The 72,089-nt window shown below is 42.8% G+C and overlaps 1 protein-coding gene across 4 annotated transcripts; it reads left to right on the forward strand.

Moving 5' to 3' along the window:
- Positions 1–5,034: 5,034 nt before the first annotated feature.
- On the forward strand, positions 5,035–41,679 carry Tnfsf13b (TNF superfamily member 13b). Of its 4 annotated transcripts, none has more exons than XM_052162565.1 (7): positions 5,035–5,693; positions 5,782–5,866; positions 11,993–12,085; positions 21,428–21,484; positions 34,718–34,794; positions 34,910–35,060; positions 38,773–41,679. In XM_052162565.1, exons 1-7 carry the CDS (start codon positions 5,379–5,381, stop codon positions 38,883–38,885), a joined length of 891 nt encoding a protein of 296 aa, XP_052018525.1. In that variant the 5' UTR covers positions 5,035–5,378; the 3' UTR covers positions 38,886–41,679. The 4 variants fall into 4 exon arrangements, with proteins under 4 accessions (XP_052018525.1, XP_052018526.1, XP_052018527.1 ...); XM_052162564.1 differs by having other exon boundaries at positions 5,038–5,693; positions 34,718–34,830; XM_052162566.1 differs by lacking the exon at positions 11,993–12,085 and having other exon boundaries at positions 34,718–34,830.
- The last annotated feature ends 30,410 nt before the right edge of the window (positions 41,680–72,089 follow it).

A 72,089-nucleotide genomic window follows, 5' to 3' on the forward strand; every position in this document is an offset into this window, starting at 1 on the left:
TCCTGTGTGGTGATTGCAGTGATGAAGAACTAGCCAGCATGTGTGTTTAATTCTTTTGAACATATTTTTCACTATAATTTTGTTTTCCATGCAATATTTTTCTGTTCAAGGTGTCTTAGAAACTCACTTCAGATTCAGGGACTCACATGATCTAAAGGTTCATACATTCCAAAGGACGTGCCACCAAAATTTTACAAATTATCCCTCAGAAACCCAGTAAGCCAGTCAGCTCTTTGAATCAACTCTTTAAAGTTGTTATCACCATTTACATTTTTATATTTACACATTTGGGAAATAATCATTGTTCTCATAGACATAAGTTATGATAGCCTTAATTTTTAAAAGCTTTGCATTCGGTATATATAATATATTGAATATTAAATGTAGTCCTGTTTAACCAATAATAATATAACATGACATAAAATACCCTCGGTAACCACAAGGAAAACCATGACAGCTATATAGCTATGCAGAAAATAATTACTTACAGGAAACTTTCTCTACTGGTTAGTCTGACTGATCATATAAACCAAAATTATTTAATTATTTTTTGTTTGTTTTTTGGATTTTTTTTTTTCGAGACAGGGTTTCTCTGTATAGCCCTGGCTTTCCTGGAACTTACTCTGTAGACCAGGCTGGCCTCGAACTCAGAAATCCACCTGCCTCTGCCTCCCAGAGTGCTGGGATTTCAGGTGTGTGCCACCACCACCCGGCTTTAATTAATTAAGTAAATGAGACATTTTAGATTAGAATAAGAAAATTATCAAGGATATGTCTTGTCTTCAAATGTCTAAAGTCTAAACCTCACAAGGGAAGTAGTGTGAGGCTTTACCTTAATGAAATACAGGGAACTATAAATTAATGAGACAGGTCATAAACATTCCTAAAAATTTTAAAACAAGTCCTTCCACCAAGTATCCTTGAAATAACATCTTAGTCAAAATGAATATCCAAAACTAAATTTTCATATCTTTATATAAAACATCAATAATAAGAATGCTATTGGACAGAACTGAATTTTACCAAGCAGTTCATGTCAATTAAGTAGCCCATGTGTTACTGTCAACAAATAAGAGAAAGGGTGGGGAGGCAGAGGCAGGAGGATTTCTGAGTTCAAGGCCAGCCTGATCTACAGGGTGAGTTCCAGGACAGCCAGGACCACACAGAGAAACCCTGTCTCGAAAAACCAGAGAGAGAAAGAGAGAGAGAGCAAGAGAGAGAGAGAGAGAGAGAGAGAGAGAGAGAGAGAGAGAGAGAGAGAGAGAGAGAAAGGGTGACCCAGAAACACTGCTGAAGATTCATAATAAAGGACAAAATAAATAAGAGACTTAGAATGTAACAGAGCATAAAGACAGGTGCATAGCCAAAGAGACAGACTGGATGGGTGTCAGAGCATTCTCGGGAAGGAGGAGCTGAGGCTGGAAGGACCTGCTCCAGAGTGGGAGTGAAGCACAGATGAATGGCTCCTGGTTTGGGGACGGGGAGATGGAGAAGGCATTGCTTGCCTCCCTTTGCTTGTTGCTGGAGTGCATCTCCTCCTGTTGCTGCTCTTGCTGCCTTTTACTTCTCAGCGTCTTCTTCACCTGTTCACCATGGACTTCACACAGTGGAATCTTCCAGAGTTTCAGATTGGGACTTGCGAGGTATCCGGTTTCTTGGGCTAAGCAGGTACCTGGTTCTCAGCCTGTCCAGCACACAGATAGTCAGAATGGGACCACACAACCATGTGTATAGTCTAATCTAATAAGATTGCATTTATGATATGTATTTACAATGTATTCATCTAGAAAAAAAAGCTATCTGATACAGTGAGCAAATGGATAAAATAGCTGAAATCATGGATATCGAGACTGAAAAAAAAAAGCAGGTAGCAATGCTAAAAGTAAAGAGGAAATCAAATCAGAATATAGTGGGAAGAATTATGAACAGATACAACCGAGAAAAAGAACACATTGCAGACTAGCAGCCAAAGCTGAGACAATAATACTTCCAAATGGGAGTGAGCACAGCCAACATTCCAAGAAGCCAAGGAATGCCAGTCAACAAATTAGAGCACACATTTTCTCAAACCAAAGCAAAATAGACTCCTTAAGAGGAATTCAGAGTCCCTAAATATAAGCCATTAGAGAAGAACATCTCCATCTCCTGTTTCAGTCAAGTTATCAAAAAAATGTCTCAAAGAAACAATATTAAAAGCCGAAAGAGAAAAATGCCAGTTCTCTCTGAAGGCAGAAACATCAGAATAACAGCCAGGAAAGTATGGAATATTATAGTTCAAGACCTTAAAGTTAGTGATTGCCAGTCAGGATCGATAGAAATAGGAACATTCTATGACAGCGTGCAATCCATGACAGTGGAGTCAACCCTGCAGAAATCATCTCTCTTGAGTACTGTGCAGAGGGGGAGGAAGAGTCCCATTCAGTGTTGCACAGGAAAGAGTAAATGCATAAGAGCAGAAAGGGGGGAGGAAGAGTCCCATCAGTGTTGCACAGGAAAGAGTAAATGCATAAGAGCAGAAAGGGGGGAGGAAGAGTTCCATTCAGTGTTGCACAGGAAAGAGTAAATGCATAAGAGCAGAAAGGGGGGAGGAAGAGTCCCATTCAGTGTTGCACAGGAAAGAGTAAATGCATAAGAGCAGAAAGGGGGGAGGAAGAGTCCCATTCAGTGTTGCACAGGAAAGAGTAAATGCATAAGAGCAGAAAGGGGGGAGGAAGAGTCCCATTCAGTGTTGCACAGGAAAGAGTAAATGCATAAGAGCAGAAACAAAGAGCCAGGATCCATCATGGCCAGCACAGCAAATCAGAAAAAAACCAATACTAACAGGAGAGAGAGACAGAATCAGCAACACTCCAGCACCCTGAGCAACCAGCAGTCCCACCAGAAACAGCAATTCCTTCTCAAGAAACCTAATGCAAATGTCCTCAGCGCCAAGATGCCGATGAAATTATTGCATTCAAACAAGATCTAACTATCTAATATTCCAAGAGATGTGCCTTACATGGTGGACTTTCTGAGTTCGAGGCCAACCTGGTCTACAGAGTAAATTCCAGAACTGCCAGGGCTGTATAGAGAAACTCTGTTCTGGGGGGCGGGGGGAGAAAAGAAAAAGAAAAGAAATCTAAGAGCCATAAATATAAAGGAGCTGTTTTTGTGTGAACTCTGTGGACATTGTACAAACCGTGGTGCCTGTAAGCCAGAGGGCCAGAGGGAGGCGTCTCCCTGGCAACCTGTTTTTGGAAGAAGCATTGTAGCCATTGATGTACCGTGACAACTACTGCCTGAACCAACACTGGACACTTATTCCAAAATGACCTGAACTCAAAATTGTCTGGGCTTTAACTTGAGGATCTTGGCCATGATGTTCTTTGCCTAATTAGAGTAGAGAAGGCAAAAGGGCATCCTTTAGCCTTGCTAGATAATTCCCCCTGGATGATTATACAGAGGAACAGGAGGAAGCTGCCATCTCTCTTGGTCTTTCACTCCTTCAAGTCATTTATTTCTGTATGTAGTTTGGTAATAATACAAAACTGAGATATGTGCTTGATTTTAAAGAAGGGTTTTACTATGAAGCCCCCGTTAACCTTGAACCCACAATCTTCCTATCTCAGCCTATCATGTGGTAGAATTCTAGTTCTACCATTAAGTCTCATGAGTGAGTCTTAGTGTCTTAGACTCTCTGGGTGTGGAGGTGTCTAGGGAATCCCCCATTTATACCAGGGGTCATTATCTGTGAGGCTCAACTGGAACATGGCCTCGCACGTATTGCTTGAGGACGGACCTAAAGAAAAGTGACACACATCCTTCATATCCTACGTTCACGTGGCAGATTAGAGAACAGCTCATTTGGGGGGTAAAGATTGCAGCAACTGGTGTACAGAGTTCTTTAGAACTCACAGAACTGAATGGAGGAAGAGCCAATGTGGCAGTCCCAGTGAAGAAGAGTCAGAGCATCCCTTGGGGATGAGATGGGAAATGACAATCCAACCGAAGTTTTTGACACTTTGTATCTTGGTGGGGACCCCCTGCAGATGTTACTGGGACACCCATACAACAATACCAATTTCAGCACTGACTACAAGAGCAAGAATTCCCCTCTGTGCTGTGGTGTGGTGTGTACCCCGAATCCCAGCACTCAGGAGGCAGAGGCAGGTGGTTTGTATCTCTTGAGTTCGAGGCCAGCCTGGTCTACAGAGAGAGTTCCAGGACAGCCAGGATATGCAGAGAAACCCTGAAGAACCGGATCCACACGGAGGTTCTGTAATTGGGGTAGGGAGGGCCAGGGGAGGAAGCAGGACGGGTGACTGGGAAGCCTCAGTCTGGACTTCGAGAGGGAGGGCAGCATGAGGCTAAAAGATAGGAGCCTGCGGTTTAGACAGATGGCCTCTAGACTAAGTGCTCAATGGCCTATACTGAAAGATAAAAGGATGTTGAGGTACCTGGCCCCCAGCCAGCCTTCCAGACCAGGGAAGACTGAAATGGAGTAGTACCTGCATGTCAATACCTGTGACAGGAATGCCATCAGTGTGGAGGCTGTGCATCAGCTCCCAGCGCAGATGGGGGCGGGAGGGTGGGGAAGGGAGGAGGGCGGAGCGAGTCAGGGAGGGGAGCGCGGGGTTGGGGGCGTGTGGAGTGGAGACTGAGTCTCTGACACTGAGTCTCAAAGGCAAAGAGGAAGCCATGCTTCCCAGCAATCCACCCCACATTTAAAGAGCCCCCAGTGTGGACTTAAATAGATCTCTAGCATGTTCTCTTTGTAGCCCTGTCAAGATGAGAGCCGAGAGAAGTTTGGGTGGAGTTCACTCATTCCGCCTTCTGTCGCTCCATTTCATCTTCCACTGGGGAGCTCTTAGCTTCCTTGTCCTGCAGCCAAATGCAGTTCAGGCTCAAGCAGTGAGCTTATCTGACTTGCACATTAATTATCCTTTATTACACCCCACTAGGCCTTCAGCGTCCCCTTTCCCCTTCCTTAGGATCCATGTGGCTCCATAGACAGTTCTGAAGAGCATGCTGAAGGGAAAGCACCTTGGACAAATTTGTCTGGAGTGAGTCAATCTGAACTCCGAGAGGCCCCCAGCCGCCGTGTCAGGGCCTCACATCTCCCACAAACAGGACCGTATTGAGATAGAATGACAGAATCTTACAAAAACTGAAACTGAAATGCGGAAGGCGGATTGAGCAATCCATGGAAGGCCAGAGCCAGAGAGCCTACTTCAGGGCTGCAAAGGATGCAGAAGAGAGAAAGTCAGGAGAGTGCTCCTGGGGGAGCCCAGCCCTGCTGTGCTCTGAGGGAAGCCTCCTGAGACACGGATGACAGGAAATGACCCGCTCCTGTGCTCACTCACTCCAAAGGCCTAGACCTTCAACGTGCTTCTCCTGGAATGGATGAGTCTGCAAAGACCCTGCCACCACCGCGCCTCTGTTTTTGCCCTGAGAAAGGAGAAGATATGAAAGAAGGATATGTTCCCTTCACTCCGCAGAAGGAGGGTGCCTGGGTTGGGATCTGCAGGGATGGAAGGCTGCTGGCTGCTACCCTCCTGCTGGCCCTGTTGTCCAGCAGTTTCACAGCGATGTCCTTGTACCAGTTAGCTGCCCTGCAAGCGGACCTGATGAGCCTGCGCATGGAGCTGCAGAGTTACCGAGGTTCAGCAACACCTGCCGCCGCGGGGACTCCAGGGTTGACCCCAGGAGTCAAAGTGAGTTCGCCCCTCCTCTGCCTGTGCAGGAGCCTCAGGTATGCCACTCCACTGCTGTCCAGTAACGACTGATTGCCTCTATTCCTAGCTCCTAACACCGGCAGCTCCTCGACCCCACAACTCCAGCAGACGCCACAGGAACAGACGCGCTTTCCAGGGATCGGAGGAAACAGGTACGTCTGGGGCGCAGCAGTTAGGAGCTGGGGCTGTGCTGCGCGCACCTGCAGCCGCCCAGCCTGGCCGCAGTGCGCGAAGCGCTTTGTATGGCTTAGTAGCAAATGCAATAAACTGCGTGGCGTGCATTGTCCTACACTGAGCAGGGTATGTGGACAGGTGGATGTCTGTGGTGACAAGAGAACTAGGGTGCACATATCCCTCACACTGAGGGTGTGTGAAAGGATCAAGCAGCAGAGCGCTTCCTGTCACCGCAGTCACGTGACCACCTGCCTCCCAGTCAAGAAGCCACTCCCTGGCGTTTACAGATTTCCCATTTCCCATGTTCCAGCCAAGTTCAGATGCAGACAGATCCTGCATTATGGAGGTTTACTAATATTTTTTAACACACGAACACACGCACACACGGTGAGGCAGGTGCAGAACACACAGAAATGGCAAAGACTGTAATGCACCCTTTTCATATGCAACTAATTTCCGTCTAATAATTCCGTTGTGGCTTCAGTGATTGTTGTCCATTCCCTAGCCGTTTGCAGAGTTAGGAGTTACTGAAATGAACTTTCTTTTCTTCCTTCTTCATGAGGAAAAAAGCAGCAATACCTGTTCGATAACAATACAATTTAACACACTCCTGCTGTTGTCTGCTTCTCTGATAGCCTCAGTTAAAACAAAAAAGCTATATAAACAACAAAAATTCTTGAATTGCTAAGTTACATGCCCAAAGAGTATGGAAATATTACATGCACTGCAGTACCAAAAATCTTGTACAAACCTGAAATATACTATATGTAGTGTGAGTTACCTTCTACCTTTTATGCTGAAATAATTACAGCATATATAGTACAATGTACACAATAAGAGCACATATGCCATAATGCATATGTAATAACAGTACATATGCTACAATGGATGGAATGATTATGTAGCATGTAATAACATCTATATATCATGGTATATGTAATAATAGCACACAATCACAATGCACAGAATGGTACAAGCAGTATACCCTGCTATATTTTGTTTCTTCTCTTACAAAGAGAAGGGGGCTTATGGGACTTTCGGGGAGTGGGGGGCTAGAAAAGGGGAAATCATTTGAAATGTAAATACAAAATATATCGAATAAAAAAAGGGGGGATTAAAAAACATAGAAGAAAGAAAAGCACAAAAAAAAAACCCAATAAGTACCTCACTGATTTCTTAGCAATTCTGTTAGTCTAATTTACTACTTGTCTTTTAAATAATAATTTTATTATTACTGTGACTGATACAGGATGCACAATTGCTTTTGTGTATCTCTTATTTCTGAGGAATTTTGCATTTGATAGAATCATGGTTTATAATTCAGGTTTCTGTATGCTCATTAGTATTTTCATTCTTGTACCTTCATTTTGGTACTTATATAGCTTCAGATAGCTTCTCAAGTTTGAGTGTGAACCCCATTCACTAATTAGAAATATGTTCACGTGTTTTTATTTTAGTTTCAATTTTATATTTTACAATTTGACATTGATGTAAATACTTGCACTGCATCTTGTATTTTCTTCAAACTTATATAGAGCCATTGTATGTTTATTGAGGAGATTTTTGTTTCCTCTGGTTTATCAAGTTAAAGCACATTTGCCCTGGCTCCCTAACTAGCAAGCTACAGTTCTCTTTCCTTGTCTCTTGTTCTGACTAAGTGTTCCTTTGCCCCTAACCCATTAACCCCATGTCTTTTGTTGTGGTAACACTTGTATACCTCTCACACTTGGATGACTTCCTTCCTTCTCCATCCCCCTTCAGGCTGTTGTCTCAAACGAAACTATGCAACTGTTCTCCATAACTCCTGTGCTAGTGACCTTGCGGCTTCGAATTCTTTATACACCTGATTTATGTGAGATAGTTTAGCACCGGCTTTATTCCTCTACCCATCTGCTTTGGGCAGACTGAGTAGTGGACATCAATACATAGTCAGTCAGGATGCCACAGAGGTCTTAAGTCATGTCTGCTACACTTCCAGGCTTCTAAAGGCTGGTTTCAAAAGGAAACCACAACTTCGCCATTCTAAAGAGGATATAGACTCATTTAAGAGCCTTAGGAGTAAAGAAGAGCAGAGAAATGATGTATGTCTTTAATTCCAGCATGTGGGAGGTAGAGGGAGAAAGGATTTTGTGAGTTCAAGATGCAACATTATCTTTATGGAAAGTTCTGGGCCAACAGGGCTACATAGGAAGAAAAAGGAGAGAGAGAGAGAGAGAGAGAGAGAGAGAGAGAGAGAGACAGAGAGAGACAGAGAGAGACAGAGAGAAACAGAGACAGAGACAGAGAGACAGAGATAAACAGAGACAGAGAGACAGATAGAAAAAGAGAGGAATACTAGTGTTAAATATCCTGTAATGATTTATTTTAAAAAAATTTCCCACTTGCATATTTTATAGATTTGTGATTTTATGCATCCAAATATTTCAGACTGCTGCAACTGGGAGAGGGAAATTAATTAACAATTTGTAAAATTTAAAGAACAATGTACTGTCAGTGTATGATATACATATATTTTCTTTCCATATATTTCCCCAATACTCATAATCCCAAGATGAGAAAGTTTTAGATATGAGTGTCAAGGAAAGGAAATGTCTTCTGTTCCTGGACAATTAAAGTATCAACTCTTATATACTATCAAATCAGGACATTTTATTTTGAATCAGGAAATTTTATTTTGTTATCAGTGACCATTGTGATTATCTAAAAAGTTATATGATAACACAAGGATTTTCTATCGTGGTTTAATAGAGTCTTAGTTTTTAATTGAGAAAAATTTATTCATTTTTGTAAACTTTTGTTACACATCTGGTTGTTCCGTTGTTTTCTTGGACTTAAAATAACCTTGGGGTGTTCCTTTTACTCTCAAAGGGTCCCCCGAGGCCCTGATTTGGGAGTTGCTTCTTTTTGTTTCTGAGTGACAACGGTAGAGGGGAAAGGCAGATCCCTGCGAATTCTTCAGTCCTCCAGCAACAATTAGTACTTTCACTTAATTTTAAAACTTAGAATTTTGGCATACTTTTTTTAGTTATTTTGAATTTGAATTATATTTTATTAAGCTTAGTGCATTTTAAAAGGTCTTTTTTATTACAGTATAATAAACAGAAATGTGGGGAAACCCAGGATTAAAGAATCGCCAAATAGCTTATCTTAACCACCAATTCACTCTTAATCCTTTAAATGTGTTTGGAAAGATTCTTAATAATAATAAAGAAAACTAAAGCAACATAATTTGAAAATATTACATAATCTGGTTTCCTTAAAACTGCCATTACACTGTCCTGTGCTTTGAGCCTTCACCAGCTACAATTTTATTCATTTCACAATCCAAATAAGAACATCTTTAGAGCCTAAGAAGGTGACTTCTTTCAAACAGCTTCCTGGCAAACAAAATTAGCCCGTCAACTCGGCTATTCTGGAGCCAAGGAAGGAGGGTCACATGATGAGTGACTGAGGCAGCTTAGTGAATCCTGCCTCAATCAAAATAAAACCAGGGAAGAGGAGGCAGCCAGTGGTCCAGCATCTGCCTGGCATGCACAGGATCCCAGGTCCAAGCTTCAGCATTTCCTTACTTATTAGTCAACAGGGAAAGTAAAAATACCTGTGTTTTATTCTAGAAAGAAAAAACTCTTTTCTGAGAACATTGTATCTATTATTCTGTGGATAACATTTATCAACGTGCCTGCAACAGTAGCGGTGGCAAAGCAAAGGTGGAAACGGGGACAGGTGGGAGACATAAGGGACCGCAGAGGGGCCCAGAGATCACAAGAGCAAGGATCAGAATCGTTTAAGATTCACAACGATGCAAGAATTATCTGTACTTTATCTCCAAATAATTACTGAACAACTTGGTTCAGTCTGCCTTGTTTTTTATCCATTTATCCAAATAGACTTCTCAGTTTGGAATCGGGTTTTGAGTTATACAGGGTTGCAAAGATAGTTCAGAGCCTTTGGGGATGCCTCTGCCTAGCCTCCCGTAACTATGTGGCAGCAGGCCACAAGAAGAAATCCAGGCTAATGTTCCTCTAGGAACTCAACACCAGCTGCAACTTGGGAGTTTAGGTTCCATCCAGGATGCTATACTGCATTTAACAATCATAAAATTTAGAAATTAGAAGATAACAGGGAAACTTAATACCTAATATTGTAATACGACTCTTTTCTTGGATAAAGAGACATGCCAATATTATTTTTGAGTGGCCTTTCTTGGTCTCCGTAATCCGATCCGAGGGAGGGAAAGCTGTGATGTCTTCCAAATTGGAAATGTTGGCTTAGTCTTTCCAGCATAGCTTGACCTACAGGCTGCACCCTGTCTGTGAGGAAAGCAGTGTAGATCTCCTGCCATTTAGGTGAACTTGACCCTCCTTCCAGGCATGGGTGGGCTCCTTCCTAGAACAGCTAGCTGCTGCTAGGTGACCTTTGACTCAGGCTTTGCTCATTTTTTCCTCCTCTTTTTCAGTGGTAAGACTCCCCTGAACCCTGCCCTGTGTGTGTGTGTGTGTGTGTGTGTGTATGTGTGTTGTAAGGGCTGGCATCTGTTCAGTTTCCAAAAAATGTCTTTAAAATTGGAAATACTGATCTGATAACCAAATATCTGAACCCTGTTCTGGTTGAGTTAGAAGTTTTGGGAAATAAGAGCCGGGAAGCCAAGCTAGTCAGTGGAGCCAAATGGAGCAGTGAGTCTGTTCCCTGGAGTCATCCATCATGGTGAGACACACAGAGAAAACAGCATGTGGAAAACAGTAGATAAGTCAGCTTTCGGAGTATGCAGGATGCTCGGGGACATCTTTCTAGCTCTGCCTTGAAACATCAGTATTTCTTCATGATTTTAGCTTTTGTACTTTTCGGACATGAATATTTATTTTCAAAATGACTATATAATTTCAAGTGATATGCTGTTGGTATTAATAATTCCAGGTGAGTTTTAAGTCAAATCGGCATGCCCTGGAGTCACTTGAGAAGAGAATCTTTTGAAGGATTATCTACTTCAGATTGGCCTGTGGTCATATCTCTGGGAGAGTACCTTGGCTCTTAAGTTATGGAGAAGACTCAGACCATTCTGAGTTTTACCATTTCATGGGTGGGAGGCTCTGAACTATGGGAGATAGACAACCACAAGCCAGCAAGCAAGGAAGTGTTCTCTCTCTCTCTCTGTCTCTCTCTCTCTCTCTCCCTCCCTCCCTCCCTCCCTCCTTTCCTCCCTCCCTCCCTCCCTCTCCCCCTCCTCTCTGCTTTCTGCTCTTGCCTGTGAATATGATGTCAGAGCTGCTTGAATTCCGACCTGGATTTCCTTTAAACAATGGCCTGCTCCATGCAATTGTAAGCCTCCTCTGTCAGAGCATTTAATACAGCACTATCAGTGAACTTGGGAGAGCTGGTAATATCTGTCTTTCTGTTTAGTTGTTTTTATTAGGTGAGCTGCTCCAGGCAGGAGCAAGTTTATCCAAGGAATGGCGTCCTTTAAAGGACATTTGTCTCTAAAGAGCTAGATCCTGGCCAGTTGGGCAGACAGCCATTGGATGGCATTGTGTAGTTACTCTGAAATAAATGAGAAAGGGAGAGAGAGAGGAGCCAATGTGGCAGAGTATGCACCCTGTGGACCTCTGCATAAAATTTCCCATTAGTCAAAAACATGGTTTTTATTTGAGATTAAGAATTGATGTATATTACCTAGAAAAAGTTGAGGTTTCATTAGTTTCATTCAGTATATCATGAACTTTAATCCTATACATACGTAACCCTGCTACCCTTTACCATCCTTATATATCATGTAACAGTTTCCTCTAAGATTGGTACATTCCCTCCTGCAGGAATCTCCCTAAACGGGAAGCTAAACATTTAAAATAGTTTCAGGAAGTCCCAGAAACTGATCAGATTCAGTAGACCCTTCCCTGCTAGAGTAAGCAATAAAAGCCGAGAGACCTTCTCAGACCAAAGGAAGCTATCCTGGTTTGAATATGCTTGGCACAGGAAATGGCATTATTAGAGGATATGGCCTTGTTGGAGTAGGTGTGGCCTTGTTGGAGGAAGTGTGTCACTGTGGGGGTGAGCTTTTAGACTCTCCTCCTAGCTGCCTAAGAAGCCAGTCTTCTCCTGTTTGCCTTCAGAACAAGATGTAGACCTCTCAGCTCCTCCTGCACCATGCCAGCCCGGATGCTGCCATTCTCAACATGATGATAATGGACTGAACCTCAGAACCAGTAAGCCAGCCCCAATTAAACATTGTCCTTTATAAGAGTTGACTTGGTCATGGTGTCTGTTCACAGCAATGCAAACCATAACTGAGACAGAAGTTGGTACCAGGGATTAGGATATTGCTGTGATAGGTCTAACCATGCTTTTGTTTGGAGGAATGTGTATTTGGGGACTTTAGAAAGTAGTAGGATGCTTTAATTGGTACTTAATGGGCCATCCTAGTAAGGATATGGAAAACATTAGTCCTGAGAGTTACTTGAACTGTGCAGAACTGGGTCAGGTTGTTTCAAAGAAGAATTTTAGTATGTGGCCTATTGACTGTTCTTGTGATATTTTGATGAAGAATGTGGCTGCTTTTTACTCTTGTCTGAAAAGTCACCTGAGGCTAAGGCGAAGAGATTTGGATTAATTGCCTTGACAAAGGAAGTCTCAAAACAGCCTGGTATAAATTCTGTTCTGTGGTTACTAAAGTTTACTCTTATTAAGAACATTTGGATGCAAAGGAACAAGTTGAGAAAGGGGGGAAATGTGTGGCTCAAGTATTAAAGGGGCGCCAGGAACAATGAATGGAACTGAAGCTCAAGCTCATGGAGATAAAGAGATTAAGGTTCTGTGCTCGTGAAGAAAGATCCCATCCCGCTAAGTTTATTATGTTTTTGCAGTTGAACAAGGGACTTGGTGATTGTTTTCATCTGGGCTTTTAATCTGGAATGAACTGCAATCCAGAAATGAAGAACACAACTGTGATAACAGATCTGTAAGTGGGAAGACACAGGCTTTTGATCCAGAACTTGAGGAATAGTGGTCATGTTTAGGCCCAGACACGGTGGTGCATACCTTTAATCCCAGGAGACGGAAGCAGGCAGATCCCTGAGTTCGAGGCCAGCCTGGTAAATGCCTTTAATCCCAGAACTCAGAAGATAGAGACATGCAGATCTTTGAGGTCAAGGTCAGCTTACAGAGCAAATTCAAGGACAGCCAAGTTTAATCAGAGAAGGAATTGGAAAACAGAAAACTGGTGATAATGTAATAGAACAAGAGGGCTATGTTCCAGTCCCAGTAAGCAGCCAAAAATCAGCACCTTTGGCTATGTGGCTCTGTCTTTAGTGTCAAGACTAGAAGGGACTACTGGAACAACTGATGCTAGTTAGCTAGAGTTAAGAAATTAGCAGTGATTAAGGAGAGACAATATCACTGAGGTAAAATCTTCTGGGAAGTGTTTTCTGAGCACACAAAGAAGCTGTGTTCCAGAAATAGCCAAGATTTTACCTCATGCTGCAGCTGAATTTGATAATGCTTAAGAATCACCCAGGTGGTACTGGCACTGAAGGTATGAAGGGGTCATGGAGAACAGCTGTGGCTTGGCACTGTGAGAAACCAGGGAAGGACACTGGTGAAGGTGCAGCCTCAGTTGCAGTTCATGGCCGAGGAACTGAAGGAGGTGCCAAGAAATTGAGGCTTGGCACCATGAAGAGAGCCTATGAGAAGATATTGGTGAAGCCTAATTGCCGTGGACAAGTCCAGTGTGTTGGAGATGCCAATACCATGGGATAACCACCAAGAACAGTGGAGTAGAGTCAACCAGAGCCTAGAGTACTACAGAGGGCAGAGCTGGAGATAAAGTGACCTCCTTTGGAGGAGCCCAGAAGTGCCGATCCCAGACACTGGACTAAATGAATTTTGCATTATGCTATGTTTAGGCATGGCCCCCATAGACTCATGTATTTTAACAAGCCTATGAGGGCCAGGGAGGGAAATGAGGTGGTTTGAATATGCTTGGCACAGGGACTGGCACTATTAGAAGGTGTGGCCTTGTTAGAGGAAGTGTGTTACTGTGGGAGTGGGCTTTTAGACCCTCCTCCTAGATGCCTGGAAGCCAGTCTTCTGCTTGCCTTCAGAATAAGTTACAGAACTCTCAGCTCCTCCATCGCTATTCCTGCCTGGATGCTGCCGTGCTTCCCACCATGATGATAATGGACCTCTGAACCAGCCGCAATTAAAGGTTGTCCTTTATAAGAGTTGCATTGGTCATGATGTCTCTTTAGAGCAAAGCAAACCCTAAGGCAAAAGCTGAGCTGCAAAGAAAATTCTCAGGGGAGAGAGGCAGCAGAGAAGACTCTGAGACCAGATCACCTGCCTGAAAGAAGCAGGAACCAACCGAGCTGCCAGGAAGAGGTTTAGACCAACTAGGGCACCTGGAAAGGACACTCTCCAACCTCTTGAGAAGCCTGCAGGCTGTGCACTGAACTCCAGGTTCCCAGCTTTGACTCTGTCACCCATGCTGGGGGTAGGATTTGGTGATGCAGATGTCTCTGAGTCATTTCTGCATTATAAGTAACCCCAATAAAAACAACTCAGGATTCACCAAGTTGGACTGTGATGGTATCCATACTTTGGTCTGTCATGGGTCCTTGATCTGGTGTGACTAGATGTGTGTATTGCATCTCCCCAGAAACAACAGTATGTGGGCTCTTTCCAAATAACTCCCCCTTTTACTTTTGTGTTATATGTGTTTGTGTGACTATGTGTTATATGTGAGTTGTATACATCATAACATCCTACCATATATATAAATGTAGATTTCACATATACATATTTATTATATTTAGCAAATATACATATTTATCTTCCTGATTCTGTCATATTTCACTTAATTTGACAATCTACCATCCATCCATTTTTTGAAAATGACATAATTTATTTTATGCCTGAATAAAACTTTATTTTAGATACATTCCACTTTTTAAACATTCATTAGATGGACAATGTAGGCAGTATTCCATAGCTTAGCTCTTATAAATAGGTGTACAATAAACATGAAAATGCATATTTCTGTATTGCATGCTGCAATAGACTTCTTTGTGAATATTCCCAGGGGTGAAAACACATTTTAGGTGAGCCAAGGAATTCCAGGGTCATTTGGAGGAACGGAACAAAGTTAGCATAAAGTTTATGATAATAAATTAGCAATTCAGTGTATATATATATATATATATATATATATATATATATATATATATATATTTGTACCAACCAATTAGCAAATAAACAAGCTCCTTCCATTTACTACAAAATACCTGCAAATTTCAATAGACTCTGGCTTTGATAGCACTACAAAATACATATTAGATAAGGGGCAGAATTATGGTCTGACTTCATTATCTGTCGGCTGTCCATTAGTATATATTCATTGTACAAAGTAATGACTGTCATAAAATCATTTTTCAATGAAAGCTGTGTGTTCTCCACGATTGACAGTGTGCCATGTTTCTGCTGTGTGATGTCTGTCTCCTTGGCAACAGCAACAATAACAAGACTAGTTGGTTATTTGGGGAACCAGTAATTATTTTCAAATAAAGATTTTTTACTTCCCAAGCAGGAACAGACTGCTTCTGTACTTGTCCCCACCATAGACAAGAATAGTTTAGTTGGGTTTGAGGAGAGATTATAGATTATAGATTTGGAAAAATGTACCCAAGATCCCAGCTTATGGGAACTAGAAAGAAACAGGAAGCAGAAAAGATGTTCTGAGCTGTCTAATGTTTATAGGATGGAGACCCGCCCCTCAATCTTGTAAACAGGGAGTTATGTGGGTGCTCTTCTGTTGCAGCATCTTTTTGAGTCTGGCTTTTCTCTGTCCTTGACATGATTGGCAAAATAATTGTCAGGGCACACTGGGAAACTGTGTTGCAGGAGAAAATCTTTATGTGTGACATTTTTTCTCATGAACCAGTCATAACCATGCACATTTGCATAATGGTTACTTTGTTTATATTAGACTTTGATTTGTTGAAATATTATACAGCCAACTAGATTCAGCTTGATATATAAAGCAACAGCACACATTAGTGGCTTCCTTCCTGTTTCAAATCACATGCTCCAATTTTCTTGATTAAAAAGTATGTGGATACTATATTGCAAGTTGTAGCTTTTAGATAGGGAGACAAGTTTTCCATATGAGTAACATTTAAGAGCCCCAACTAACACTGTGAAGACTGCTGGCTCTCCTCACAACAGTATTGAGGCGGGGCAGCTGTGTTCATCCTTCAGGAATTTTACTTTATAAACTACTGCACAGAGCCAATCTTTTCCTTTTAGATATATTATGTAGTTTATTATGAGTAAATGTTCTTGAGATCTAAAATGTGACCATTCTCAGATTATTCATCATGGTTTTGTATAGCACTGTGTCATGGTTTCTAGCAATACCTTCTTGTGGTTCAGTCTTTGGTGGGTTCTACTGCCAACTTAGCCGAGAAGAAAACTTTGTTAAACATTTCAGGTGTGGGAGGGGGAGAGGTATTTTTAAACCCATGAAATACTACGCACTATTAATGAATTTCCAAGTTGTTATCAACAGCTGGTTCTTTCATTAGACAATGGATCTCTAGGATGGTATGGCTGTATATCTACACTATTGGGCAATACTACAATTGTCTGAGTTTGGCTCACTGTGCAGCAAATCTTTTAATAGAAACTGGAAAAAGTTTAATGGTAGAAAATTTCAAATTTCTTAAAAGAAAAAAAATGTTTTCTAAAAGCCCCGAGACCTTCTTGACCCAATGCTACTGACGAACTGACTCATTTGGTGAATATACCTGAGATCCTGGTACTCAGCAGCCAGTTTGATAGCCTGTTTTCATCTCCGAGGAGCAATTCTTGCAACAAAATTTCTCTTCTAAGGGTTGTATTTCTTCTAAGGGTTGTATTTCTTCTAAGGGTTGTATTTCTTCTAAGGGTTATATTTCTCATGATACATGCCAAACTAATTTTTTTCAATGTGTAGGCTAGAGCCAAGTTTTAGCTCAGCCAAAATTAAATTATGATATTTTCCTACCAGTTTGGTGGTGGGTTTGAACAGATATGTTTGGTAGGACATGGATATTAGGGTTATGGCACTGTCCTACTGAGCTTAAAGAAACAGTCGTAAAGTAATTCCAATAGGAAGTTCTTGCACCTTGACTTTATTTCAGTTAGTACAAAATGCTCTACCAGTGTCCTCCTAGCGTGTTCCCAGCTATCCGACTACACTATGTTAAAAACCAGCAGTACTAACACTACTAACAGTGTTACTTTGTGGGTTCCTACAGGGCTATAGATTCTAAGATTACATCAGCATCACTTCATTTCATCATCAGGCTTTCGTGTGCATGCGCACACACAAGTAGGAGGGGGATTAATCGGGAGGAGGAGATGGCTTCATAGGAGAGGGCAGACGAGGGTGACAAGTGAATGTGGTCAGAGTCAGAATACATAGTATATTGAAAATGATTTTATGACAGTCATTACTTTGTACAATGATTATATACTAATAAAAAGCTTGATTGTGGTCTGGGGTCCCCAGTGGAGGAGTTAGAGAAAGGACTGAAGGAGCTGAAGGGGTTTGCTACCCCATAAGAAGAACAACAATATCAACCAACCAGACACCTCCCCCCCATAGCTCCCAGGGACTAAGCCACCAACCAAGGAGTACACATGGCTTCAGCTGCATATGTAACAAAGGACAGCCTTGTCAGGCATCAACGGGAGGAGAGGTCCTTGGTCCTATGAAGGTTCAATAGATGCCCCAATGTAGGTGAATTGAGGACAGGGAGGTGGGAGTGGGTGGGTGGGTAGAGGAACCTCCTCATAGAAGCAGGGGGTGGGGGGATAGGATAGGGGGTTTTCAGAAGGGGGAAAACCAGGTAAGGGAATAACACTTGAAATGTAAATAAATTTAAATAAATAAATAAATCTTTTTTTTTTATAAAGCTTGATTATTAGTTTTTTTAAAAGGTAGATGGAGGAGGGGTGGTGCAGGCTTAGATGGCCTAGAATGCACTGTGTAGAGCAGTCTGCCCTTGAATGCATAGAGATCCCTCTGCCTCTGCCTCCTGCATACTTTTTAATTTTTAATTTTTTAATGCATGCTTAGATTTATGATTTGCATTTGCAAAGGCATTTACTGCTTCTTGTGGTTCTCCTTACATGTCAGCAGAAAGGCCCTGCATTTGTTTCGGACCATTTTCTTTATTTAACAATTGTTGTTCTCTCCCTGGATATGTGTAGGTTTGACCTGATGATTCCAGGAGGCCTCGTTGACTTTGTAACCTCAGAGAACCTTATATCATATTTTAAACATTTTTGTTTGTTTGTTTTGGGTGTTTGTCTGTTTTCTCTTCCATCCAAAATATTCGGCCAAAAAAACTTGACTTTGGCTCTTGAGCAAATGAGAATTTAAACTCTTATTTCATCCTGGCATCTCTGAGAGTCTGAAAAAGCTGTTTATATTTCCTAAAGCCAGCCATCCAGCACCTGATTTTTAGAGTTCTTGCCAATATCAAGACAGAATACACAGAATACGCCTTAGGTTGGCATTTACCACTTCTGTCTGCCATTAAATCTTGGCACCTAGTTTCGTTTTCAGGCATGGCAAAAATCATATTTTTTTTAACCAAGTCACTATTTAATGTTAGAATTTTCTTAAATGAAAATTAGTTTAGAAAATTTTTATGAATGTAACTCTTCAAGTATATGGTGTATGTAAAAACCAAAGGACCTACCCAGGTTTGCATCAGTTCTCCAGGGTATGCCAGAGTTCCCAGTTTAGAGTTTCCATGGGATTGATTTCTGAGTGTGTGAATGAGTGGCTCTCTGGCTCCTGTGTCCACTCTTGGGTTCTTTTTCTTCTGTTGGTTTATCCTGTCCAAGTTCAATGTGATAGTATTTGTTTCATATTATTATATTTTATTTTGTTTTTTTAATGAATGAATGAATGAATGAATGAATGAATGAAAACCTAGCCACTAGGGTAAAGGTTAACAACTGAGCTGTCATTTATACCTGCTGGGAACAGGAAGATCAGTTTTCTCCAAAGAAGTGACCCCTGGGTATGTCAATCACTCAGAGTGGGCTTCAAGTCCAGGTGTAGTTGATGAACACTTAGTGGACACCACAGCTTTTTTGTGTTCTTTTGTTTGATTATTGTTGTGGATGGCCCTAGGCTTCTATTTTGATGCTAATTCCACTCCTGGGAGGGGCTGAAGATGAGGAGTTGCCTTGTGAACCTTCTTCCCCACCTTAACTTTTCTTTTTTTTTTTTTTATTCTTAGTGACTGATATTTATTTTTTTCTTTTTGTTTTAAAATATATTTATTTTCTATATTCTTTGTTTACATTCCAAATGATTTCCCCTTTCCCGGATCCCCCCTCCCCATATGTCCCATAAACCTTCTTTTCTCCATCCCTTCTCCAATCACCTCCCTCCTTTTTCTCTGTCCTTATATTCCCTTTCAATGCTAGATCAATCCTTTAAAAAGGGTCATAGAAAGTCTCCCAACCAAAAGAAGCACAGGACCAGATGACTTCAGTGCAAAGTTCTATCAGACCTTCATAGAAGACCTAACACCAATACTCTTCAAACTATTCCACAAAATAGAAACAGAAGGAACTCTACCCAACTCGTTCTATGAAGCCACAATTACACTGATACCAAAACCACACAAAGATCCAACAAAGAAAGAGAACTTCAGGCCAATTTCTCTTATGAATATTGATGCAAAAATACTTAATAAAATTCTTGCCAACCGAATCCAAGAACACATCAAAACGATCATCCACCATGATCAAGTAGGCTTCATCCCAGGGATGCAGGGATGGTTCAATATAAGGAAATCCATCAATGCTATCCACTACACAAACAAACTCAAAGAAAAAAAAACATATGATCATCTCATTAGATGCAGAAAAAGCATTTGACAAAATCCAGCATCCTTTCATGCTAAAAGTATTGGAAAGAACAGGAATTCAAGGCCCATACCTAAACATCGTTAAAGCAATATACAGCAAACCGGTAGCCAACATCAAACTAAATGGAGAGAAACTTGAAGCAATCCCACTAAAATCAGGGACTAGACAAGGCTGTCCTCTCTCTCCATATCTTTTCAATATAGTACTTGAAGTTCTAGCTAGGGCAATTAGACAACATAAAGAGGTCAAGGGGATACAAATTGGAAAGGAAGAAGTCAAATTATCACTATTTGCAGATGACATGATAGTCTACTTAAGTGACCCGAAAACCTCCACCAGAGAACTCCTACAGCTGATAAACAACTTCAGCAAAGTGGCTGGTTATAAAATCAACTCAAGCAAATCAGTTGCCTTCCTATACTCAAAGGATAAGCAGGCTGAGAAAGAAGTTAGGGAAATGACACCCTTCAAAATAGCCACAAACAATATAAAGTATCTTGGTGTGACTCTAACCAAACAAGTGAAAGATCTATATGACAAGAACTTCAGGTCTCTGAAGAAGGAAATCGAAGAAGACCTCAGAAAATGGAAAAATCTGCCATGTTCGTGGATTGGCAGGATTAATATAGTTAAAATGGCCATCTTGCCAAAAGCAATCTACAGATTCAATGCAATCCCCATCAAAATCCCAACACAATTCTTCACAGAGTTAGAAAAAGCAATTCTCAAATTCATCTGGAATAACAAGAAACCCAGGATAGCTAAAACACATTAACTTTTCAAATAAAGGCTTGAGCCAATGATTGGGCATGAAGAAAGGGGAGGAGCTACGGAGCCTAAGGGGGAAGGGAAGGGGAGGAGCTAAGGAGGATAAACAGAGAGGCCAGAGAAGCTCCTGGTCTGGAGAAAATGCAAGTTATACGGGGTAATATAGCTGGGAATAGAGTAGTGTAGTGGGAGATCTGCCCAATCTAGGCTTATAGCTTGTGTTGTTACTGAGATGAGATTTCTTTTACCGGGTAATTGGGTTGGAAAAATATAACAACAGGTAATGGCTTGCTGGGTTTTTTGCTTGTTTGTTGTTGTTTTCTGTTCAGTGTTTTGTTTCGTTGGTTTTGACGGGTTTAATTGGGTTTGTGCTTATTGGTTTTTGGTTTGGGTTTTTTGTTTGTTTGTTTTGTTTTCTCTTGAGAAAGATATTAAAGTTTGGTGGGTAGGGAGGGAGAGAGGATCTGGAAGGATTTAGTGGAGTGGAAGAATATGATCAACCTGTATTTAAATGTATTAATTGTTTTATTTTAAATAATAAAAATATAAAGAAGTCAAAACGAATAAATCTGCTTCAGAAATATTTCAATGGAACAGAGAGTGGATGGTACAGATAGCCTCTCACTGTGTTTCCAAAACACTGTGGCCTAGCCTTGGGTGTCAAGAACTCTGTGTGTTTAAAGGGGGCAATTTCACAAAGATGCCCGCAAGGCCACCATGCTGCAAGTGGTGTGAAGCTGAGAGTGCTCCTTGTGACAGAGAGTTAACTATATCTTTGTGGCCTTCTGGCTTCTGCCAATAACTAAAACACTGTGGTTTTTTGTTTGTTTGTTTGTTTGTTTACTTTTCAGTCATTCAAGACTGTCTGCAGCTGATTGCAGACAGCGACACGCCGACTATACGAAAAGGTAATGACCGGCCGCCGTCTGTGTCCACTTAGGATTCAGTCCAGTGTGGCTGATGCTTGTAAGTCTCAAGCCTAAGGTGGTGTTTGATCTGCAGATCCCAGGAGCCACCCTCCAGAGTTCTTACAACAGGAGTCTTTTCAAACCAACTAGGGAACAAGCACACAGACTAGTATAATAACACAGAAGTACATGACCTCCGATTAAATTTGAGATAATCAGAACCCATTGAGTTTAGCTTTTATTGTTCGGGGAAGTGTTGGCTTCTACAGAGACACATGGCTGTCTTCACGTGTCTGCCTGTGCTCCTTGGCTGGAGAGTGTCTCAGGGGATCAAAATGAGGCTGCCTTGTCCTAAAAGCTGTAATTTTATCAGGTTTTAATGTCCAGTGAGAACTTAATGATGGATTATTTCATCTTCAGAGTGGAATGCTTTCAACTTGATTTTGATTTCCTGAAGATTTGCTAATTTTACTTTTAGAAAGAAAAAAAGTAGTTTCTCTAATAGTAGCCAGACACAAAAATATACTTTTCACCCCATTTCCCAAATAACACCACCCACAACTTTGAGCCAGAGGAAGGGCAGAGCACTAGAACTCTTCTGACAGACTCCTTAACTTGCTGCTCCTTCCAGAATTTCAGAGGACTCCTGAGGCTCTTTACCGCATCGCTAACCTTGATGGCCTCCGCCAGAAAATACTTTCTCTCCCTAATTTGGTCCAGTTTCTCATAGATTCGTGTAACCACGCTACTCTCTCATGCAGTGGCACCCTGAAAAACAAACAATTGGGAAACATTGATGCATTACAGTGCCTGACAAGACAAAATAATTGGTGAGCAAAAATGTTCAAGGAAGGAAAGATCCAGCCGATTGCATATTTTATCTGCAGTGGTCTTTTCATTGGGGCGCATAGAAATGAGCAGCATTGCAGCGACTTTTTCATACAAATGTAACATTGTATTTTCTTGGGTCATAGTGACTTTTTCATACCAGTGTAACATTGTATTTTGTTGTATCACAGTGACTTTTTCTTGTGAGTGTATCATAATACTTTGTTGCTATCACTCTGCTCTCCGATGCCCTGCCCCTCTCCCCTCTCCTGCTTGAGGATCTGCTTCCTCCCTTCTGTTTTCTTACCACAGGACCACATGTTTTCCTTACACTTTCTACAGACCTCCTCCTTATTCATAGTCTGCTACATTTGGCATGCATGCACACACATACATATGAATATACATGCACACATGTGTGCTTGCACACATACACACACATACCACAATCATTCTGTATTTGTCTTTCTAGGTCTGTGTCTCATTTAAGACAGGGACCTCTAGTCCTACCCATTTTCCTGTGAGTGTAAATAATTTCCTTCATCTTACAGCTGTATAAAATCAAACTGTGTATACACACCACACTGCCCACTTATCTGTTGACATATTTTATTCAGTTTACATACAATGACTGAATCACTGAGAATATTGGAGTGTTTGTATTGAAGATGTGTGTGGGTTTTATGTTGACTGAGTTTGACCACTAATAACTAATTGGGAGGAAAAGGAAAGGGAAAAGGAAGAAAGCCCATGAATTGCCAAGTAAGCACTGCACAGGAACATCTGGGAAGTAAGGGAAGCAGAGCCAGCGAGGGCATGGGGACTTCTGACTCCTCGATTCCCAGCTGCTCACACGTGAAGGCCAGGGATGGACAAGCAACTTAGGAAAGATAGCAAGTGCAGGTTGGCCTTTGCAGTGAGTCTCTGGTTATATTTTGCATTTATATTTTTGTACATTAATTTTAATGGTGTTAAATGCCAAACGATTACCAGGCCATCTGAGAAACTATAATTCCTTATAGCTTTTTGCTTCCAAAACCATGTTTACAGCATTCAGTCATCAACAAGTGATTTTCTAAGAATAGAACTCAAGCAAGAAAATCTGCCTAAGGACTGAAGACAAAATTTAAAACAATGCTTGGAAAAGATTTGCTAGACACATTTTTGTTTTGTTTTGTTTTGTTTTGTTTTGGATTTGGTTTTTTCGAGACAGGGTTTCTCTGTGTAGACCAGGCTGGCCTCAAACTCAGAAATCCACCTGCCTCTGCCTCCCAGAGTGCTGGGATTACTGGCGTGCGCCACCACCACCCCCGGCGCTAGACACATTTATTAAAAGGGAAAACAAACCTAGATCCATACAAAACACCATATCCTCTATGTTTTTTGTGCTCTGGGCACAGGCTTGTGGACCTGGGCCTCAAAAGGCCAGAACTCCATGGCATTTTGCCTATATGGGCTGGTTTCAGCCAGCCAGCTGAGTACAGGAACACATGCGTGAGAACAGTATCTAACTGGGACATGCACTGGTATTCTAGGAGGAATTGAGCAGACAGACCTACATGTGAAGAAAGTTTGCATGCCATGAACTCCTTCCTGCTCCTTGCAAAGAACTCTTCGCCTTTCCGAAACAGATAACATGTTTTTAATCTTACTGCTTAGCCTATCATCTGGAGTCTTAAGGGAAGTGTCCTAAGCTCTCCAGAGCACAAAGAGAGAAATTATTTGTATTTGATATGCAATATGTTCACCCTTTGTGCTGGACCACTTTCTGCCTATCCAAACAGCTCAAAAGGAACTCCCATGTATTCTTATCTGGAGTATGGGTGGTGATGGTTGCCCCAGGAAACCTTCAATGCTGAAAGCTCCTTGATATTTTTATAGCAGCAGAACAAAAGACAGTCTGTAAGTCAAAGCTACAAGTATCTGGCTGGTGGTGGCAAGGAGGGGAGAATTAGCTGTTGACATTCTTAACTTTTGGTTTGGTGCAGAGTCATTGGCTAACACATTCTAAAGGTTTTGCAGGATAGCCACAAGGACAGAGTTTAACAGAAGCAGGACAATGAATAGATAGAAGGGAGCTAAGCAAAGTGTGGTTTGTTTGTTGCTGTTGCTTTCCTGTCCAGTGCAAACAGCCTCATTGGGCTACTGATTTACATTCCCCTCATGGGAATGTAAACATCACTCCAAATGTTACTGAATCTGGGGGTGTCTTTTTAGGGAAAAATTTCTTTTACAATGCTTGACTACTCTATACTTCTTTTTTAATTTTTTTTATTTTCTATATTCTTTGATTACATTCCAAATGATTTCCCCTTTCCCAGTTCCCCCCTCCCCATATGTCTTAATTGAACTATTTTTCTCTTTTCTGTTGAGATATGAAACTATAGTGTAGATGACAAAACCCTTACAAAATTGCTTGATTTGTAAATATTTTCCCTTACCTTGAGGATTGTCTGTATTTTATTTTATTTTATTTTATTTTAGAGATGGGGTCTACTCATGAAATTTCAAGCTAACTCCTGTGTGCTGGGATTACAGCCATGGTATTACCATGTTGTTCAGAAGTATTTAATTTGAGGAAATCAAATTTCTTTATTGATTCACTTTTGCTCCTCACACTTCAGTTACTCCTGTTGACGAAAATGTCAACAAACTCAGCAGCACAATCAACACCTATGCTTTCTCCCAATGACCGCATTTTTTACTCAAACCATTTGTATCTATACATAAGTCACTAGATCATTTTTGCCAGTTTTCTGTATGGTATGGACAGTGACATGCCATCACCCAGAACATGTAGATACCTCATTATTCTAACAACATTTGTTGGGAAGGATTACATGGTCCTGGCATACTTGTGAAGACCCAGTTAACATTAGAAGCATGACTTTATTTCTGTACTCAGTGTTCTGTTGGGTTACAGGTCTGCATTTTTGATAGAACATAGCAGTACTTCACCAAGTGTAGCTTGGTAAAAGTTTAAAGTTGGGAGAGTTAACTTTGCAACATTATCTGTCATTTCCAAGACTGTGTTGGAGTCTCAATTGTTCTTGTCAACAAATGAACTTAAGGTTGTCTTTTCCATTTAGAAAGAGAACTACTGCATTTGTAAAGAAGCTGTACTGATTCTAGATAGCATCAAATACTCTTGCCATCTTTGTAGGATTAAGGCTATCAGTCCATGAGCATGAAGTCTTCACATGCACCTATGTCTTCTGTGTTAATTTTAACAGTATTTTGTAACTTTTATCATGTGCATCTTTTAACACATTGAATAAAGTTATTCCTAGCCATTTGTATTCAGTGTTAGTTTAGGTAGCTATAATAAATTGCCATAGACTGGATTGTTTAAGCAATAAGTTGTTTTCCTATGATAGTGGAGGCTAGAAAAGTCCAAGGCCAGTTGCCAGGAGGCCTTTTTGTCTTTTTGTGGTGGTTTTGTTTTTATTAGTACCTCGAACAATGGATAGATAACAGAGCCAAGATTACCTCATATCTCTTCTTTAAAAGATACCCATACCAAGCTAGGCAGTGATGGCACATGCCTTTAAAATTCCAGCACTCAGGAGGCAGAGGCAGATGGATTTCAATGAGTTTGAGGTTAGCCTGGTCTACAGAGTGAGTTCTAGGACAGCCAGGGCAACAGAAAGAAATCCTGTCTTTAAAAACATAAAAACATAAATAAATAAATAAACAAATAAATAAATAAATAAATACACTGTATGTATGTATTTGTCATAATATTTTCTGAAGGCTCTACCTCCGAACAACATCACTGGGACATAGGACTTACAGTGTGGGTTCTGGGAAGAGATGAGCTCATTGCATAACAAATGATATCCAAAGATGGAGATGTCTACTTCAGTTCTACATTTTTCCTTCTTGGCTGAAATTAAAATGACTTTGGGGAGCTGACCCTTTGTGACACAACTTAGCTAAATCCATTTGTTGGTTTTGCTGGGTTTAATATCTGTTCATAGTTCACTATTTGTGTGACACTAAATGGTTCTACTTTTCCTCTTTCAGTTAGATGCCTTTCCTCCTGTTCACTTTGTCTCCTGGACAGTTCCAGTGCAGCACTGGGTAGCAGTAATAAAAATCTTGTCCCTAAACCTGCTAAGGAGCATTGCACTTACTTACATGATTAATAGTTGATATGGAGTTTCTTGTGGTTCCTGGCTTCAGGGCCAGAGTGATTCTGGCTTCACAGCATGAATTAATAACTCTTCTGGTTTCTAGAAGAATTTGAGGAAGTTATTGGAAGTGTCTTGTTTATACATCACCATCCTGGTTCCCTTCAGTTGCATAAACATGTTTAATAGTTCCATGTCTGGCATTTCTGGGGGATGGTTTCTGTTAAGGTTTTATTTTCTCTTGAGGTTGGTCCATTATTTGCATATAGTTTTGTTTGGCTTTTAACCTTTTCTTGAAAATTAGACAGTTTGGAAGTCAGGTACCCTGCCTCTCCCAGAGTCTGCTGTGGGTTATTATGATATTGTCAGCACAATTATTAACCTGTTTAGTTGTTTTTCATCCATCTATCCATGTATCCATCTATCCACCCATCATTTATCCATCCATCCATCCCTCCATCCCTCCACCCCTCCATCCTTCATCCATGTATCCATTTATGCATCTATTTACACATCTTTATACACATTACATCCACGAAGTCTTCTTTGTTCTCTCTGAAGTCGGCTGGTAAGTGCTTCCATCTCTGTAGTCCTAACCTCCATAGTTATTAATCATGGACACTAGAAGCCTAAAGTAAAGAGAAACTCTTCCTTCCCCTCCATGCCCCTCCCCCAATCTCTACAAGTTGGCTCTGTACTTGAGCATTCTTCTCATCCTAATCATTTGACCTTAGCTGTCACCTCCTGCTGGAACAGAACCCAGAGGTCAGTTAGAGGTGTGGGGTGATTAGCTTTGTCAACTTGAAACACCTAGAAACGCTTGGGAACAGGGCATCAGTGAGGCATTGCCTACCTTCGAAGGACAGCATGTCTGTGTGAGGTTAGCTTAACTGATATGGAAAGACACAGTTCAGTGTGGGCAGCACCAGTCCCTAAACAAGGGGTTTTGAACTGAACAAGAATGAAGAAATTGCAGCATCTAGTCATGCATGCATGCATCGCCCTCTTCTCTTGACCGTGGATATAACGTGACTAGTAGCTTCAAGATCATGCCATTGTGACTTTCCTGCAGTGAAGGACTTATAACCTAGAATGCTAAGCTAACATAAACACTTTCTCCCTTAAATTGTTTTTGGTGAAAGTGTTTTATCACAGCAGCGGAAATGAGACTGACATAAAGTGTAAGATCAACATCCTTTCAGGGTTTTGTTCAGTTTGTATCTGAACCTAGATATTCTTGTTGCACTCCAGATTCACTGACTGTGTGTGGTATTTTTCAAAAGTATATTTTCCCAAAGGCTTCAGCCCTTGCCTCCTAATTCCAGAATATTCCATAAGTCAGCTGCTTGCCCAGCCTCTGTCTCATGCTTCTGGTGGTTAAGGGTGTGAGTTTCCTGGAGTTCCTTTGTCTAGTGCCAGCCTAAGGTGCTTTTTTTATCTGGATGGAGTCTCCAGACACATCAAAATGTACAACTTGGGATAAGGTAGCTCAGTGGGTAGAGGCACTTGCAAACAACCTGAGTTCAATCCCCACAGCCCACAGGGGAAGGAGAGAACCAACTTCCACAAGTTGTCTTCTGATCATTCCGTGTGTTCCCTGACACACATGTCACTCATGCCTAAACACACACACACACACACACACACACACACACAGACATACTGTTTATCACCATGGTGAGGACAGTAATCTTCACATAAGCCAGTGGCTACCAGGAGCTCAGGTCCACAACTCCACAGCTCCTGCCAAAATGAAGACTAGAGTGTGGTTAAGTGGGTAAGAAGGAAGGGGTACCACTCTTTGCCACTGTGGCTGTGCAGCCTGCACCCCTTTACTGACCCTGTTAGCTCTTGTAAATTTTGGTTAAGGCACACACTTAAGAAGCTGTCTCTCCATTTTCCCAACTCTGTTGTTGACTGGATCCTGGACTTTTCTACTCAGCTGTTCTTTCCAGAATCTGTCCATCTTCTCTGCCTATCTCAGATAAAGTTGTTGGTCCTGACATCTGTCCTGCCAGTCTTCTACCATGCATTTTTGGATGGTAATGTGATACTTCTTAGTGCCAATATATATGCTGTTGAGATCTTTAAAGTTCTGTTACTTGACCTGTTCTATCACGTCTGTTGAGCTGTTACAAATGAAGCAGCTGTTGGATTTAAGATCAGTGAATCTTCACTTCCATTTGCCAACACATTGACTGTGTAATCTACTCTGTGATGGCTTTCTGGACACTTCGTCTCTATTTCTGCTTCTTTTACTATACACTTCCTCTTCTCTATTGAACCATTTTTTTTTTACATATTTCTGTTTCTATTTTATAGGTTAATATATTCAGCCACAATGCAAATCTTGGCTGTGGTTTTCTCCTACATATCTGTTTGCTTGAGTTTTACTGTGTTGACTGGCAGAAAGGGCTACTGAGACAATACTCTTCTGTGTTTGAATCAATGTACCTATTTTCTTTTTAAAACTTTTTAAAATGTTTGTTTCATGCATATGAGCATTTGCCTGTATGTATGTATGTATGTACCATATGTATACCTGGTGCCTGCAGAATTTGGAAAAGGGCATCAGGTCCCTTAGAACTGAAGTTACAGATGGTGGTGAGCTTCCAGGTGGGTGCTGGGAACTTACCCTGGTCCTGCACAAGAACAAATGTTCTTAATATCTAAGCCATCTCTTAGGTTCCAGTGGGGCTATTTCTTTGTACTTAAAGGGCACATGATTAAATTTAATTTTCAGTTTTACCATTCTTTTACCCAAGGAGTTTAATTGCACTGTAGGGACTCACCTCTGTGTCTTGGTGTTCTCGACTCTTCACATAGAACCAAGGCAAAAGCCAGTTTCCTCTCAGAAGTGGCTTTACTTTCCCACCTGACTTTACAAGGGACTCTTTCCTTTTATTAACAAACATCTTTGTTTTTGGAGATTATAATATAATTGCATTACTTCTGCCTTTCCTTTTCTTCCTCCAAAGTCTCTCATATCCCCTCTTTGCTCTTTTTCAAGTTCATGTCCTCTTGGTGTGCTTTCTTTCCTTTTAAAAATCAGTGACTATTCTTATACATCTCTGGGTGGACTGTGATGGTAGAGAGAATAATGGTTGTGAGAGGACGGGCCACACCCTGGGCTGTGAGACCCCTGGTTGGTTCCTTCTGCTGTGAGTTTTGGGAACTGAACTCAGTAGACATGGGTCTTGGGAGATTACTGGGATAAATGCGCAGGTGATGCACAACCAATGCTGTTCTTTCAGCCACTAAGTTCATGGTGATTTGTTATGGTGACAATGTGAAGCGCACAGTGCTACCTGAGTCAACTTCCCAGTGTGCCACAGTGCACAGAAGCAGCAGGATGCTCCTTAGTCTGGTCTCTTCTTTCATCTTTCAGCAGCTGTTTGTTTGTTTTTATATTTCTTTTTTTCTTTTCTTTTTTTTTAATTGGATATTTTATTTATTTACATTTCAAATGTTATCCCCTTTCCCGGTTTCCCCTCTGCGAAACCTCTATCCCATCCCCTTACCCTGCTTCTATGAGGGTGCTCCCCGACCCACCCACTCCTGCCTCACCACCCTAGCATTCCTCTATTCTGTGACATTAAGCCTTCACAAGACGAAGGGCCTCCCCTCCCATTGATGCCAGATAAGGCCCCTTCAGTTCCTTCAGTCCTTCCCCTAACTCCTCCATTGGGCCCTGTGCTCAGTCCGATGGTTGGCTGCCGGCATCCGCATCTGTATTGGTGAGGATCTGGCAGAGCCTCTCAGGAGACAGCTGTACCAGGCAGGAGTCCAGTTTTATACATGCTGGAAATCATTCACCCTCTAGTTCTAGTTTGATGTATTTCCCAAGGCTTTTTTCCTCCCTCTCTCCTTCTTCCTACCTTCCTTCTCTCCCTTCCTTCCTCTTCCTCTTTCCTTGCCTGTACTGTTCAACTGAGCACAGGTAGGTTGGCAAGCCTGGCTTCAAACTCCCAATCCTTCTGCCTCAGCCTTACTTTTGTGGTATTACAGGTGTGGGAAACGACCCCCTGCCCACTCAATCTAGCAGAATCTTTTTCTTCTCAAACTTCTTTTGTATCAATTAAAGTGAGTCTTTCTTTTTCTAATTTTTCTGATTCTTTGAGCTAACAGCAATTTTCTTTTTCTGGATTGTCTGTAAAATGCTTTGGAGTATGTTTGTGTATGAAGGGCTCTTTACTTTTTGAAGTAGTCTTTGGCTTCGTGTCCTTTGTCATTGACCGGTTTCACATTTAAAAATGACTTATGTATGCATGGCTGTATTTATTGGTTAATTTGTGTGTGTCTGTGTGCATATGTGGAGGCCAGGAGAGGATGCTGTCCTTCCATATTGCTCTTCTCCTGATTCCCTCAGGATAGGGTCTCTGCCTCAACTTGGTCAGCAAGCCCAGTGCTCCTATTTCTGTGCCTTCTTCAGAGCTGGGATTACTAGTATTTGGGAGATGACCAGTTATCATCTGGGTGCTGGGATCCAACATCCAGCCTTTACAGCTGTACATGAATTACTCCTCACTGCTATCTCTCCAGCCCACAGCTCTCCATTTCCCTTTCTCAGCCATGGGTCCCTCAGTTATTTCCACAACCTCTGCAGTTCTCCCGAGGCCCAGCAGCTACATTCTCCTTTCACTCCTGAGTAGGAAGGGACGAGGACTTCCACTCACTGCGTACTTACATCTTTCAGCACAGGCATTTCACAGAGGTCAAGGAGAAAACTTTAACTCCCCAGAGACTCTGAAGAGGGCATATGTACACTTTAGAGCATGTGTGTGAATTATCTTTACATACCAATACTGGTGTTTTTATCCCGTTCACATTACTATATGTTTACATAATTATTCTTAGGCACTTGAATATATCAGTGCCCTAAAACAGAGTTCACACACTATGTGAAACAACGTCTGCCTTTAGCTGACAACAGTAAGGGCCAGGGCTCTTTACACCAGATCCCCACATTGTTTGCCATAGGGAGTGAGGCATGTCAGCTTATTAGACTGTCTCTCAACAGAGGGGCATCGACGAAACCCAAAAGGTAGTACTCTTGGTTATCTGTAGTCTAACTACTATCCTGAAGTTCTAGGTACATTAAGTGGGCTGTGATATTTATACTTAAGTTTACAACTCCCGTAGCTGTTAACACGTTACTTGGCTTAAAGGATTTAGAATTGGCCCATTAGCAGATGAGTGCCAGGCTCCGCCGGCATTTGAAAGCACAGTTGACTTTTATCAGTTAAGATATAGGAGGCTTAGTTCTGGAAAGACCCAGTGTAGCAGTATAAGACAAAACCAGAACAGGGAAGTGGGAAGGGATGGGTGGGAGAACAGAGGGAGGGAAGGGGACTTATGTGACTTTCGGGGAGTGGGGAACCAGAAAAGGGGAAATCACTTGAAATGTAAATAAAAAATATATCGAATAAAATTTTAAAAAAAGATATAGGAGGCTATAATCTGTGACTGTGTGTGCCTATGTATTGTACTGTGTTGTGTGCACTGTGTTATGTGCACTGTGTTATGTGCACCTGTGTTGGGTGCACCTGTGCTCATGTACATAGTAAAATAACATGTAGAGTGAATGAAAACAAACATGCATGAGCTCTATCTTCTTAATAAGGGTATTTGAAAAAAAAAACCCTACAATGTAAAGAGTCAGTAAATGAATTTAAATTAATGTAGAACAAAATTCTAAGTAAATTCTTTGCTTCAGAATATTTATAAAGTACTTTTAGTTTTTACTTCACTTTGGGTATCTCCGCCAACTCTGTAATGGGTGGTGTTTCATTTCCAGAATTTCGTAGCATGTTTTGCCAAATGTTTTACAAAGACAGGCAATTGCTGTGTCTGATTACCACAACAATCATCAGTTTGAATTATGTTTTACTTAATGTAGAACTTACTAATTCAGTGATTATTGGATGCATATCTGCTGTAGGATAAAAACCCCAGGGAAATGGCAGGCAGGCAAACAAGCTGTCCTGACCACAGGAGAGTTAGAACCCCAAGGTGGGCAAAAATGTCCTCTACATTCAAATTATCAACTCGTTTTTTAATAAACTGTAAGCTTAATCACCTTCAACATAATCATTGTTGTTTAACTTTGATAGCAACACTTTTCCCCCATTTTTTGCTTTGGTTTTGTTTGAGACAAGATCTCTATGTAACCCTGACTGTCCTGGAACTTACCAGGCTGGCCTTGTAGTCCAAGTTTGGGATCTAGAGGTACATACCATCATAACCAACTTGTGATAATCTTTACATTAGTTCTTTCTCAGGTCGTTCAGCACTCAATGATCTCACACACCTGGGTGCATCATGCTATTTAACCAAAATAAACACTGTCTTATTGGAGACTTCTCACTAGGATCATGTTGCACACAGATATTTGCATTCGTGTGACCTGCTTCTCTGAGCCTGTTACCCTGATGGGTGCTGGGGGAATTTTTATTTAAGAAAATTATTGGAATTCCTATTTGAGAAGAAAAGTGTGGTGGTCATCCCTGTTCCACCTCAGGGCCACACCTCTCTCTGGACCACACACAATGGAAGTAGCTCCCAGGAGTGGGTGCACACAAGATATCGGCTGAAGGGAAAGCACACCCATGATGCTTCTGTATCTGTCTGCCCATCTCCAGCACTGCCACCCCCACCCGTGCTCCCCCAAGATCTTCCCCCAACTCCTCCATCTATGGCAATACCTTCTTGAAGAGACAGCTTAATGGTCCTCACTATGACCTGAACTTACAGCACTCTCTGCTTTGTTTTGCTATTCACATTTTTAACTCCTTCACATTTTCAGAAAGCACGTGCTTCTTGTTTAGTGTTCTTCTGGTAAGAGCCTTATTTGAATCAAGAATGTAAATTAGTACATTTCTAATAAATTCTACATTATAGAGAAAAAACAGAGGTCCCCCTCACTCAAGAAATTAAAAGTAGAACTGCAGTATGATTTAGCAGTTCCAATTCTGAGTTTATAGATAAAGAAAACAAAAAAAAATACTCTAAAGAGACAACTGTATTCCAAAATTCACTGCAGGACTGACCACAACAACCAGGAAATCAACTTGATGTCCATCACTAGAGGAATGGATAATAGTGATGCATGAAAATGGATAATGGATGATAGTGGGGCATGGAGCACTGGATGAACCTGTGAGACAGACACAGAAATATAAATGTCACTATAGTATCTCTTTTGGACTCATTTGATTGGTCTGGGAACCCATACCCCATTTTTGCTTATTGAGGTGACATTTTAAGACTGGCTTAGTGGTTCCCGTTGTACAAGAACAGCCTGGCATGTCTATACTTTCCACACCGTTGCTTGCTACTCTGTGCTATCTATGGCCCTAATCTTCTGCCAGCTGCTTCTCTTCATTTAGTGAAACAGCTCCTCTCATTGTCCAGCCTTGAGGCTCAGTCTAATGGCAGTGTTTGCAACAGCATCTGTGCACACTTCTGTATGATAAACTCTTCCTAGGAGATGCATGTCTGTCTCTCTTCCTGGGCGCAAGCTCTAGGAAGCACCTTGCTCCATTCAGGTCTGGTGGCTTGATTCCCTTGCCTGATGCCCTTTCTGCTTTCAACCCTGAGCACAGTGTCTTCCTGTCACTCCACAGGATTAAGGAAAGGTCACTGTATTGAAAGCCCTTTCAGCTTCTGAACACTGTAGTATTAGCGCTCAGGTTCTGAGCAGTTTCCAATGCAGAGCACATCCCAGCTGCTGTCTGAATTTCCTAGTTATGTTCTGTGGCCAGCTTGGGGGTGGGCTTACTTCCTCCAGATACATTTTGCTAATTTTTTCACCGAATCATTCAGGAGATGGTAGAAGACATTCTGTCAGTGTGCTGCGCAGAGGAATGGGTATTCTCTCTTTCAGATACTCCCAACTACCCGGCGTTTATAAGGAAATAGCTAGTGTGTAGAACAAGAAAAGAAAACATAGACCAACCTGTGGAATGAGGTTTCTTAGGCACCTGCACCCAGGTTCCCCATGCTAAGACATGTATGGCAAAGTTCTCCTCTTCCTCCCTCTCCTCCAACTCTTCCTTCTCTTCCTCCTCCCTTTCCTCCAATTCCTCCTCCTTCTCACTCCACTCCTCCTCCTCCAACCTTTCCTCCTCTTCTTCCTCCTCCTCTTCTTCCACCTCCAACTCCCCCTCCTTTCACCTTTTAGAATATATGATGGGCTGTTTTAAATTTAGTGGGAGGAAAGACTGCTTTTCTCAGTTGACTGTCTCATGAGTCTTCTCTCTCTCTGCTGCAGGAACTTACACATTTGTTCCGTGGCTTCTCAGCTTTAAAAGAGGAAATGCCTTGGAGGAGAGAGAGAACAAAATAGTGGTGAGGCAAACAGGCTATTTCTTCATCTACAGCCAGGTAGTGCCAGACTCTCCTCCACCCCGTCCAACGCTTTCACTGCCCTTCACGTCTGGTGACATCCCGGCTTGTTTCTCAGGTTCTGTACACGGACCCCATCTTTGCCATGGGTCATGTCATCCAGAGGAAGAAAGTGCATGTCTTTGGGGACGAGCTGAGCCTGGTGACCCTGTTCCGATGCATCCAGAATATGCCAAAAACACTGCCCAACAATTCCTGCTACTCGGCTGGTATGTAGCTGTCCTAAGACCTGCTTAGCGAGATGATATAGACTATGCTGGGAAATCTGATTCCCCCCAAAGTGCTGCCCTGTGATCCTAATGGAAAGACCTTCTGCTGCCATAGACTGTGCTGTTTATTTTGCAATCATTCATGTTAACTGAGAAAACTGATATCATTACTAATGCTCATACCATTTTTATAAAAACTGAAACTGAGATGGGGGTGGAGAGGCAGCTTAATAGTGAATAGCTGTTCTTCCAGAGGACCTTGACTTCATTTCCAGTACCCACATGGCAGCACACGACTGACTGTACCTATAGTCCCAGGGGACCTGGCACTCTCTTATGGACTCCGTGGGCCCTGTACATACATAGTGCACATAAAGACATGCAGGAAAATACCAATACACATAAAACACAATTACATTAAATAAATGTGTTTATAAAAAAGAATGAGTGTCACAGAGTTTGACATTGGAGCATTCTTATTTCTCTCATACTCTTTCTCTGACAGATTTGTAGGTGATTATCATTTGTATCTTCTGCTCTTTCTCTGACCCATCCATAGGTGATTATGATGATTTTTACCAGGGCTACACTCTTTAACCACCTTCCACTTCTGAAGTATCCCTTCCTCTAAATGCTTTCCTGTCATTTTCTGTGTTACCCACGAGTTTAGTCAGGGTTGCTTCATGAGCATGGGCGGAAGGTTATGGCACCCCTCCCAGAAGCCATTGACTTTAACTGTCCATAGTGTTCCATTGAGGGCTGCGGCTTTATGAGCCGTGGAGCAAAGCTGAGGGTTCCAATCTTGTTCTGCAGCTGGGCAGGTAACCACAGCTGCAGAATGCCCATGAGAGAGCCAAGTCTAAGGCAGACGGCCTTCCACTATAACAGCAGCAGCAAGAACAATGTCTACTCGCTGTCAGATGCAAAAACCCGAGAATCTTCTGGAGTTTCTTTTCCTGTTCAATTCTCTGGTAGCTTCACCATCTAGCAGTCATGATTTCTTACTCTTATAACCCCCTCATCTCTGGAGAATCTGAGCCACAGAAATGACATGACAGGACATGACATCATAATGTAATACATACAACAACACAACACAACACAACACATATAACACAGAAGTTCCTCAGCTCTTCAACCTCAAGCTACAGCAATGCCTGGTCCTGTAATGTGAGCATTTGATGGGAAAAATAGCTCCTGTTGGTCCTGAGTGCAAAGAAAGGCATATTGCAGAATGGCTGGGTTAGGTCTCACGGTTGAACAGGGAACCTCAGATACCTGACTAGTTGGGAGTGCAGAACGGCAGCAGCAGGGCCAAGCACAGGGACACAGATGCATAAGGGAAGGCAAACTGTATCAGCCCCAGCCTGTCTACAGGAATCCCCAACATTTTCCTCATTTTATTTCAAATTATCAGCACTGGTTTAAAAAAAAACTATATTTCCCTTACACATGTGTGTACCTCTCTGATGCCTTTGACAAATCTATTTGAACCCAAATAACCTCTCTAGTCTCAGCTACAGTTGCCACCGACATCAGCGTAGACCCCAGGGCTGTGAATTACCCCTACAGTATTTATACACAAACGCTCAGAGAGAACACAGTTCTACTGCAGAAGCCACAGCACACTGGGTCTGCAGCCCCAGTGACTTCTGTGGCCAGGAGAAATTCTGTCATGTTGAAAGTCCCTAATTTTCATACAGGAATCTGCCTCTGGTGCCCAGTGCTGACCAGCACTTTGGTATTGTGAAATATTTATCCACTGCAAAGCCTCTTCACTCCAGTGCTCACATTGGGTATGGGACAGCTCAGAGCCACAGCAAATGCTGTTCAGACATTTCCACTCACTGGGTTTTCCCACAGCTTCTCCCTCAGGTGGATTCCCACAGACTCCCCAGGTGCTGTTCTTTTTTAAAGGATGACTCTTTAGATGTTGAGGATTTGTCTCAGGATCAGGTCAGAGCTGCACATGAGAACCAGCTCCAAGAAATTTCAGGCTTGGTACTTTAATTTTGAATTTGTTTTATGACCCCACACTAATCCACCCAAACCCAAAGTGGTTAGCTTGAGACGTGAGGTACCCAGGAACCCTTGTATATACAAAGATGAATATTGTTTTTGATAAGTTGAGTAGGCTTCTCGAAGGGAAAAATGTCACAACTCATTTGCTACAGCCTAGAAGAACTAAGGTAGCCAATAAGTCAGTGTTGGGATTTTAAGTAGAAACCTATAGTACAAGTAGCAGTTCTTAACCTGTGGGCCAGATTGCTTTGGGGGTCACATATCAGATATCCTAGATAGCCTGAATGTCAGATATTTATATTACAATTCATAACAGTAACAAAGTTAGAGCTATGAAGTAGCAACAGAAACAGTTTTGTGGTTGGAGGTCACCACAACACAAGGAACTTTATGGTATTCAAGGGTTTCAGCATTAGGAAGGTTGAGAACCTCTACTACAGTGGTTCACACCCATTTCTCCAGCTTGAGTGTTTGCCACTGTGTTGACCACGGTATTGCATCATGCTTAGTGTCCAGGGCAGCCACAAATCCACAAATCCATGCAGCACATATGTTGTGATATCTATTTATTTATTTACTTATTTTTGATTTTTTGAGAAACTCAAATGATGAAAAACAGAAGCCTGTACTCAAAGAAAATCTGTTGAACAGTATGGATTATTATTAAATAAGCCTTTTATTTTAGATATTTATTTCTGAGTTTTTTTTGAGACAGGATCTCACTCTGTGGGCTGGGCTGAATTTTCATTTCATGTGTAGCCCAGGCTGGACTTGAACTCCGAGGTTGGGAATATTGGCATGTGCCACCGTACCCAGCTTATTTTTTAAACCTTCAACACTATTAACAGATTAAATGCATATTTTAAAGTGTGGTCATAGACTGGTAAGATGACTCACTAAGTGAAGGTGCTTGCCATGCAAGCTTTGCAATCTAGGTTTGATCACAGAACCTGTGTAGAGGAGGGAAGGAAAACCAACTCCACAAAGTTGTCCTCTGGCCTTGTCTTAGCGTTTTACTGCTGTGAACAGACACCATGACAAAAGCTAATCTTATAAGGACAACATTTAATTGGAGCTGGCTTATAGGTTCAGAGGTTCAAACCATTATCCTCCAGTCAGACATGGTGCAGGAGGAGCCGAGAGTTCTATATCTTCATCTGAAGGTTGCTAGGACAAGACTGGCTCCCACGAAGTTAGGAGAGTCTCTTTACCCACCCCCACAGTGACATACTTCCTCCAGCAAGGCCACACCTACTATAAGAAGGTCACACCTCCTCATAGCGCCACTCCCTGTGCCAAGCATAGTCAAAACACCACAGATTTCCACACATATGCTGTGACCTGTGTCCATGCATATCATACACACACACACACACAGTAATAACTAATGCAAATAAATCAACAAAACCAGATTACCATAATGCTGGGCTTCTCTCAGTGACTATACGATATCCTCTTAAAGAATAAAGTTTGATTTACCTGACAGTGATTTGCCACTGGAATCCCGGTCTATGGACAGCAGACACACATCTCCTCTTAATGTATCCATTTAATTTTAAAGCTAACAAGATTATGAGCGGTTGTTGAGTGAAGTGTGAATTCTGTGTTGATGTGATCCAGTAGCTTCTTCTAATGTACTCTCTAGTGAACAGCACCTGTGGGAAACTCTTGTCACCCCCCTCTCTCCCAGGCATCGCGAAGCTGGAAGAAGGGGATGAGATTCAGCTTGCAATACCTCGGGAGAACGCCCAGATTTCACGGAACGGAGACGACACCTTCTTTGGCGCGCTAAAACTGCTGTGACCCACTTGTTGGAGTGTGCGACCCCTTCCATCCTCTTCTCTGTACCTCCGAGGGAGAAACGATGACTGGAGATACTAAAAGAGGGGGAAACTCGTTTCCCCGTGAGCTGTTGAATCTGGTCCAAAGGAGGAAATACAACAGCCAGCCACAACCAGAGTGTGTCACGTGATTTATGAGAAATGGAACCCACACCCAGAAAGACAGGACCAGGAAGGCTGTTTTTTCCAGTCCTATGCCAACACGCACCACAACCTTGCTCTTCACCTTGGGAGACACAAGTTCAGAGTGCAGGGAGATGTCCTTCCTTTGTGATTCACCATGAGAAGAGGGCCCACATCTGAAGGTCATTGAAGCATTCACGCAAAGTCTCAGGATTTACCCTCCCTTCTCATGCTAAGTACACGCACCTCTTTTCCAGGTAACACTATGGAATACTATGGAAAGGTTTTTTGTTTGTTTGTTTGTTTTTAAATCTAGGAGTCTTGAACTGGCAATAGACAAAAATACTTATAAATTCAAGTGTAAAATAAACTTAATTAAAAAGGCTTAAGTGTTAAATAATTGGATGAAAGAGCTGACTGTGGAAGATTTCTTGATTTAGGTCAAGCTGGCAATTGATTCTGATATCAGAAGTATTTTTCACAGAAGGGAAGAATTCACTCATTTTGGATCACAGGTATATTTTGTGATAACTTCCGGTTGCTTTATAAAATGGTGCCGTAGATACATCTGACTGGCACAGAGACCACTAATGTGGAGCTGTAGTCACACTCACACAAGCTCGGCCTTGAGGGTGTGTTCCTGGCAGGGCAGAGATTTCCCCCTTGTCCGGTCTGTCCATGTCCAGTTGAGGCGTAAGCAAGCTTTGTAGCATCTGACGTCAAGATGAGGCACCTTGTGTGCTCCCGTGAGGATCCTGTCTCAGTAGTGGTAGGGGTGGGGGGAAGAGCATTGTCTCAGAGGAGTGGCTAGAGATCTCCCTGGCATTGCTGCTATGGTTGAGTGCAAATAAGAGCATTGTGTGCCTTCCGACCATCGCCAAGCCCATTCTCTCTGCCAACAATGTCCACTTTCAGTATTTCTTTATACAACTGTAACTGTAATTTCTTTATACAACTGTAACTGTAATTTCTTTATACAACTGTTACCAATTTGTCTTAGTCAGGGTTTCTATTCCTGCACAGACATCAGGACCAAGATGCAAGTTGGGGAGGAAAGGGCTTATTCGACTTATACTTCCATGTTGCAGTTCATCACCAAAGGAAGTCAGGACTGGAACTCAAGCAGGTCAGGAAGCAGGAGCTGAGGCAGAGGCCATGGAGGGATGTTTCTTACTGGCTTGCTTCCCTTGGCTTGCTCAGCTTGCTCTCTTACAGAACCTTAGACTACCAGGCCAGAGATGGCACCACCCACAATGGGCCCTCCTCCCTTGATCACTAATTGAGGAAATGCCCCACAGCTGGATCTCATGGAGGCATTTCCCCACCTGAAGCTCTGTGATAACTCCAGCCTGTGTCAAGTTGACACACAAAGCCAGCCAGTACAGTTGACCTCTTGTCAATTTGACACACAGACACATCACAATAAGCCTCAACCCTTACTTTCGTATTCATCTCCAAGATCTAAATAACTGTAAAAGTCCCAGTCTTTACATATTAAAAGTTCAATCCCTTTAAAATGTCCAATACCTTTTAAAATTCAAAGTCTTTTAAAAATTCAAAGTCTCTTAATTGTAGTCTCCACTAAAGTACCTTCTTCCTTCCAGAGGGAAAAATATCAGGCAAGAAGCATTGTAGGTAAAATAACACGTACTGGGGTACTAATTATAAAGTCTGGATATTTTATACATCTCCAAGGGATCTTTTTATGTCTACACGTTATCATTACTGCTCAGAGAATAAAGTTCAACAAAAACACTGGATTTGAATAGGAGTGTTTTGGGGAAATAATCCAGCCGTGGTACGTGTGAGAAACAAGAAGACCCATTTTTAGTTTTCTCTGTAGCCTGCACACTGGTTTCCATAGTTTCTAGACTAGTTTACATTTCCGCTGCTGGCAATAAGAGTTCCCCTTTGCCCACAGCCCTGCCAGCGGTTGCTGATATCCGCTGTTTTGATGACAGATTAAGTTGACTAGAGTGAAATGGCATCTTTCTTGCTGTGGTTGTATTTGCATTTCTCTGGTGGCTGTGGCTGTTGAATATGTCTCATATGTTTATGTCTCACATGTTAATCGGCTGAGCCAGCTTCACCTTTTGAGAATGGCCTGTTCATTTATTAGCCCAGTTATTTATTGCACTGTTTGGTTTATTAGTACTTATGCATTTATTGTTTGGTTTATTAGTACTTACGCATTTATTTTGTTTGGGTCCTTATCTTGTGTTCTGAGTCTGGAGTCAGTCTTTAACTACTAGGGATCTTGACACATGAGTTCTTATATATTGTGTCTATCAAACCTCTGTCAGATATTTAGGTAGCAGTTTCTTCTTCTATTCTGTAAGCTGTTCATTCACTGGATACGTTGCCATGAAGAAATCTTTTAATTTCACATAGTCCCATTTTCAACTGAAGGGCCATTTCCTGAGCAGCTGAAGCCATGTTCAGAAAGTGGTTGCCTGTGCGGGCATTTTGAGGTGTCCCTTCCAATTTTCCTCTATCAACTTGAGTTGTGGACATATTATGTGGCAACATAATAAAGGCGGTACTTAACAGATCTACAAAACCTACAGTGATCATCATGCTAAATGGAAAAACAACCCTCAAAGTATGTCCACCAAATAAAGGTTAAAAACAACTATGCCTGCTTTATCCACACTTATTTAATATTGTACTTGAACTCTGAACCAGAACAGTGAATAAAGGGGATACACATAGGAAAGTAAGAAGTCCGAGGAGCCCTGTCTGCGGATAGAATAATTCTCTACACAAAACCATAAATATTCAACCAGAAAACCTCTGGGGCTCATGCATTCCTTCAGGAGAGGGGCAGGACACAAAATTATCAGACTAAACCTCAGTAGACCAATGACAAATACACTGAGAACAATAACAATAACAACAGAAAAACAATTCTATTCTCAACTGCCAAAACCAAGAACAAATAAAGCCCTAGAATATGCTTAGCCAAACAGGTGACAGCTCTGCAGGAACACTTGTGAAACACTGAAGAGAAAGGATCCAGGATTTTAGCATTGTGTGACAGCACAAGTGGGTTCTGTATATCAGGGGATGCGTGGAGGAACAAGCATGCAGGTAAGGGGTCTTCTGGAGACTAAAGCATGCCCATATTGGATCATCACGTGAGTGTGGACAGGCCTTGGGTGCCTGTGTATAACCCTTCTCCAGTCTTTTCTGCAGATAAGAGGAATCCCTTGAGTCTTCCTGTGGACTCTCCCTAGGGATGGAGTGTGTGTTGGGGTGCAGCTCACAATGGACTGGGGGACTGGTGTGAGCAGCACAGCAGAGAGGGTGGGAAAGTCAGCTCATCCACATTAATTTCTCATTTCCAATAAAGTTATTGCACAACGTGTTCAGCGTGACTCCTGGAAATTAAAGAGAACTGGTTCGTTTTTTTGCCAAGTATAAGCCACAAACTTAAGAGGGCTTCCAGACCCTCTTCCAAATGTCACTGTAAAAACAAACAAAGTATTTCTAAAACCAAGTGTCATCAATCAAGGAATATGCTTGGCCAGTCACAAAAGTCAAGGGTCGGAGTGGAGACCTGCAGAGGTCAATCTGTTCACGCAGCAAGGGAAACCCTTATCTTCTGGGGTGGGAACTCAGTCATGATTGGCATCTTTGGGGGTTTCATCTTACCACATCCCAGATCCTGCTGTGTCTATGTGCTTCTTACTAATTATACATGCACATGTTGGGTGTACACAGTAGAGTCACAGACATCTCACACCGAGGACAGGACAAGTATTACTGAAAAACCTCAAATGTGTAACTTGTCTTGATGATTGTAAAAACATATGCTGACCCTACGCTTCTTCTGACAAGGTGTATGGTCCAGCTAGAAACAGAGTTGAGACTGAGGCCAAAGCTGAGGCAGGCAGGGTGAGAGGTCACAGGGCAGTGGTAGGAGCTGCTGAGGATCAAACCCAGGCTCTCCCTCATGCTAAGGGAGTGTTCTGAACAGCCATAGCTACAGATGCTAGACAGGCAGAAATGTGAACTTAGATGCCAAACATCTTGAAATCACATAACAAGTAGATGTTTGGATTTTGTGTCTAAAGTTTAAGGTCAGCTTCCCTGGCATATTTCTGCTATTTCTGCCATTCCTTATCAAGAGGCAGCAGTGGCTTTCTTTCATGTTACTAGAAACGGAAGGACTTCAGCTCTGGGACAAAGAGTTTTTTCAAATATTCAGACTTGTCTAAGGGGTAATTATGTGACAGTGAAAAACTTGTAAATGTTCAGTGACAGAGTGGGGAGTGCCTGGTAGCCAGTGTGTGGAGAGAAAGGAGGACCTTGGACCACCACTTGTGCTGGCCACTGCTTTCATGTTGTTATGATTCGAACACAAGAGAAAAACAAGGCAGGCCAACTTTATGCTGGGGACAGCTTCAGAGAACTTTTGTCCCACATGACAGGGTAGGCAGGGTGGGTGAAACTTCAGAAGGGTGCATCCCTTTCTAGTATGTGCAAGCAAAGACCTTAACTAGAATCAGGCTCTTGGTTTCGGAGGAATTTACATTTATCATGGAGAACCGGACAGGTAGGTTCCAGTCCCTATTGATGTGTGGTCTAGCAGGAGCAAAAAGAATTGCTGTCAACCAGAATCATCAAAGATTATAATGACTTCTGACAGTCCTGAAGGCCTCACTCAATGGTTGCACAGCCTTCAAAAATGGCACTGAAAGCTGGGAATTTAGCATTCCAAATATGAGGTGGTAGGGCACATTTCAGACTCAAAGCGCAATCTTATGTCCCTTGCTCCTGAACACTCACGGTTGTCTAATAATGAGAAGTTCCACTAGTCCAAATCTGAGAGCTCCCATAACACCAACACCAACTCCAACTTATCCAAATATCCAGAGTTCAGAGTCTCTTCTGATGCTCAAGGTGATGTCTGAGCTATGAGGCTTTGTAACAGGATCTTCTAGTATGTGGTAGCACCAAGCAGGTAGTATCATCCCCAAAAAGTGGGATTGGAGGTAGCAAGGAAATACTGGGCCAAACAAAGACAAAACAGGAAAAATGTTAACTCTTGTAGCCATTGGCCTGGCTCTGTGGCACATGTTATCACAATATGATTCCTGACAGGCTTGAGGAGCCCTGCTTCTGCAGGGTCCTCACTTCATGCAGCACACACCTGTGCCTTGGGCTAGCTTCACAGGGTATCTGCAGCTTTCCATGCACGACAGGGATTCCACTTTGCAACATCCTCATGCCCATATTGCAACCTAGATTTCCCATGCGAAGCTCCAGGAATTTGCTGCAAGGGACCCCTGATATACAGACTCCACGTGTGCTCCACACTGACGGGCCTTAACTAGCCTCAGCAGCCACCCCAAGACCCTTGGACCCATGGCTGCTCTGGCCTCTGGTGAGTGCCTTGTGTATCTTCTGTTTAATGGTGCTGATCTCTTTGTCTGTTTTATCTGCATCTGCTTTGTCCACATATCTGCATCTGCTCTGTCCACAACATTCAGTCACTTTCCTTTCAAACTGTACATTTTCAAATCTTTTTCTAATCTTTAGTCCTGAGTCTTGGTGTCAGTTTGGCTTAAAGCTCTGGGAAATGACAATGCTGGAGCTTACATGCTATGCTGTGTCAAAACATCCTCTACAAAACAAGTCAATAGAGTTCACACTCAACTTTGAGAACATGAGAAAATGAAGCTTAGTTCCTTGCACAAATGTGACCTGCATGATCTAGAGTCCAGTCTCCAATAGAGTTTGGTTCCCACCTGAAACCTCATGGGTGCTGTCTTGTGGCCCACTGTTCTTCAGGAATTCTGGGATTCCAGCCTCCCCCCACCCCCCAGCAGAATCCGCTATTAAGTGAAAACTACTGTATCCTAGGATATCTGTAGTCCTCAGTTCCAATCTTGTCCAAATCCCTCCTGAAAAACCATTTCCCAGGGTTCAAGCATCTCTTGATCAGGCTTAATTTATCAATAACCTCACTTTTCTGATATTAATCTTCTGTATAGTTACTTGTATTTATCATTATGGCAGGATATATGAAAGAGGCAATTTAAGAGAGGAGTTTATTTTGACACCCGGTTGAGGAGAGATTTCAGTCAATTCTGCTAAAGGTGTTGCAGGAGGAGACTGAACAAGGCTACTGGTGCTCACACAGCACAGGTCTGGGAGCAGAGAACCTGGCCATAGTCATGGCATGTAGCCTGTAAACACCTCCCTTGCGGTCTGGTCTGGTCAGCCATCTTGACTCTCCTAAAGTCCCCATAATGTTCAAAATAGTATTGCAAGCTGTGGCCAGTGTTCAAACCATGAGACTGAAGGCACTTTATAGTCTCATCATGGTACTCATGTCCAAATAAAGACATCAAAAGAGAAGAAGAGGGGAAGGAGAGAAGAGAAAGGGAATAAGAAAAAACATTTTCAATATTTAAAGAGTGAACTAGGACTGAATGTAAAATTACCAGAAGGCAGAACCTTTGCATTTTTTTCTTCTTTTCTTTTTAGACTTTTTTGGGATACAATAAAAATCCCATTACATTTTGGTTCTTTTTAATTCTTAAATGTCATTTTAATATAGATACAGTGTTACTTATGTTATATAATTGCTTTAAAATATTCAGAACTTGAGGTTAGAGTACAGGATAGGTATGGATAGAGAGGAAGATAGTAACAATACTTCTGTCTCTCCTTAGTTTTTGCAGCTTGACAAGATTAAGGAGGGATGGCCAGATATTTTGTAGAGTGGGTGAGGTGAGTCAGGTAATTTATTTTTCCTGCGTGCGCATGCTCGTGCACATGTGCATGTGCATGTGTGTGTGTGTGTGTGTGTGGTTACTGTAGTTGTGTTATACAAGTGCAGTGTCTTTCTCATCAAAGTAGTGCTTTCCTTTGCCCTGTTGCTCACACATGTAACCACTAGAGGGAAGCACTGGAACACCTAATGAAACCATCTACTTTATTAACTACAATTAAGCAAATGGTAAAAATTGGAAGACTACGAAAAGGAACAATAAGAAACCAGACAGAAGCCATGAGTGTTCCCTAAAGGTATGTTCCACGGGCACTGAAAGTCTGAGATGTTGCCACATCTACTGGCCATCTTTGCCGGAAGTTTCATTGTATCAAACCACTTCCAAAGCCAAGACCTTGCACAACTGTAGCCCCTAGTGCAAAAGGAGTGTAGCTAAAGCTTCCAGAAACATAAGCCACTCTGTTTTGCTGAAGTGTCTATAAGGCCATGCAGACCGGGGCCAAATTGTCTTCAGCTGTTTCAGTCACACACAAAAAAGTCACTGTTCACTCCCATGTCTGACCAACTCTTTTGTGACTATCAAAACCTTAAACATGCATTCATTGCAGCATATGGACTTCCACCAGCAGCACGCTGTGGATACTGTCAGACAGCATCTGAACCCTGTAGCAGTTCCCCCTCTTTGTGTCTGCTCTGACACCCACGGTCCCCACCGATGCATGTGGCCTATGCCTTGGTTTATAAATGCCCTGGTTTATGATTTTCTTTGTTTAGTAATTAACAGCATCTTGTGTAACCACTTCCATAGTAGGTCACATTCTTAGGAATAACCCAAATTAATGTTTGCATCCCACAGTGAGATTGCATGCCATAATTAATTCTTTTGTGCTTCCATTAAGGCTTGTAAGACCTATGAACTCCACATTCAATTGAAAGTCCATTCCTCTTGACATTTCAACTTTCGATGTTCTAAAAGCTAGCGGGATCACCTATCACAGTCTGACCTATGAACAGGTAGGTCTTGGTCTTATGTCCCTCCCACCCACCCTCCTTGTTGTCCCAGTACCCAGGACAACCAGGACAGTACTCCCTTCTTGCAATACCACACGCAACACCATGCCTTCTTGTCTGCATCCAACCATCAAACACTTAACACTTTTTTTTGCACAAAAATATTTCTACAGTGTGTCATAAGATTGATTCCTCCAGTTTCTATCAGTAATCTTGGAAGAAAAATATGCATGCATTCATACATATCTCCAGTGAGCAAATATTAAAGACACTTTCATATGAAAAAGGCTGTCATGAGCCTGCCTGTTGGCAACAGGACATTTGTGGTTATCCTGGTTTGTGTTGGATTCCATTTATCTTGAAATTGGTGCATCTTTTCCCTGTCAGAAAACAGTGACTGCAGGCATGGACTTGTAGATGAGTATCAAAAGCTACACTTCCCAGAAGTCAAGGCTCCTGCCCACAGCTCCCTCTCTGGGGTCAGTGTAGTGCTCATTCTGACTTGGGGTGCCTGTGGATTATTATTTTTCTTCCTGAGTTTCTCTTCCATACATCTATTTGGAGATTTTTATTTCTCATAGAGACACGGAGGCAATGTCTAGGCTTATTGAAAGCTCTCAGACTTTGCCAAATGCACTTACAATCTTTGTTCTAAGAAATAGATGTGATACAAAGAGCTTCCCATTATAACGGACTTTGCACTTCCCATTCTACACACTGTACAGCAGAGAACAGTCTGAATATCTCACACTGTGGGCAGTCAAACATGGTTTTCCTGCCATAGATATGAGCAATATTTCTCCATAGGACCTCAGTCACTTCATGTATGGAATGTAACACTTGATCATGCTCACGGATAAGGGTAGAAGGACAGTTATCAGAAGCTGGAGTAGGGCAGACCTAGGCATGGGGAAAGGCTACTGCCATGGTACTGAGCTGCCCAGTAATCAGCTACAGGTAGACAGGAGTAATAGAAAGTGTGGTGTGCACAATGTAGTGACTGTGGTGTGCACATAGGGTGACTATGGTGTGCACAGTAGTGAGACTTTGGTGTGCACAGTGACGTGACTGTAGCATACATATTAGTGTGATTGTGGTCAATAATGCTCTATGAAGTATTTAAAAGAATCTACAAAAAGGATCTGAATGTTCTTACCACAAGGGAAAGATAAACATGTAGACAGGTTTGTGTAGATGGACTTGGACCTTCACAATGACTACATGTATTAAAACAGCACAGGCTCTACATAAATGTGTATAAAGTTTATATTTTAAAAGACACTGAATGGGAAATATTTTTTTATGTTGAACTATAGTTAGGTCAAGAGGAGATAAATATTTTATTTGCCTCATAAATATTTATAACTGAGGAGTATCCATACCAGCCCTTTGTTCCCCATGTTGCTTCTGCCAGAGAGTTTATTGCAGCGACAGAGTGAGCCAAGGACAGAGAGGTGGAGGAGGAGGAGGAGGAGGAAGAAGAGGAGGAGGAGGAGGAGGAGGAGGAGGAGGAGGAGGAGGAGGAGGAGGAGGGTGCTGGCAGTGGAGGGGCCAAACACCAAACTACAGCTGGAAAGAAGCAGGTTCTAGTGTTCTGCTACATGCCCAAGTGACGATGGTTGACCGCAGTTTGTTATATACCTTCTGAAGAACTGGGAGAGAGGAGCTCAAAACCTCCAGATCAAAGAAGCGCACTGTGTGCAGGAGGCTGGAAACACAGGTTGCCCAGCTGTTATTCATTGTGTATGAGTCCTGAAGTTCCCACTGCTCCCTCACACTGGCGCTATACGGTGTGTCAATTAAAAGTACAAACAATCACTAGAGTTGCATCCTTCATGGCTCCAGAGAGCACAGCTCCACTTTCCTTTTTGTTTTGTTTTGTTTTGTTTTGGTTTGGTTTGGTTTTCGAGACAGGGTTTCTCTGTATAGCCCTGGCTGTCCTGGAACTCACTCTGTAGACCAGGCTGGCCTCGATCTCAGAAATCTGCCTGCCTCTCTCTCCCAACTGCTGGGATTAAAGGCGTGCGCCACCACCACGTGGCTTCCGCTTTCCTTCTAACAAATGCAGAAGGATCCTTTTCCAGGAGATGTGGCACACAATCGGCCGTGTCACCTTCCGTGGGAGCATCCGGATGAGATGAGCATATGGCTTGCTATGGGTGCTGCAGAGGTGTGCCTTCTGATGCCCAGCTTCTGCACCGAAGGGAGACATGGAGACGCCCAGGATGGAGGTTTGGGAGCTGTTGACCGGCACACTGGTAGAGGAAGGAAGCCCTGCGTGTGCCTCAGGGAGAACACGTACTGCAGAAACTGGGCTGTGTGTGGGTTTAGACAAAGAAGCACTTGGTGGCAGATGGATGGATGACAGAAAGAGAAAGGTTTTCTAGCACTTTGATGGAAATAGAACGCGGTATAGTAACTGTGGGACTTTAGCAGGCACACAGGCCAAACGTGGTGCTACCGTGGGGCGGGTAGGTAATGCGTCGTCCTCAGGAAGGCAAAGGCTATGGGACCCCGATAAGATAAAGGGGGAAGAGAGATGAATCAGTGAGTAGAGCTGTTGCCAAACCTGACCACCTGAGTTCAGTCCTAGGAAGCCAGGTGGCAGAGGGAGAGGACAGATTCATCCACCAAGTTGCTTTATGCCTTTGCATGTGGGCCTTGACAATCCTCACTAACTAGCACTAGCACTAGTAATAGTAATAATAATAATTAATAATAATGTAAAAAGGGAAAGGGTTTATAACCAAATCCTACAATTGGTTATAAAATGAGCTATAGTAACGAGAAATATTTTTGTGTACTTGTTTGTTTACTTCTAAATAAATCAAGTCCTGGCTTTCCTGGACTCGATTTGTAGACCAGAACTTACAAGAGACCCACCTACCTCTGCCTCCCAAGTGCTAGGATTAAAGGTGTGCACCACCATGGCCAGAAAGAAATAATTTTTTATTCCTAACAGAAGAATTGATCTACAGAGAGACATTGGAATGTCTGTTTATCCTGATTTGGTCATATATTATATACATGTGTCAAATGTACATAACACACACACACACACACACACACACACACATAATGATTGCATGTGAGTTGAAAAGATTGAGCTATACTATGGCGAGATGGTTTTTCTGGCTGTCCACCCAAAACCAGTGACCCAAATCCTCTCCCTCTTCTGCCCTTAAGAGCTCATCCTAGTGAGGGACAGACTCCACAGCCTTATTTTCTGCCTTCTGAGGGTGACAGTACATTTTTCTTTATGCCAACTCCTGTCTACTATGGTTTCTGTTGTAACAAACATCATCATCAAAAGCAGATCGGGAAGGAAGGCTTCCATTTGGCTATGTGTCTGGACCAGACTCCATCTTGACAAGAATCCAGGCCAGGAATCTAGAGGCAGGAACTGGAGCAGAGGTCGCCCGGGGCCGTTGTAAATTTGTTTGCACCTCATGCGTCATGCTCAGTCTGCTTTTGTAGCACCTCAGGAGCATCTGCCCAGGGAGGCACTGGCCCCGCACATCCATAATGAGAAGAATAATAATTGTACCACAGAGTGGCCGCAGGTCAGCTGAGGGAGACTGCTTTTCAGCTGACATTTCCTCTTTCTAGGTGACCAGCTTGTTTCAAATTGGCAAAAATCGTTATGTCCACAAGTCTTCCCAAAGCTTTTGAATGTGGTAGTCACAATCATGCAGAGTCACAATTTTGCCTTTACTTCCTCAAACAAAATGTCTTCGTTCACAGTGGAGGGTGCATCTACACTGCCTTCTTATTCATTTATAAAGAGCTTTTGGGTTTAATAATAATGAATAAGGTTTAATAGTCCCTGAACCTCAGAGGCAGCCAAATCGAATTCACTCACAGCTGAGATAGACCAGCCAGGTAGGCAGAAGGATTCATCTGGGCTTTGCACTGACTCAGACCGGGGCCATCTTAGTGATTCTTATTAACATGTAGGTTTATGTTAATGTGAATGACTGCCGGGGTCATTCACATTGACCTTGGAGTCTAAACCCATCAGTTCTCCATGAGCGTACCAGACCACAGCCATGCGAAAGCACAGGTCTTTGCTGTATTTCAGGGATCCTGCACAGTGTGAGTTATCAAAAAAAAAAAAATTCTGTAAATCTTCGCCCACACACTCTGCCTTGACCCACAAGCTGTACACTGGTAATTATGGAGAATGTGTGTATATGCAGCATGGTTACAGGGGTGGAAGGACTCCTGTTTTGTCTTCGCTGTCAGGCACTCCCTGTTTTTGCCATGGAGATTTTGCAGATCCCTCCGTTTAGTATCGCCCATCTCCATTTAGTCCGATTCAGCTCTCCGTGGAAAATACGGGGTCCGTCGGGGCCAAGGCCGGTCCCAGCTGAGTCCTCTCACCATCTCCATTGCCTGGTGCAGGCTTTGGCTCAGAAGAGCCTTCAGTTCACGTGTCAGAGTTGAGAAAGGGCTATGTAAACAGCAGACACATCTACATTACTAAGGACGACTATTTCTTCCACTCCGGTGCCGAGTGAGCATGTCTCACGTCACCCACCTGCAGAGTCCATGCCACCTTTTAGTGATCTGTAATACCCTTGGGAATAGAGCACAGGAGGCAGAGTTGGGAAACCACCTCCAGCAAACCCTGTTATAGTATTGCTGAGGTGTGCTTACTTTTGGGGGATGCTCTGAGGAACTGAACCTGGCCAGGCAAAAATATTGCACATGGGGGCCCCGAGGATGAATGCACAAAGGTAAGTCTTTTTGCATAGGGCTGATGCTGTATGTGTTTTTCTATCAGGGTAGGGGTATGCCTTTTTTTTTCTTTTTTACTCTGCAGACCAGAAAAGAACCAATAAGGTAGGACCTTGGAGGATTAGTAGACTCTCAGAGACACATACACTTTCCAAATCTGCTTGTAGGCATCCATGGCTGAGATCTGAGTTGTCTGAGGACAGATCCAACCCACAGAAGCTAAGGCCAAGGTGTCTGAGGTAAGACCCGGAACACTTCTGAGAAACTGAGGTTACAGATCTGACCCAGTTGTCATGAGTTCAGAGATCACCCCAGCCCTCTCATCTGTGCTCCCACACCCTAGCATGCTGACACACAGACATACTGCTTTCAAGAAATAAAGATTTGGTGAGGGACAAAATAATTTATGTATAATTCATAATTTCATCTGCCTCGTAGACTCAAGTACTTTCAACTATTTATATTCAAATATACTAAATGTATTCATGTGTTTTCTAATTTTTAGAGCAAGCATCTTTAAAGGAATAGACGGTCACGTTTGTCCTTTTACCTTTCCCTTCTGTATTCCCATGGGTTAGAGTGTATGGAATTGTCCCCACGTCCCCATGTGACTGCAGTTTCAATTATGGATGCTTCGCACACGTCTCCGGGAAACACAGGCTTTACCTTTCATTCCTGAGTTTCACTGTGTTCCTTCCATGTTCTGCATCTGCACACACAGCCTATTATCTAACTGCCCATAGGTTAGACAGTTTCTGAGACATGGCTGCTTCTGTTGGACACCGGTGAGGATGCATGGGGTACCTCACCATGGTGGTCCCACACATTGTGGCAACACTTTGGTTTCTAATCATTAAAAGGAGGCACCCTAGTGCCACCTCCTCTTATGGCAACATGAAAGAAGGATAGCAGGAGGGAGGGCTGTGCTCCCAGGTAGACCCATAGCCACGTTCCTGTTATCTAGAGCACTCTGATAGGCAGCGTGTACAGTGTGCAGGTGCATGTTCATATGCTCCAAAGGGAGGCTGCACTAATGTTTTGAAATTTTGGACCATGGATGGACCAGAGATGGAGACCTTTGTTCAGCATTTGGGGAAGTTAACTGAGTGACTGTGTAAGAGCAGGGAGACATCACGATCTTGAACAGCATTCATTTCTCCAGCATGCACTACATTCTCTTGAGACTAAGCAGCTAACATCCAGAGCAGCTGAGTCACACTGCTCTACGAGCTTTCCATAACTCTCTGGATTCCGGAATGCAGACCAGATATCTGAGCTTCCCACCCAGGATTTCTCCCGAAGTTGTGCCATCATCCTTCATTATGAACACACACACACACACACACACACACACACACACACACACGCTTCATTGTCTATACAGTGTGTGCCAATGACTGACAGATCACATCGCACCATTAATAAATGGCAGTGTGTGAGAATAGCAACATTAAAGCATTTCTGACTTCCCAGAAGCTGGCAGCGGCTTCCGGAGAAAACCAGGAAGATAAGGAGAGGCAAGAGCAGAGAGGACTGTGGCCCTGATGGAAGTAGAGTGCTCAGCGTGAATGTTATCTGTCCGAGTTTGGCTTTGTTGCTGTGCCTAAGCTCCCGGTCTGAAAGCAGTAAAGGAAAGAAAGTGTGTCTTTGGTTTGTAATTCCAGGCTACAGTCCACCATTGCAGAAAAGCAGCTGAGAATCAGCTGCAGTAGCCACACCCCAGTTTAATGTTTACACAGTAGGAAAAATCCCTTGGACTGGGTGCAGATAAAAATTTGCTTTAACAAATGCTGCCTGAGGGATTCCTTCATGATACCTTTGTTTCAATGTGGCAGGAAGGTGGAGGTTTGTTCTGACACTGTTTCTTTAGTTTATAGAAACACCATTTGCTTTAATGTTTGAGCAAACTCCCACTCAGAGAAGGGTTGTTTCCAGGTCAGTCCCTCTAGAAGCCTCTCATTCTCCTAATCCAGCCAATCATTCTCAGCAGTTCATCTCCAGACTTCGCCATCTATTGCTGCATGGGCACAGGTGATTGGATCAATATTGTTTAACCAAGTATACACTTTGCCCCAGGACAATCAAGTAAAACAACACTCACTTACTCCTGGAATGTCTACTCATAGGGTTTGTAATGGCTTATCTTTCTTCATTCCCATATCTTTGACAATTTCCTAAATGTATTTTTATAATTGATTTAAATCTTTGTAATATATTGAAGTAGATAATCTCTCCTCCAAATAATACCCATAAGGTTACCCAGAGTGTCACAGTTACCAAAGTTTGGGGACCTGCATCTGTCAATATATTTGCTGTTACAAACAAACAAACAAACAAACAAACAAACAAAAAGCCAGAATAAATGGTAAGTTAACAAAGAGTGAGTAGAGTTCTGGCCCCCAAATACTTAGTAGTCCCAGATATTTTAGCAATTTATTTAAGAATATGATTCAACTATGATTGAGAAATCATTTGCTAAATATTCATTTTCAATTAGGCTTTTAAGTGGAGTGCCTCATATTCACCCCAGTTGTAGTGAGCCAAATTACTTTGGTTAAATTGCTTTCAGCCTAATCAGATGCTATTTCTTAATACAGAGCCTTCTGTAACTACTAGCAATTAATTGAAGCAGCCTTAAAGATCCTCTTCCATTAGAGAGATTGTCTTCAGGGATCAGTCATTTTTATGGGGTTTGTGAGAAAAGGCAGAATACAGAGCAGTCTCCACTGTCAGCTCTTGGGGTTTTTCCTCTCTTCTGTTTTGTTCTGTTGCTTGCTTCAGAAGGCTCAGTGGGGTTGGGAATAGGGCTCAGTGGTAAAGTCATAGACTGTCATGTGTGAGTAAGCTTGGGTTCAGTTCCTAAACAAGAGAGAGAAAGAAAGAGAGGGGAGAGAGGGGAAAGAGAGAGAGAGAGAGAGAGAGAGAGAGAGAGAGAGAGAGAGAGAGAGAGAGAGAGAGAGATGCTTAGAGCAAACACCCTTGAAGGATTACGGACCTTAAATCTCACTTCCAGTATTAGGAACTTGTGTGAAAAACCCCTCTTCTTAGGCGAGAGGCAAGGCTTGGTGAAAGAATACTTATTTAAGCTCACTCTGAGCAACAATGCCCTTTGAAAATGGTGTCTCCTGTAATTTTAATACTACAAGAAACACTTTCTTTGTTAAACACAATTTCAAAGCTTCCCAGATCATACTCTCATCATTAAAATGTTTGTGTAATTTTCAAGCGGCTTAATTTATTACAGGGAAAGATTAAGACCATGAGAAAATTGGGCTTTGGTCCCATCCAGCGTCTTAACGTGGAGCACAAAAGGCTTTATAGTGGTTGCCGCTAGGTGGGGGCAGCGCAGCAGCTGCTTCTGCACTGAGCATCTAAGAATAGACCGCTTTTCTCGGAGACAGAGAGGAACTGCAATCGGGAATGCTTCTGCTAACTGTAAGCAGCCTCTTTGAAAGAGGAACTGAATTTAATGACAGAGACCTCTTTCCTCCATGCCACCTGTCCTGCTTAGGGAACGCCCATGGCCTGGCCCCATTCCTTCTTCAGTCTATTGTGTTCATCCCTTCCAAGGGGCTGCAGCAGGTGACAGCCAGGCTGTGGTGCTGAGTGAGGGCAGAGCAGAAGACAACTGGCGAGAGTGGGTGAGCACGGGCAGTGCAGGAACAGCTCAGTGCTGTATCTCAGACAGGAGACCGGATCGCTAACACTGTGAAACATAGTTTAGTTGTGTTTCTTACCCGTATGACTTGAGGATTAGATATTCCTGCCTTTTCTCCTGTGGAGATGTCTGTGAGCTCGAGGTCAGGAATCTACTGTTTTCTTACAATCTTATTCTAATAAACATGTGGATGAAACTTGTGAGATATCTCTACCAAAGGTATTCTTGTCCCAGGACACATAATTTTAAAGGATTCCAAGAGGTCTGAGCCAATTCTTGAGGCTAAAACTCCTAACACCCATCTAAACACCATCTTTCTAGTCCTGTTTGCAAAATAGTGTGGAGAGACTTTAGTAAGGGGATTAGGTACTGGGATGGAAGGAGGGAGCCTCAGATAAAGCAAGTCAGCTTGGAGAAGACAAGTGTGCTGTCTGCATGCTGTGTCCTCGCTGGCACAGCTGGCTTAACCCTCACGCTGGATGCAGCTAGAGAAAATGATTTATTTGAACAGAAACATAGGTTGTTACATAACTAGGACTACAGGAGGCCTTGGAAGGCAGGCAGTCCACATCCAAGCTATTGGCTTAGAGGAAGTCAAGTAACTCCATGGAGTCTCATAACCTAGAGGGTGGATATAGCCTACTGCAGACTGGAGTTCCTTCCAATCCACCCTATGGAAAACAATGAGTGGGGCTGTGGGTGTGACTGTGGGTGTGGCTTCTTTGGCCCCTGCAGCCTAGCTTCCAAGGAGGAAGTTCCTGTGCCATCTCTTGTGGTTGGCTCAGAAGTTTTCCTGTCACATGTAAGACTGGCTAACACATCAGCAAGCACTCCTTGGCTGTTGGTCTCAGCCATTAGAGTTGTCATGCCTGAAAAGCAGCAGTTTTAACCCTGCAGGAGCAGCACGCTGAGTGCAGCAGATGCAGAGATATGTGGGCAGGGGGAGGCAGGGACTTCACTTCATTCACTAAACTTGGCTGAGAAGGGAGGCTGAGAGGAGACAGATGCCATGACCTCGTGTCTCCCAGCCTAGTCAGCTGAAAGGCTCTCTGCATCCGGTTAGATGGATGATGGTACTTTACAGCGCTCTCTGCATCCTGATGCATGCATGGATGGCTCTTGATTTTAATGCTTTGCTATTTAATACTCTGATTGCACAATTAAGTACTAAATGCTAATAACATTGACTGTGTCTCATTATTTCATAATTCATTGAATTACTTACCCCATAGCCCAGGCAATTCTAAAACTATACACATCAAATTTGATTTGGGATTTGGCCTTGCACAAAGTCGACATCTTGTTTGTTTGTTTGTTTGGTTGGTTGGTTTTGGTGTTTTCTGAGAGAGGGTCTTAGTATGTAGCCCGGTATTGTCTCATACTCACTGTGCAGACTATATCGACCTCACACTCACTGCAATCCTCCTGCCTCAGCCTACTAAGTGTTGGAACTGAAGGCTTTTACCACTATGCTCAGCCAAAGCCAAACTTTTTAAATTACATTATAGCTTTATTCTTTTTATTCTTTTAAAAAATACTTATTATTTATTTAGGGTTGGGGAAGGAGGCTGCTCACCAAACAAGGTACACATGTGGTAGCCAGAGGACAGCTGTGGTTGTCAGTTCCCCACCTTCCATCACGTGGGACCTGGGGATATAACTCAGGGAGGGTTCTCTGTATTATCTGTAGGTTCTATACAGTATGCAGCTTTCAAGGAGCCATGAATGGTACTGTCCTGTCTCTTACCTAGGGCATAGCTGTGGGTGTCAGTTCCTCCTTTGCATCACATGGGACCTGGGATATAACTCAGGTAGGGTTCTCATGGGCTCTATACAGTATGCAGCTACCCATGAGCCATGAACAATGCTGTCCTGCCTCTTACCTAGTGCACCTTTCCCAGGGCATGCTTGTCTCAGTTCACACTGTGCTGCTGAAACAGGACCACAGGCAGCATGCTCCATAGTAAACACATGTGTGCTCGCTCCCAGTTCAGGGCTGAGCAGACACGGCTGCTGGGGACCTTCACAGTGGGCCCTTGCATGTGGAGGATACCATGTGATGATCAGAAAGCACCAATGAGAAAGAGGCTAGACTCATGTTTTCACTTGAAATATATGCCAGTGGTGACCCATCTGGACAGCAGTGGCACAAGCCCATTCAGAGAGCAGAGTCTCTAGACGTGATCTCTAAAGGCAACCCTAGGGGAATACAGTCAAGTACAGCACACCTCACAGGACCATCCCTTCTCCTTGACGGCCTCTTGGGATGCTTTCAAGCTTTCCTTGAGTCAGGACCTTGACACCCTTGGCCATTTCACAGCACAAGCCTGCTGGACTTGATCTGATGTTCTCATGAGAACAGGGGACTCATAGATACGTACAATTAGCGCATCACACCCAGAGTTCATAGAAAAAGTATGATGCTTTATGATTGATGATTTCTTTGAGTGCTTGGAGGAAGCTGCTGTCTGCAGCTTCTCAGGCCTGTGGAGACAGAGTGCACTCCCTGGAGGTTGGGGAGTTTTCTTAATTGTTTGGAATTCTTCCACATGGTAGATTAATCTTTTCTCCAATATTTGTTAATGTGATGTTAATGTATTTGCTAATGTAGATATTTAGAACATATGGACCCAGAGATATTTGGGTTATAATACTGTGTGTGTGTGCATGTGCATATGCGTGTGCATGTGTATGCACATGTACACATGTGTGTGTGTGTTTGTACATGTGAGCATTTATGTGCTGTTGTGTGCAGCTGTATTTTCATATATGTGGATAGCAGAAGTCAACCTTTTTATGTTGTACCTCAGGAATATCATCATCTGTTTTTTGGAGGCTAATCCTCTTCATTGGTCTGGGACTTGCTATTTTGGCTAGGCTGGAAGGCCAGGGATCCTGAGGGATCCACTCATTCCTTTCTCCACAGCATTGGGATTAAATGTGCATCTCAGCTCCTCTGGCTTTTTACATGGGTTCTGGAGATCAAGCTCAGGGCTTTAACCTGTGAAGCAAATCCTTCCCTGAGCCACACCCAGCCCTTACACATTTTTATTTCTCCACTTTTGGTCACTGGTTTTGGGAAATCTTTTTCCCCAATTTTGAATACTTTCTATTTTACACACACACACACACACACACACACACACACACACACACACACACACTCTTTTTTGTATACTATGATTCACTGTATATCATGGAAAAGGAGAGACCTGTCTAGATTTACCCGTGGGTTCCTGAATGTCCCTTTTCTCCTCTTACACTTGGATACTGCCTGCACTGAGTTGTGTGTTGGCCTTGTCTAGATCCCCCACAGTTCTCACCTTTGGGAGAAGCCGATGTGGCGGTTGGTATGCATGTCTTCACTCTCCCATGTCTAAATATGAAGTATGTATGGCAATTCATATTTCATATTTCTGATTAATATTCATGCTTGAACTTCAACTTATGGTCAGGGTCATCTACTTGACTTTCTCATCAGTTCTGTTTGCTTCTATGTGTAGTTTTTGTAGATCCTGCAGCTCTTCTGTATTATTTGTTTAAGGTGAATCTCACATGTATAGCATACAGTTGACTGTGTGTGAAACAAATTGAAAATATCAATTTGACTGTAGTCACTAATCTTGGCTTTGTTATATGTTCTTGTTATATGTCACACTATGTGGTACTTACGTTGCAGCTACATATGTGTGCTCTTTGTTCTTGCTGATGGCACACATGATGTTTTAGAGGCTATGGACAATGACCAAGATTTAAATGATTGCCAATCCCCAGTGGTTATAAATATTTCCTTTTAAAATCTTTCTATCCATGCTCTAAAAAAATGAACAAACAAAAAGCAGAATAGTTTTGCCAAGACCAAACAGCTACTATGATTTGTTAAGTTTGTGTGGGAAAATAATGAGTAAGGCTTTTAGTAAGGAAATTTAAATGTATCTGACATTTCAAAAAGTCAGTTACAAAGACAAGCAGTGTCCATATGTCAATAGTTGGTTTTTCTCTATATAAATATGGAAATCTAATAAAATTATAATCCAATTTCCAAGAGAGTTTATTTGGCTTCCGATTGGATAAATGGTTTTAAAATTTGTATGAAATGTAAGCCTTGGGGAACAGCAAAGAAATTCTTCTGAAATCTATTTAGCAGATGTCAGCAAATACAATAAAGCTGCTGGAGTCACTCAATATGGGGTCGCCACAAAGATAGATGACTAGATTTGTTTAACCAAATAGTAAATCAAATAGTGCTAACCACATAGAAGCCAGAAACAGAGTTCAATGCCCATGGGGTGAAATATTAAACACAAATGGTATTTAGCTCTTTGGCAAGGAGCTGGCTTCTCTGACAAATGATGTCAGCCAACTACCTTTCCATAGGAACAGGGACACTAAGGCCTACCCAAGAAGAAACTCTTAGCCTGGCATCGCAGTTTCTGTGCATGGGCAAGAAGAGGGTGACACTGGCCATGGGGAAATTCTATTATATACTGTAAAATTCTATATTTGGCAAACAAGAGTAAACCCTATCTTAGAAAACTGCGAGATGCTTCCTCTCCCCATTAAATAGAAGAAAGATAACAATATGTATGTTTTAGAAAAACATTGACCGGATATAAAATATTTGTTGCTGGCAAAAATTAAATGTTGAAGACAGAGAGGTTGAGTCAGAAAGGGAAAGTCTCAGGAGTCTTAGGACCAGAGAATGGTCTTAATCATGGAGGGGACCACACCCTAGTCCACTGTGACTTGAATTCTCATTTTACCCTAGCCCTTCTCCCCCACTCCCCCACCCCCAGCCAAGTTCCATCTTTTCTTGTGCACTCTGGTTCTTTTCCATTTCTGCAAATCAACTCCCATTGTATACATCTTCCCCACTCCAGTGATACCCAGTAGATGGAGAGCAGGTCTCAGCTGGGTGAAGCTGAAGTTTGAAGTTCAAACTCCACTAGAGGTTCCTGAGAGGAAGGGATACTACTCATCCTGAAGACACTGTGTCTGCAGAGAGAGGCAACAGCTGACAGGACCACACTGCATCTGCAGCTGTCAGCCATCTGAGGCAGCAGGTGAAGGCCAGCTGGGACATCAAATGACTAATTGAATGGCTGGCCTGGAAGTCTTTGAAAGCAAAGACAAGCATGGGGTTAAAGTCCATTCAAACTGTGGAATGCAAAATGTGTCTGGGCAGGATGGGGGGAGAACTCAGAGCAGAACAATCTGAAATCAAGAGTGGCCATTCTTAAAGTGGTTTGTTTAAGTTTTTTAGGATTATTGATACAGGATTATTGATAGTGTATTGGTACAGGATTTCTCTGTATAGCCCTGACTGTCCTGGAACTCACTTTGTAGAGCAGGCTGGCCTTGAACTCACAGTGATCTGCCTGCCTCTGCTGGGATTAAAAGTGTGCACCACCTCACCTGGCTAGCTAGTCAAGCATTTTAAAGGCAGTGTTCACTCTGCTTTTGTTTTTCATTCTCAATTCATGTTGGATTCAGAGCACTTCTTAGTTTGTCTGTGAGGACCCTGAACTTTCCATAGGATTAAGTAATTTTCCTAGAGTCACATTGCTCCGAAGTGAAAAATCTGTAATTTTTATTTTTGTAGATTCATATGTATTTTAAGTGTATTTTATCTGCATGTATGTTGATGAACTGTGTGCATACCTCGTACCCACAGAACTGGAGTCATGGACAGGTGTGAGCTCCGATGTGAATGCTAGGAACCCTCAGCAAGAGAAGACACTGCTCTTAATAGCTGAACTATTTCTCCAGCGCCCCCAAAGTTGTAATTTTACTGAGGACTTGGTACTCCAAGGTTGATCTGCTCCTCACAGCATAGATTACCCCAAACGTACCCCACCAACTAGTTTAAACAAAGAAGCAGTATTTTTTACCTTTAGCAAACATCATTTTTGTGCCTATATACTTAATTTACTTGCATGATTTAGCTAATGATATTGAATTGAGCCTTGAACCTGAATGTAGGAAAGAGTGATTCTTTTCTGGCATTTTTCCTGATACCCCTAGTAACCAGGCTTGAATACAGTAGTCATTTGGGAGAGATTTAGGAGAGGCTACTGAAGTATCTGACCCCTAAGGATCATTTATAAAACAGTCTGTTCCAGACTTTAAGTAAGAATAAATTAAACACAGGGAGATAAGATCCAACCAGTGATGGAGTCTACATCACACCCATGACCTCAGATCTAACGGGTTTAGATCTTAACATTTACACATCACATTTTGAATGAAGTCAGGGGCAAGGATGGCATTGGACCCAAGGGAAACCTGCAGCAGGGTATAAGTATCACACCGACATTAAACACAAAATGTTTATGTCATAAGAAAGGAAGAGCTATACGCTCCTAGTACATTCTCAGAGCAAATTGATGCTATCTCTCTGCAAGGTTCTGTGAAAACCTGAGTTCTGGTTGAAGTCACTAAGTTAGGTGTCAAGATGGGGCGGGGTATTTGCATGGTACAACAACAGGGGCTCACAGAAAGGTTTGACCAATCAAAACATGAGAGCAGACAACATCCTGAAGTGAGATGGGAAGCATTGTGACCGCTTTTTTATGTTTCTGTTTGCCGGTTTTCCTCCTCTGTATTCCCTCCTCCATCCTGCTCTTGAGGAACATTTCTCTGTGTAGCCCAGTCACCCAGAACTTGAGATCTTCCTTTTCCACCTCCCCACTGATGCTGAGATCACAGGCATGCACCACTATGCCTGGCTAAAACAAGCCACGGTGATAAAACAGCTCTGAATATCATTAGCATGTAATACTGTCACTCTGTTCTCACGGGGTTAATCATAGCTGTCACCCACTTGGTTCTGCGTGAGCCCAGAAGTCACCGTGGACTCCTAAACTGTAGAAGCGGGGAAGGGCATGAAGACCAAGTTCATCCTTCTACACGCAGGCATCCAGCCAGCGCTGCTGAAGGACAGGCTGAGGTCACATGGAATCCAGCGCTCAGTGTCTGTTTTCCCCGAGGGTAAAGACAGGCACTGGGATTGGTTGCCCAGGGAAGTTCCGCCGTTCTCTCCGGATGGATAGACTTTGGCATGGTTCTGCCAGGCAATGACATACCTGCTCCCATTGTTCATCCCCAAGCCATGACACTTTATCCTTTGGGGACATAATTTCTTAAAAGCGCAGGTTTCCTCCTGCCAAATTTCAAGGACTCGGAGTTCTGCGACACTGTACTTCTGGAAATTGTTACTCTGAGGGCGGAAGAGTCTTTGTTGAGTACATCTTTTTGTGTGGCAGTCAGAACAACGTGAGGGATGCCCTTGACCTTCTTACTAGACAGTCCTTGGAGGTCACTCAGCCGAGCAACACTCTTATGTTCAGAGCAATGAAGGCAAACCTTCACAGGTCCGTGGTGTCAGAGAAGACAAATGGTGGGAAGTAGCTGACATATTTTGAAATTCAACATTGAGGAAATAGCATAGGGAAAAAATGCCCCGTCATTAGGACAAGGTAATTGAAAAATCACCGGGTTGAAGTCTGAGCAGCAGAAAGACAGGCGATGAATGTGTTGCCCTCTCCATCAATATGGTATTGACAGGGAAGCTAGCAACACAGCCCTGAGGTAAGAAAAAAATGTAGGGCATACTGACACATACTGTTTACTTTGTTACAGTGTGCTGGCTTGGATAGGACATCAGCTTTCATCTAAAGATATATTTTTATGTGTGTGCATGTCTATGTATGTCTGTTGGAATGAGAAATTCATGGCGTGTGAGTGGAGGTTAGAAGCTGACTTGTGGGAGTCAGTTCTCTGCCATGGACGGCTCAGGGTTTCACTCAGGAGGGTCCCAGGAACTGAACTCCTGTCATCCTGACTAGTGGCAATCACATTCATTCACTGAGCTGAGTCAAGGGTGACAGAGATGGGCTGCAACATTTTATCTCTAAAAGCATCTGGTCCTTACCTGTTGGACCATGAAAGGCAGTCTGTGTTCTGACTGAGGCAGGTTTAAACCTGGCAACCCAGTAGATAATTCTACAAGGGATGGAAGGTCTGTTTGCCCATGCCCCAGACACTTAGGCTCCTGACATGAGACTTCAGCTCTCCATAATTCTGTGGCCATCAGTCGCATAGGGCCACACCCCAAGCCCCTAATATCCTGGCAGGACTCCACCCCCACAGTCACCTTGCAACAGCTAGGTATGCCCCTCCCCATGGTTACCTGGCAACAGCCAGGTAGGCCCAACCCACTATGAAAAGAGGTGCTTGCCCTCTCCTCTTCTCTTGCTTCCCCCTCTCTTCTCTCACTCTCTTGTCTCCCTTTCTCTCCCCATTCCCTTCCCCCTTTCTCCACATGGCCATGGCCGGCTTCTACTTCTTCTTCTTTACTCTCTCTCTCTCTCTCTCTCTCTCTCTCTCCCTCTCTCTCTCTCTCTCTTTCCTTTTCTACATAAAGCTCCTCCTTTCATCTGGACTCACTGTGCTGGAGCAATGGAATAGGCCTTCCTCTAAAGAGCCTCATCTAATCTCCTGAAGGATGGCCTCCCAGCATTTCCAACTGCAGCCACCAGACCAAGGACCCACCCATGGGAGAACTACCCAGCTCCCCCCCCCAGGCCTTTTCCCTTGTGCCCCTTTTCCTTCCAGCCTCAAGCCACTGCTGCCTCAGGGCCCCCACCGTTCTTAGCTCTTCTGCAGTATCCAGAGGTGTTCTATGAAGCCCAAGAGCTAGAACCTGTCGTCCCTGTCCCTTACCTCTGTGAAACCTAGGGATCCCAGACTATGCTCCGCCCACCCCCATCTCACAGTGGGAGTCCAGCGGCCTCCAATGGCCTGCAGCAGTTCTGTGGAGCCTCCCTTGAGGAAATGCCTCCATGAGACCCAGCTGTAAGGCATTTTCTTAACTAGTCATCAAGGGATCCCTGGGCTGGTAGTTGTCGGTTCTATAAGAGAGCAGGCTGAGCAAGCTAAGGGAAGCAATCCGGTAAGTCACACCCCTTCCATGGCCTCTGCATCAGCTTCTGTTTCCTGACCTGCTTGAGTTCCAGTCCTGACTTCCTTTGGTGATGAACAGCAATGTGGAAGTGTAAGCTGAATAAACCCTTTCCTCCCCAACTTGCTTTTTGGTCATGACATTTTGTGCAGGAATACAAACCCTGACTAAGACTTCCAGGGAGCCATCCCCGCAGGACCAGTTGCCTCCCTCAACATTTGTGCTATGTTCTGATGAAACCTGGAGAGCCACCTAGAAGGGACTGCCCACCAGGAAGGATGGTGGCCCTGTGTTAGTGTCTAATAAGACTGAGCAATAAGATGTGCAAGGCAGGAGTCCACACACCATCCTCAGCATGGCTGGGGCTCTCTATAGCAATGGGCTCTCCCATGCCTGTGCTTGAAGATGATGCTGTCAGTTATCCAAGCTGCCATCACAATTCACACCCTGAGCCTCCACATGGGAAACCACGTAATATTTCATCCCAGACACTTCTGATACTTTAGTAAGCTATGACCCAGGCTTGGGAAGAACACATGTCTCTATAGGCTATGAGTTAATTGAATATATGACTTTGTTCAAATAGCAGGGTCAACTTTGTTATGGTGCTCATTTACTTAGCTGAATATTCTCCTGCAAATTTTTGTTTGGGTACAAAATCACAACCTGTGTCTTGCTGCTTGTGTTTGTGTAAATGGACAGAAGTATTTATCCTGGAGCTGACATCCACCTATGTTACATCTGACATCTTTAACAACATCAGCACCAACTGTGAGAGTCTGGCCTTGACAGTACACTGAGCTCTAATAGCACATCATTTAGAAATATTGCTAACACCCACTTCCTTAAGTGCGCTTTTCTGTTACTGAGACTTGAACCCAGAGATCTCTGCATGTCAGGCTGACTCCCTACCAGCGAACTACAACTCCAGACCTGTTATCCTAAGAATTCTATTATCATATGCTTCAAAATATTACTAATCTCTTAAAAGATATTGCTAATACTTCTTTTAAGTGAAATATTTTCAGCGTCATTTAACATGAACACTTCTTTAAGTGTATAATATGAGATGTTTCTTTCTTTCTTTCTTTTTTTCTTTTTTTTTTTTTTTTTTTTGGTTTTTCGAGACAGGGTTTCTCTGTGTAGCCCTGGCTGTCCTGGAACTCACTCTGTAGACCAGGTTGGCCTTGAACTCAGAAATCTGCCTGCCTCTGCCTCCCAAGTGCTGGGATTAAAGGCATGTGCCACCACCACCTGGCTTGAGATGTTTCTTAATAAAACTATCATTTAAGGTTAAGATTTCTCAAATCAGACTGAGTAATTTGTGATGATGGTGATTTGTACATAAACAATTCAGAACTTTCAAACTGTTAATAGACATATATAGACAGTGGAAAAATTATAATAATAACAGAAAGTGGCTTATCTAAGTGTTCACAGAATGTATTAAAATTTAAATAACAAAATAACTTGCCAAGATAAAGACGAGATAATTTCACCCTTATAAACTTTGAAAAATTGTATCTAAATAGTTAACACACACACACACACACACACACATACCCTTCTACAGATTTTAAAAGCTAAAAGTATTTATGTTTCAGAATTTAGTTTTCTAAACATCCTAATTACACATTCTTGGAATTTTTGCAGAAACAAAATGGAAGGAGAATGTTTACTTTATTACCTCAAAAATTTTAAGTGGGGAAACTGTCTAACGCTTATAGAAGACAGCAGTGGTGCCTGTCTACTCAGGCCAGGACTTGAAGACATGCAATGTGAGCCTCAGACAGGAGGAGGAAGGACACTGAGTGCGGACCTCCCTGGAGAAGGAACTCTCCTGCCGTGTCTCACAGCTTCCAGCCCTGGCAGGACCTCCTCTTCCCTTGGTGCGATGCCAGCTGCTACACTCTTGAAACACCTAAATTTTGATATTTAAAATTTGCTTGTTTAATATGCTGGACTTATTACTATATGGAATATAGTGTGCTCTTGCTCTATAGCAGTCAACAGGTTTAAGACTCAGATATTGGAGATCTTTTCTGCTATATGGGCTCATACCTATGGGATATTTTTTGGGGGGGAGGGGTCTGGATCTGCCTTTCTAGCCCTCAAATTTTCAAGCAGAACCTGCTGTTGTTTCTGACTCTTCATGGGAGAATCTCATGTCTCCCCCATATAACACTCATTTCTCACCCCATTTTAGTATTAATTCTTTCTTTTCTTTTCTTTTTGTCCACAGAGTCCAGGTTGATAGCTAGTCTTGTTTTGCACATAAGGAAAGGATCCTATTTGTATAATTTGCACAGTGCATCAGCATGTTAGGTACCTAGCAGCATGCAGTGTGTGCTTTCTTCTTAAGCAATAGTAATTTTAAATTCTTCTTTTGTCAGAGGAGGCCACGATCCTAGTTCTAGATGGTGGTAGGGTTTGAAGAGAGAAGAAATTGCCGACAGCACATTCCTGAGTTTAGTTTTTTCGACATTTACCTTGGTCCCAGTCCTCCAATGGAGGAGCTTATGGAGAAACCAAAACCAAATCAAAAGCAAAGGGCCAACGATCTGAACCCTACTCACGGAAATTCTGGATCGACATTGTCTTTAAAGGATTCTCTGGCCACTGCCGGCACCATGTAGAGTGTGGCATGGAAACAGCTCCCAGGACAGCTGGCTGGAGCACAGAGTCCACAGCTGTTCCTCAGTAAGCTTGTGATCTGTGTCATCTGAGTTCCACTTGTCAGTGACCACCACGGCCTGAGGCTTCTTGGACAGCTCTGATACTCACTCGCATGGGGTGGCTTGGCATAGCTGTGAAAGCCTTCATTGGTGGTGAAGCAGGAGGGGAAACAGAGAGACTTTGAGCAAATGATTGACAGGGAGATGCCAAGCATACACAGTTTACTTGTACCAACTAGTAGAAATTAATGCAAAAGTCTGAAAATGGGGGCAGGGATATTAAGTAAATTTAGAAGTTATATTTGGTCAATGCAGAAACACAGCATAAAGAGGACTTCATGGACTCTTTGCTGTCTGCAGTCTCTGTGCCCAACATTTTATCCCCTGGAGACTAAAGCTCACCCAGAGCAAAGTCCTTACCCCACGTTATCCATCAGTTCATGCAGATAAAAATGTAAAAAGAGAACCTCAGACCAATTTTGCTTACATGCAAAAATATTCAATAAAATTCTCACAAACCGAATCCAAGAACACATCAAAACCATCATTCACCATGATCAAGTAGGCTTCATCCCAGGGATGCAAGTTTGGTTCAATATATGAAAATCCATTAAGGTAATCCGTTATATAAACAAACTCAAAGGAAAAAGAATCACATGCTCATCTCCTTAGATGCTGAAAAAGCATTTGACAAAATGCAACACCCCTTCATGTTAAAAGTATTGGAGAGATCAGGAAGTCAAGGCTCATACTTAAACATAATAAAAGCAATATACAGCAAACTAACAGCCAATATCAAGTTAAATGAAGGGATACTTGAAACAATCCGACTCAAATCAGGGACAAGACAAGAATGCCCACTCTCTCTGTATCTATTCAATATAGTGCGTGAAGTAAAATTCATAAGCACCATTTAAAACTCAAATTAGGAGGAGTGAAGATTAATACCACCACCACCACCACCACCAGCACCACCAGCACCACCACCACCACCACTACCACCAGCAGCAGCAGCAGCAGCAGCAGCAACAACAACAACAACAACACAGGCAAACAAGGACATTTCTATAGGGTGGCAAAAAAGCACCAAGTGCTGTGACCTGCCTATAAATGTAGCGTCACCTTCTGCCAGAAAGTCAGGGCAGTGACATGAAAAGCCTGTGGCTGCCAAGTCACAGTGGACTGCCATTGCTAGTTTTTTATCCTCTGAATGGACGTGACACTGCCATCTTATGTAACACACCATGAGAAGACTGGCAACTATAATGTCACAAACCTAGAAAGCGCACTGACACCAGTGCTTTGTGGTGTGGTCATATGCTCATTCCATGTTAATTTCTGCTGGTTTTGCTGACACGGTATTGCATTCACTCAGGTTGGAGGAGGTCTATGGAGTCAGATGTAGAACACATGTTGCTTCCATCACTCTTGGTCTTTTTATGCTGCCTTTGGGGACTTGGTGTCAAGGGCAACCCCATAATCTGTCTGGCAATGAACAGGAAAGGTCATTCTTCATTCACAGAAGACTGTTGACATAAGCTTTCTCTGATGATGTCTACCTTGTGAACCTCACCACTGTGGTCCAAAGGGTCTATGGAGGAAGTCTCTCATTGTGAGCAACACCATTATAAACATAAGACTGTGTAGAGGAAGTCTAGCCTGTGGTCAACACCTTGGTTGTAGATCTAAGACTACATGGAGGAAGTCTACCTCATTCTCAAATCACCACTTTAAGTTTATGATTCTTTGGAGGGAGTCAGCTCTGATGTAAACACCATCACGTGAGAGCAGATGGGGAACACTGTGCACAGTAGGAATTGACTCAGCCTGATATCTTTATGCCCACCTCTCCCTTTGTTAAATGGAGATATAGTGTATGATTGACTATTGTTAAAGGTTTCATGATCATAAGACAGAAGATCAATATTTGTGAATGAAGGTATGCATTCATGACCTTCATGGGCCATGTAAGGGTTAGGACTTTGCACCCTCCTAGCCACTGGGATCTCAGGATAGACTGTGAGATTCCTGATGCCTGGGGCATACTACAATCAAACTCAGTCAGAAACTTTGGTATGGGCTCTGACATTAACGCGGGACTGCTTTATAAAGTAGCCATGCTTTCTGCTGGAAGCTGCAATGTATTCAAAGGCTGCTGTACGCACAAATGGCCTCCCTTCTCTACTGTTACTGAGCAAAGAGGGCTAGCCAGCTCTCATGCTGAGGCTGGATGGTAGGTCTCATAGGCAGTCTGTATATCCAGAACTGAGCTCAAGATGGACTCTGGAAGGATTTCTTGTTGATAAATAAGGGCCACTTTTCCTCAGGAACATGTGGAACAGGTTTCCTGTTTCACTTCCCTTACCTCTGGCAGAAGAGACAATGGTTCTCTGATTGGCACATTCTAGTGAGACTTATGAAGGCTCATGCCAGCCTCCAGGTTCCTTCAGTATCAGAAGTACCTGTTATCCATTTCAACGTCCATGCTGGCATCCTGTCCTTCCTCACCTGCTCCCCTACCTCAAACTTCCTCCAGCTCACTGGCTTCCCTCCTCCCAGCTACTCATCCTCCTTATAACCTGGCAGACTGTCCTTGCTATTCTCTCCCCCTCTCTCTCTCCCTCTCCCTCTCTCTCCCCTTCCCTCTCTCCTTCATCCCCCTCCTCCTCCTTCTCTCTGTCTTTGTTTCTCTGTTTCTGTCTCCTTCTCTCTCCCTCTCTCCCTCTCTCTCCCCCTCTCTCCCTCTCCCTCTCCCTCTCTCTCCCTCTCTCTCTCTCTCCCTCTCCCCCTCTCTTTCTCCCTCTCCCTCTCTCTTTCCCTCTCCCTCTCTCTCTCCCTCTCCCTCTTGTTCTGTGCTCTCACTATTCTCTTGCCATTTCCTCACTCTCTCCTGCTTTCCTGCTTCCGTATCCCTGTCCATGTCTTCTCCGATTTCCCTTCTCTCCCCTCTGAAATCTTCCAGATGCTTCTGGATAGTTTCCCTCTCCTACTAACAATAAAAGTCTTCCCCCAAGAATAAAGCAGTCTTGTTGGCCATTTCTTGATTGTGTCCCCTGACACACACTAGACACCTCTGATCCAGGGCCACAGCGTAGGACATGCTGTGCACTCTTGGACACTTTGAGGGTTAAGCTAGTGAACTCTAAGGAGGCCCGGTGTGGAACATGATATACTGTGTTGGAAATATTAGAAATAGATGATAGGTAAATGTGTAGGTGATAGATGATAGATAATGACAGAACCTGAAGGGACTCTGGCCAGCTCAAGCATAGCAAGCCTGTCTCTGGCAAGCCTTCTCTTTCTCCCCTATTCCCTCTACCTTGCAAAAACAGTAAGAACAACAACAACAACAACTATCATAAGATTACATTCCTAAAGCTAGCCACCAAAGTCTATCCCCTTATTTGCCACTTCCTTCTCTTGACAGTGACTACCAAAGTCCAGCTATCAAAGTACTGAAGTCCAGCAATCAAAAGCCCCATTTGGCTCACCTAATTAACATGCCCAATCAAAACCAATCAAAATATACCACCACATCCTAGCTCATCCTAATACAGATCTCCCCCTTTTTTTTATTTTTTTAAAAGTTACACCTGCAAGGTCATTTGCTGCTGTTTTTGTTGTTGTTGTTGTTGTTTATTTGCTTGTTTATGTCTGGGTCAGAAAGCAGCCGCTTTAACTTTTCTTCTTTGCTTATTAAAGTTGAGGTATGGCTTGTTACCAATCCAGGGTCTGGGGGAAACTGTGCCATGCAGAGAAGAAGGGTCTCCTTAAGCATCGTGCCTTCTGATTTCCAGCAGAACCTGAAGTTGGGGCTGCATGAGCGGCAGAATTCCAGTTCTGAGGTAGTTTTGGTGGTAGACATGTTCAGCCACTTCAGTGAAGTCGGATGGACTTACTTCATGTTGAATAGATTCATGATTTGGGGGGATTCTTGACTGTATGTAGCACAGGCCTACTACTTCCTACTTAGGCTAGGAGGAAGGATAGAGAGTTTAAGTCTCTGCTACACTGCAGAGTGAGCTTGAGGCTGCCTTAATGAAGACCTGACCCAAACAGTTTTTAAAAATTATGGTGGAGGCATAGATAGCTCAGTGGAAGAGCATGTGCCCAGCATGTGGGAAGCCCCAACATTAGAGGGGAGAGAGGAAGAAAGGAAAATAAATACCGTTGATATTTATTTAGAAAATCCAGGTCCTCTTAGCTTCTACAGGCTCTGTCTCTGAGCATGGAGCTGAGGGCTTCCACGTGGTGGTGGTTGTCCACCTATCACTTTCATCTGGACATAACTGATCCCGCTTTCCCCAGAACTGTTCAGTCTCCCAGGGAAGCTCAGGAGAGAGCGCACAGAGGGGAGGTCAGATTTCCTCTAAGAATTACTCTAAACACAGAACCAGAGTTAATGGTATTGTCACTCAGTAGCACAAAGGTCATCCAAGGCTTAGGAAAGCCCAGCATAAATTCCAGGCAGGATCAAAGCCAGAAATGACCCAGGAGTGACAGACAGGTGGGAAGGTCTGCTGAGGAGAGGTGTGAGCCATATGCTGATGACTGTGTCAAGCTGTCATCTCTGTGTGAGCAAGTCTCACACCTGCCACCATCAGTGCAGGGGGCCATGGCAGTTGTTTAGCCTGACAGGTGGACATGACAGGCTGATAGGAAAAAGTGCATGGTCACAGAGGACAAGTTAGTGTGGTGACACTCAAGTGTACTGTTCAAATCTCTATGAGGTTATTGTAATATTGTTTCTACAGCAAGATGTGGAGTACAGCAAAATGCAAGACCTATTTTTTTGTTTGGCTCCTGCATCCATCCTACCACAGTATTCATAGAAAGCAGATACAATGTGTGTATACCGACTGCACGCTTCAGGCTTCAGGGATATACACTGTTGCAAACCCATGCAGAGACTCACAATGTATTCCTTGGGGGCTGGCTTCATTGTGTTATCACATTCAAACTGGCCTCTAGGCTTGATATCTGCTGCCAATTTTCAACATTCTGTAGTCTCTTAATCTGTCCCTGCCTCAGTTTCTTCCTGTGGCACATGGAACTTAGGCTAGTTACTGTTGCAAAGCAGTGTGTGCTGCTGTAAGGGTTAAATTAATCTAATTTGGGGGAAAACTCGTAACCAGAAACAAGGGTGGTTATTACATTTCCAGAAACCATTTACCCCACAGACTAAATGTCTATCATCACAAAAACATGGAATCATTAAGACTTTTTCCCAGCCTGGCTGTCTTTTTGGGATGAAC

Source organism: Apodemus sylvaticus, chromosome 18 (genome assembly GCF_947179515.1).
Source record: "Apodemus sylvaticus chromosome 18, mApoSyl1.1, whole genome shotgun sequence".
In the NCBI taxonomy this organism is placed as follows: Eukaryota; Metazoa; Chordata; class Mammalia; order Rodentia; family Muridae; genus Apodemus; species Apodemus sylvaticus.

Excerpts from the sequence above, each read along its gene's own strand:
- Tnfsf13b (XM_052162564.1), top strand. The coding sequence starts at position 5,379 with ATGGATGAGTCTGCAAAGACCCTGCCACCACCGCGCCTCTGTTTTTGC. Across the intron at positions 12,086-21,427 it reads TGGACTGAACCTCAGAACCA|TCATTCAAGACTGTCTGCAG; the intron begins GTAAGCCAGCCC and ends TTTACTTTTCAG. Across the intron at positions 34,831-34,909 it reads ATTTCTTCATCTACAGCCAG|GTTCTGTACACGGACCCCAT; the intron begins GTAGTGCCAGAC and ends CTTGTTTCTCAG.